This window comes from Rhipicephalus sanguineus, chromosome 5 (assembly GCF_013339695.2).
Source record: "Rhipicephalus sanguineus isolate Rsan-2018 chromosome 5, BIME_Rsan_1.4, whole genome shotgun sequence".
Taxonomy (NCBI): Eukaryota; Metazoa; Arthropoda; class Arachnida; order Ixodida; family Ixodidae; genus Rhipicephalus; species Rhipicephalus sanguineus.
The window spans coordinates 108795172-108866595 of record NC_051180.1 but is presented as its reverse complement, the minus strand read 5'-3'; the positions used below and the strand labels follow the sequence as shown (position 1 = coordinate 108866595).

Below are 71424 nucleotides of genomic sequence, written 5' to 3'. Positions count from 1 at the left end.
AGGGTGATATGGGATGGACAGGCTTTGAAGTGAGGGAAGCTCAGAGCAAAATGAGATTCGAAGAGAGGCTGAGGAAAATGAAGAACAGTAGATGGGCAGAGAAGGTTTTCAGGTATTTGTATAGAAAAAGCGTTGACACGCAGTGGAGAAAAAGAACTAGGAGGCTCACCAGTAAATATACGGCTAGCAGCGCGGGCGATATGGCAACAAGGAGCATTAAGCGGAAGGTCAGAGAGGCGGAGAGGACTTATTGGATGGCAACGATGGAAAAGAAGCCGGCTCTGAGTAACTACCGAAAGGGAAAAAACGAAATAAGGAGGGAAAGGTTTTATGATAATTCAAGGGGAAGCGCTTTACTGTTTGAAGCAAGGTCGGGCTGCCTTAGAACGCGTAGTTATAAAGCGAGATTCAGTAACGAAGAAGAACAATGTACATGCTGCGGGGGAACTAAGGAAACGATGGAACATGTACTGATTGAATGTGGCGATATTCACCCAGGTATACGTGTGGGCACGAGTCTACATGAAGCCTTGGGTTTTAGGGACAACAATGGAAAGCTGAACACGTCCGCGATAGAAATAAGTAAGAGACGGTTAGAGTATTGGTGGCAGAGAAGTAGAGATAAAGAACAAAAATAAATAATGGGGGGGAAAATAAGGTCATTCTGCCTTAAGAGGCAGAGAGATAGACCGTGAATTTGTATTTTTTTCGTATAGTAACATAGATTTAATCAATGTAGATAAGGTATTAGGCCAACATGAAACAAGGAAGCTTTTTTTTTTTTTTTTTCGAGCCTGGTGGCAGACATGTCACCGCCCCGTTATAAAGGGGACGCTCATAGCATCCATCCATCCATCCATCGTCATCACCATTTCTCGTCTCATTTCCTAGATGGAGTGATATTGTTCTAATGGCTGACAATGTGGGAGACCTGCAGCATCTCGTCTCACTATCGGCAAATCACCTGAGCAAACTCGGATTGCGCTTCAACGCCAAGAAATCAGCGGTGCTGGTGTTCGCAGGCACGGACACATCTGCGGTGGTGTCGCTGCCGGAGGGTGGGCAGATTCCGTGGAGAGATGAGTACAGGTACCTCGGTGTACAACTGAGCACATCGAGCCATGTCCTAGACATCCACGAGGAAAACATCCGTCAGACATCACGCAAAGCGACGAACGTGTTGCGCAAGCGAAGTCTCTGGGGCTGCAACCGCTTCCTGCTGGTCCGAGAAATGTGGAAGTGTGTGCACGTCCCATGCCTCTCGTTTGCCAATGCTGTGCTGACCTTCCAGTCAGGAACTAGACAGTGGCTGGAGCTACCTGGAGCGAGGGCAGCGAGAGGTTGGTCGACTGGCGTTGGGCTGCCACGGGCGAGTTGCCATAGAGGCCATTCAAGGAGACGTGGGGTGGTCGTCGTATGAGGCTAGAGAAGCCAGGAGCAAGATCGCCTACGAGGGCCGCCTGCGTCTCATGAACGACCGCAGGTGGGCACGGCGCTTGTTCCGCTACACACACTTGACCGGAACGAGGACTGAATGGGCTGCGCGGTTGCACACCCTCCGCCGAAAGTTCGGGTTCTTCCAACACCACCTAGACTATTGACAAGGCCCCTCCAGAGAGAGCGTGACGTCACGCTAGTTGCCCACCTGCACGCACCCCGTCCGTCGTCTCCACTCGTTCTCGTTATATCTGCTATGGGCACTTACTGAAAGCCGGTGTTTCTTTTTTTGTTCCTGCGCGGTCTGCATTTGTTTACGCTTGCCTTTACACCTTACAGGCATCGAACTGTAACAAGAATCAGACATGCATTTGTAGAAGTGGTTTTATTAGGACGAAAGGCTAAAACCGTCCTACCTCATTCCTTGTTCAAGGTTTTGATTTTTCTGTCAGCAGCATTTTTTTTGTGCGGTGCTTTGGATGGTGCAGTAATGCTTTCATTTGGGCCAGTTGGTGCAAATTTGTAACTTGATTCATGGCTGCGCTAAAAACACGGACAACAGAAGAGACGTACACAGGACGTCTCGCCCGTCCTGTGTACGTCTCTTTTGTTATCCGTGTTTTTAGCGCAGCCATGAATCAAGTTACAACTTTGGATGGTGTCGTTGTCTACAAAAGTTGTTCAAAGCGACATTTGTTGCAACACGCACTACAATCCGCACGATAGTCTCAGAGGTATGGCCATTTTCGCAAGTCTTTAGCTCAACATTTTCTAGCAGTGATGTGGAAATGGAGCTGACAATGCCTCGTTGGTTGTTCGACGCGAGGAACGCCTTTGCATTTTCTGCCTTGGTGAGCTTTTCGAAAACAAGCGTTGCCACCAGCATCATGTGCACAGTACATGGCTGCGGAAGCTTTAAGCTTCCTCTTGACAAGCTGCCATTCATTGTGTTAGCTTCCACATCTATGTTCCTGCTCTTCAGAACGAGTACGCCGCTGCAAAGCCCTTCCCGACGCTGCGTCGAAATGTGACAGCTTTCTGATGAAGTCAGCCTCGAGGAAGTGGAGTTCGCAGACCTGCGCCAAGCATAACACAGACTTAATTACTTTCTTACGAAACGGGCTAATGGGAACTTTGACACGACCCTGAGTATTTCTGCTCTATTTTACCGCACTGCCCTACCTGAAGCGCGACAAAACTACCATCACCGCACACGATACTCGCTCCGTTCAACAGTAACAGAGAAAGAACACCAGCAATGCGACAGAGCCGGTAAAAGAGCAAATTTCAGCAGTTTCTCACCTTGGAGTGTATGCTTGGTGTGAAATCCTTTCGCGGATTGGCTTTTATCCAAGACTTCTTCCGAGCTTCATCCTTGGGGAATGCGAAAACACGCACTTTCGGACCACTGTCATAATTGCCGCGGCATCCGGGAACACAACAACGTCCCATGTCGCACTGATCGAGGTGTAATCACATACTCACAAATGCAACACCAATAAAATAAGACACGTGGCAACAGACGAAGACTCAGAGCAGTGAGTTGCAGCACCAAGGCTAACGCAGTCTAACCAGCGAAGCAGGTAGCGAAGAAAGGCAAACCTGTCGTGGCTTGTCCGCCGTTCGGGGTAAAAAAGTGCGCGGGGTCACCAGCACCTACACCTGAGCGACGCGTCCTCGGCCACTGGACAGTAGGACAACTAGCGTGACGTATGCCGTCTGGAGAGAGGGGTATGAACAGGCCTTGTGAATAGTCTAGGTGGTGTTGGTTCTTCGCGAAGCCCGTGACGGCAACCAGGGAGTGCCAATGGGCTCGGGCCGTTCAAGAACAAGTACGGGAAGAAGAAAACGAAAAGTGGCGGAAGGCGATGTGTTCCAAGACAATATTGACGGAGTACCGCAAGCACAAAAGTGTTATAGAAAAGGAACGCATCTACGACACAAATGGGGGTAGCGGCCTTTTGTTTGAAGCGCGGGCTGGGGCACTGCAAACACTTGTGTACCGCCGTCGATTCGACGAAGCTACCGACGACACGAGGGCTTTATGCCGGGTGTGCGAGCAGGAAGAGGAAACCATCCCCCACCTTGTGCTACGCTGTACGTCTTTGTGCCCCCGCCAGCGAGAGGGCACTACTCTGCCCGAGGCACTGGGGTTTGCGCGCACGAGTGACATGGTTATGGCATAACACGGTGCTGCACGCAGGCGATGAAACGGCTGGTGCAGTGAACTATGCAGCAGTTCGCACCACCAAAGCAAGGCTGGTTGCGGTGGTGGCGAGCGACGCAGCGGCAGTGAATTAGCCGTACAGACTTATTTACGGTGCTGTGAGTGTGTGTGTGTGTGTTTGTGTGTGTGTGTTTTTTTTTCTTCGTTTTTTTTTCGCTGGCTAGGGCAAATTAATCTTGCCCGCCCGATACAAAGGGAATAGCCCCAAGTCATCATCGTCATCATCATCATCATGTGCAGAAAAGTAGAGATAAAGTACAAAAATAAATAATGGGGAAAAATAAGGTCATTCTGCCTTAAGAGGCAGAGAGATCGACCGTGAATTTATATTTTTTTGTATACAAGTACGGTTGCAAGGTGCCCACTACGCCATAAATCATCATAATTTAGCGAAGTATAGGGAAGTATCGAGCCTGGTGGCAGACATGTCACCGCCCCGTTATAAAGGGGACGCTCATAACATCCATCCATCCATGTGTGCAATATGACGCTTGTGTGAATCGACACTAGATGGAGCTGGAAGTGCCGCAGCATAATGGGGGGGGGGGGGGGGGGAATAAGGTCATTCTGCCTTAAGAGGCAGAGAGATAGACCGTGATTTTATAAATTTTTTTGGTATAATAAGATAGATTTAATCAATGTAGACAAGGTATTAGGCCAGCATGAAACAAGGAAGTTTTTCTTTTTTCTTCGAGCATGGTGGCAGACATGTCACCGCCCCGTTATAAAGGGGACGCTCATAGCATCCATCCATCCATCCTCTAGAGTTACTGTATATGCTACCTTTACTGTATGTGCTACCTTTAGGTAGCAGAGTTGCGCATAGGTCCGCCGTCTTGCCCGCCGCGGCATCCACGCTAAGCAGGAAAGCCACCTCTCTGGAATGTAGGAGCCGACGCGGCTGCTAATGTTGCTGCTGTCCTCTCGGCCCAGCGGCTCCGTGCACCTTCTCGTTCGTTCATAATGCGTCGCTGGCGCAATGACTTTCGATTCGAAGAAAAAAAAAGAATGGAAAGCGCGTAGAAACAATAATTTGAGATGGAACAGGTGGAGATGGAACAATATCGCAAGTAATATTTTTGTTTTAAATGGCAATTAGAAAAAGTGCGACGGTCACGATTCTGGAACAATTAAATTCAGTCTAATTATTCGGTTCACGTACTTTTTGATGCAACGCTTCAAAAGATTAAGTGAATAGCTCGAGAAAACAAGTGCTAAAATTATCACTGTGCTTTACAAATAGCGCAAGCTAACGAGAATTTCGCGTACGTCTAGGTAGATGTGGCATATAATAAACACTCGGTCATGCTTCAAACTTTTATGCCGCACAGTGCTCGGAATGAGTCGTGCTGTTGTGATAGACCTCTAAGGTTCATATTCACACACATCGCCTCCTTCACACAGTCACTTGCGCATATTTTTACCGCCTTATCCCACTCGATTTTTAGTCAACCTTTGACCAGTGAGAGAGAAGCGATATATATCCTGTTCGTTATCGCCGGCTTCTGACGTCTCATGCGCAGCAGCCACTTGAGACGGTGACGGACGACGGAGACAGACTTGCCACATGGAATCGAGAAGAAGGCCTTTCCGTGCTCTTGTCGGTTCGTGCAGTGGGGAGCGCAGCATCCTGTCATTGTCGCAACTTCGCAACACTGAGTCAGGGCGCTGCGCTGCGCAGACGTTCTCAAAAACGGACAGCAGAAGACACGACCACAACAACGACAAACAATCCGATCTTGCGCTTCGCCGGACGGCTTGATTTGGCTTGATACAGCGGTGGTGGCGCGGTGATCGCCAGCACCCGCACGGCCGTAAAGTTGGCTTTCCCTAAAACGGATGCTTTTTGCGCACGTGAGCGCGCTGGGCGAATGGTGGCGCGAGCGGCGAGTTCTATCAGAGGCGCAACTCTGCTACCTAAAGGTAGCATATACAGTAACTCTACGCTGCTCTGTATAATAACATAGATTTAATCAGTGTAGATAAGGTATTAAGCCAACTTGAAACAGGGAAGTTTTTGTTTTCTTTTTTTTTTTCTTCGAGCCTGGTGGCAGACAGTGAACTATGCAGCAGTTCGCACCACCAAAGCAAGGCTGGTGCGGTGGTGGCGAGCGACGCAGCGGCAGTGAATTAGACAGGCAATACTGCAGAGAAAAGAATCTGGAGATAGTGAAATGCATAAGCACCGATATTAAAGAATTTGGTCATGATGCCGAAATAATCCTTCTAGGGGACATGAACGCTCACATTCATGACCTTGACGGATATTCAGACACCAATGGCAAGTTATTGCTAGATCTCTGCGAGCAACGTAGTCTTGAGATAGTTAACGTGGGGCCTAAGTGTGAGGGGCAGATCACGTGGGAAGTCGGAAACCGGCAATCGAGCATTGATTATTGTCTCATGACAGAAGGAATATATGACAAACTTAGAGAGATGAGAATAGACGAGGAAGGCATTAACAGCTTGGGTAGTGATCATAAACGCATAATATTACAAATGGGATATAAAACTGAAAATAAGAACATAGAATCAAAGTTTGGCAGCTTGTATCTAAATGACAAACAAACAACAAATATAGCCGCAAGAGTCGAGGAAAAAGTAGACGAACTACCAGGCAAAGACTGGAAGTATAGTGAGCTGCTACATGTAATCACGAAAGAAATGGAAAAAGAGAAGAAAACTATTTGTTGGAAAGGAAAGAGAAAGCCAAAAAGTTGGTGGAACAAAGAAATCCGGGAGGCGATCGAGAAGCGACGTGAGGCATCACGGGAGCACAGAGAAGCAAAAAAGGAGAAGCGGCCACAGGACGAAGTCAACCAAATATGGGAAATATATTTAGAGCAACAATCCATTGTGCAGAAATTAGTCGAGGCAAAAATTAAAGGTGAAAGTGAACGCTGGATGACAGAGATTCGCGAAAAGAAGAAGGCCGCGCCTAGGATATTTTGGAGCCACCTAAAAGCGCTGGGTAGGAAGTCTGTCACAATGCAACAACATATGGTAGATGAAGGAGGAAATCAGTTGGAAGGGTATGAAGCGCTAGGTTACATCCGAAAGATAACAGCCGATTCGTTTAAAAAGGTCGCCCCGGGGATTCCCCCAGTGAGTAAAAGTACGCAAAGGAGTGCAACCGACGAAGATGTAGTACTAGAGAATTTCAATTGGAAGAAGGCCGAAGGAAAAATTCCTAAGCGCACTACTCCGGGCCTAGATGGGGTTCCCGTCAGCCTCATTAACGAACTCGGACATAAAACTAAAGAAGCACTGCTGAAAGCCGTAGAAAAGTGCTTACGGGAGAGGGAAATACCAGACAGTTGACGAAAAAGTAGAATGAACTTAATCTATAAAGGCAAGGGAGAAAAGGATAACATTCGCTCGTATAGACCGCTAACCATTACATCGGTGCTATACAGGTTGGCGATGCAGGCAGTAAAATTAAAAATAGAAGCGTGGGTAGAACAAAATGATATTTTGGGAGAACTTCAGAATGGATTTCGAATTGACAGGCGGTTAGACGATAATCTGTTTGTTCTTACCCAGTGTATAGAAATATCGAAAATAGAAAACAGGCCCTTATACGTAGCTTATCTAGATATTACCGGGGCGTATGACAATGTTAATCAGGAAATTTTGTGGGATATACTGAAAGAAGTGGGCATAGGTGGCGACTGTATACAGCTTTTGAGGGAAATATACCGAGAAAATACAGTTTGTATAGAATGGGAAGGGATAAGTAGCAAGGACAGCGTTGAAATTAGCAAGGGGCTGAGACAGGGATGTCCTTTGTCCCCGCTGTTATTCACGCTGTACATGGTGAGGATGGAAAAAGCGCTAGAAGGTAGCAACATTGGATTTAATTTGTCACACAAGCAGGTCGGCACGATGGTTGAGCAGAAGCTTCCAGGTCTATTTTGTGCTGATGATATTGTCTTATTTGCGGACAGTCAAGATGATATACAGCGACTGGCAGATATATGCGGAAGGGAATGTGAGGCTCTAGGACTAGGATTTAGTGCAACAAAATCTGGATTGATGGTATTCAATGATCACGAAGACCATGTGGTATTTATACAGGGCCAAAAATACCGAGGGTAAGCGAGTACAAGTACCTCGGAGTATGGGTAAATGAGGGGGATAGATATATGGAGGTACAAGAGAAAGCATCGGTAGCAAGGGGAAAGAGGAATGCTGCAATTATGAAGCACAAAGCTTTATGGGGATACAATAGGTACGAGGTGCTTCGGGGGCTGTGGAAGGGTGTGATGGTCCCGGGGCTTACATTTGGGAACTCAGTAGTGTGCATGAAGTCAGAGGTACAATCAGGAATGGATGTAAATCAAAGGACGGTGGGCCGCCTCGCGTTGGGCGCTCACGGGAAGACGACAAATGAGGCTGTAAAGGGTGATATGGGATGGACAGGCTTTGAAGTGAGGGAAGCTCAGAGCAAAATGAGATTCGAAGAGAGGCTGAGGAAAATGAAGAACAGTAGATGGGCAGAGAAGGTTTTCAGGTATTTGTATAGAAAAAGCGTTGACACGCAGTGGAGAAAAAGAACTAGGAGGCTCACCAGCAGTGGCGTAAATCCCGGGGGGGTCAGGGGGGTCCTGACCCCCCCTGTGTTTAGACTGGGGGGGACCCCCTATGCAATGGTCCCCCCCTGAGATTTTGCATTCGAACATCTTCCATCTTGACTAGCTTGAAGTTTATTTTCACACGTGCCATTCAAAATCGCCCCAGAGTTCCAGCTCTCAGATACAACGAAAGAAATAAGCACAATTCAACAACTTACGATAGTATTTTTACGACATCATCCCTGCGATGTTCAAAGTCTGCAACCACATCTATAGCACCAATCACGAAAGCCGCTGCCATGCAGCGGCCGTTTATCCACGTGGTGACGTATCATTGAGCCTTCTAACTCGCTGAGAGCAACGAGATTCGTGAAGACATTTCTTCAGCACCGAGTCTGGGGCGAGAGAAATTGAGTAAGAGATATTCGGCCTTTGCTTGCAAATATCGCCACAAATGAGTCATCTTTTCACACCCAACTGAAACTGCACGCATTTTTCAGTACCCCTATTCATTCAGTCGCCCCCATATGTATACTTCCGGAGCCCCTGGCTGCGCGCGCGTTTTTGACGAACTTCTTGGCCCGATCCACCCGATCGTTCAAACTACAGTGTTCTAGAAGTGTTCGCAGCGTCACCTTAGAGTCACTTAGAGTCAGAGGTAGCATATGCAGTAACCCTACGTCACCTGAAACTTTCCGGCGGGTTGCAGGGCGCGGCTAGCTCGCGTTGCTGTTTTGCGCGCAAGAAAAGTCTGAATTACGGTGCGCAACACACGAAACTTCCTTTTATGCAAATTTCTGTGAGTTGTGAAATAAAGTGCTGTCGTTGTGACCGATTTACAGAGGGTGGGCGATATTTTAATAGGCTATGATGAATATGAATGCTCCTGCGTGTGGGGCGTTCAAGTTTTTTTTTTTTTTTTGTACTGCTGGTCGATACGATTTTCAATGCCCTTTCGCCACTGTAGCGATCCTAGCGACTTCACTCCCGCCTTTCGAGCCCCACTATACCGGATATAAACAATGCCTCATTTTTTATTTATTTGCTTTCGCATGAGCTCGTCTCTGCGACTAACCTACTTAATGCTGTTTTTTTTTTTTTCGCGAATCAATAATCGGCGGAATCACTTGGCCTTGTATTAAATGTATCCGCACGGTAATCTTAAATTTTTTTATTTGCAGACATAGATCATACAAGGTTACCAAAATTGGTTGGACTCGTAGGCTATATATATTGGTACGTGCGGGTCCAATTAAAAAAAACAACAACCCATACATAGGTATTATGAGTACATAACAAGTAACATACATTACGTGCGTACATTTTTATTACACCGCAGAATTGCACCACGAAAATAACACTCGACAGCGTCACGTGCTGACAAACTAATTTTATTTACATGGAACCCTGCCTATGTATGCGCAAATGCTGGCCATATCACAATATGGATTAACAATGCATGCATGGTCACACGTGATAAAACAATAAACTGCCCATGACAACCGTCGATCTAACCGGAGCATCTCAAATGAGCGCAATCCCCGTGGGCCTCCCCCGCTACTTCAATCATCCCCCCTAAATCTCTTTTTTTTTTTGTACATCGATCTCTATCCAGCCCGTTTCATCTGGCAGTAGTTCTGTGCCTAGGACTTCGAGCGAAACAATCAGCCAGAATTCTTTATCATTTTTTAGAAGTACCCTGACCGCTTTACCAAAGCACAAGTAAGGTTTTGCTGTCACCGCCCTCGTATTTTCTTGCTTTTATTGTTATCGCACTTGACTTTGCGCGGTCACTCTTAGCTTCGTTGCGTCCAGCTGTTTTTTGTTGTCAAACGCTGCACCAGAAATTTCTCTGCACGTACGCTGCATGCTCTATGTGCACGACCGCCGGAGACTGTAAAAAGCGCCTCCCTCCAGTCCAGATGCAGCGGCGGGCCGTCTTTGAGACAGTTGCAGTGTACGGATAGACACAGATGCCGCTCGTTCAGAAAAACAAGCATATATAAGTGCAGCAAAGCTGCTCGCGTGGTGCCGACAAAGGTCCTTCAAGCGAATGAATGGCGGGAACATGCGCTGCAGGGCATGCACGAATGGAAACAGTAGCTTCTACTACTTGGGTAAGCTTTAAAAAAGAATAAAATGCTCAACCCCCTTCTCCCTTCGTTTTTTTTTTTTTGTGATCTCTTGTTGTGTCATTGTGGTGGCCCTCTCCCCGCCTCCAACCCCGCGTTTGTTGATACCCCCCCGGAATTACAGCGTAACCAGCGTAACCCCGACCAGGAGGATGCGCTTCACACCCCGCAAGAGAAGTTTTCAGGAGAAACTGGCGCCAAGACCCCTGGCGGGCGCCCAAGCAATCGACGCGGAGAGGGCCGTGGAGGCGCGGCGCAGACATACGGCAGTGAGCCCACTGCCCGATTCTAGTACACTGTAGTTCAAACGAAGACGCCTGTCCTCCGGTTTCACTTTGTGGCGGAAAAGCAGGGGGGCAAAACTTTCTTTAGTAGGTTGGACGACGACAGAGAATCAACACGTCCGCTTGGTTTGAACGCATCACGAAGACTGCTTTGTTTGTTCACTATTTACAGTGCTCTCGTAGAGAGGGAAAATGAAAAGGAAAATAGAAATACAGAAACACAAGCACAGTCAAAAGATTTGCTCTGCACCCCGCACGTGCAACAAACTTGAAGAACAGAGGGAGAAAACGCTTTCCCTGTGTTGGGTGACGCTCCCTGTGGCTTTCAGTGTTCTTACACGGGTGGCCAAGGCGCGTGGGTCGTAAAACGACGAATGTCAAGGACGTTCTCCGCTCTTCCCGTACTCATTGTCGCCTTCAACCTCCTTGGTTGCAACCCCGAAAATGCGTCCCCCGGGTTGCCCCTCTTCCTCCTTTTCGCCGCGGGGTTTTCCAATTAAAGCTGCTTCGAAGTGGGGGCTGCTTCCCAATATTCGACAAATACGACATCACTTGTCAGTCGTTCGGCAGTTTCAGCCTGCACGCGTCCACAGAAGTGCTGCCAGCACTGCAACCGGCCGCGCAACCTTCTTGGCGTAATGTGCTTGTGACTTTCAACTGGACTGGGAAGATGCCGCACAAGCGGCAGAGTTCGCTGAGCTCGTTCTTTCTGCCGAACTCCAAGCGACCTTCTTCGGAAGACAATGTCACCAAAAACACTGATGAGGTGAGCCTTTTATGTAATTGATCATTGATTATAATTTTGTTTTGTCGGGTACCCTTAGTGCAACATACAAGGATTTTTATTCTGATTAAAAAAGGGGGAAGTGACAGTTACTTGAATGCCGCCTTGAAAGCCCAAAATGGCTTGCAGTCATTAGACAGGAGGATAACTACCACGTTACGTTAAACAACTAACAGAAATATGCTAGATAACTTTTAAATCAATGGTTTCGTGAACTACGTTGCAACTAGCTTCAATGGAGCTATTATTAGGACTACCCTAATTCATACAATTCGCTAAAAAGCAAGGAATGTTTGGTGGTTTCATCCACCGGTTCCAGGATCACGCACCGAAGGAATTAATGCCATTTAGAAGAGCGGCGTCGGCCAACTCTTCATTACCTTAGAATTGCGAAGAAAAAAAGTATTAAAAAGCGCATACTTGAATCTCCCGTATATTAATGACACAAAACATCCCATGATGGCATGATGCCCTCTTCGTGTTTATTCGGACATCAAGCAGGAAGTGATGTAACACAGAGCGAACCGTCCAAAGGCGTCACCCCATGGCTCCTTCAATCAACCGCTCCCGCGGTGAGAAAGCAAGGAGAAGGCTTTATGTGTGTACCGGGCTCTAATTTTGTTATGCAAACATAAGCTGCGCAACGAGTTCTTGATATCTGTAAAAATATTTTGTGTATGCACCTGATGAAAGGGACATGAAAGTGACTTCGGTCACCTCTAACTTTCTTTGTCATATGCTCTTTCGGAGAGAACGAGGCGAGGGGGAATAGTGTGGGGTCGAGTGTGGAACACTCTTTTTCTGCCTTCTTGGCGTCACGTAGCACGTGATCTATATACGGGCAGGCAGCTGACCAATAATCCTAACACTCCTAAGTTTCCTGAAGTTTCAATCCACATATATACCCTATAAAGTGGACAGGGAGATTACCGCTGCCGTAGCGAAGTGGTAGAGCATCGGACGCGTTATTCGAAGGTCGCAGGTTCGGTCCCTGCCGGCGGCAAGTTATCTTTTCGTCCACTTTACTTTCTTCACATTTATATTCTAATTACTACAAATAACACCCCCTATACTTTCCTTGGCATTGCTGTGTGTTAGTTCTCATTAATACCAATGTTTCGCCATACTAGTGAAGATGTCGCGAGGTGCTGTCAACTCAGATGAGCATTCACGCTTGCTTCAAAATCAAATTAAGATAACTGAAAGCTAACGTCCGCCAGTTATAAACGGCCAGAAGTACCCTTGCACGCATACAGACAATCAAACAATACAAACACCTCGAGGTTTCAATTTTGGTGTCAGTGTTCCTTTAACGTTTGTTTCATATCCAATGTGTAGATTCATCGAATACTCATCGGCTGTTTGGAACTGTGTTGTAGAAACTAGTTCAGAACGTTGTATGACTCATTCGTCGCGCAGTGCAGATCGTCAAGAGCATTGCAATAACGCGATATATGAATATTTGTGTGTTTTCTTTTTGTTTTATTGTAAAGTTTTCATTTTTTGTGTAAAATAAAATGCACATTTCTAATAATCAAGATGGCTGCCATGCAAAGTCCGGGACCCCCCCTGTTGTTTTGATGGATTTACGCCACTGCTCACCAGTAAATATACGGCTAGCAGTGCGGGCGATATGGCAACAAGGAGCATTAAGCGGAAGGTCAGAGAGGCGGAGAGGACTTATTGGATGGCAGCAATGGAAAAGAAGCCGGCTCTGAGTAACTACCGAAAGGGAAAAAACGAAATAAGGAGGGAAAGGTTTTATGATAATTCAAGGGGAAGCGCTTTACTGTTTGAAGCAAGGTCGGGCTGCCTTAGAACGCGTAGTTATAAAGCGAGATTCAGTAACGAAGAAGAACAATGTACATGCTGCGGGGGAACTAAGGAAACGATGGAACATGTACTGATTGAATGTGGCGATATTCACCCAGGTATACTTGTGGGCACGAGTCTACAGGAAGCCTTGGGTTTTAGGGACAACAATGGAAAGCTGAACACGTCCGCGATAGAAATAAGTAAGAGACGGTTAGAGTATTGGTGGCAGAAGAGTAGAGATAAAGTACAAAAATAAATAATGGGGGAAAAAAAAATAAGGTCATTCTGCCTTAAGAGGCAGAGAGATAGACCGTGAATTTATAAATTTTTTTTGGTATAATAAGATAGATTTAATCAATGTAGACAAGGTATTAGGCCAGCATGAAACAAGGAAGTTTTTTCTTTTTTCTTCGAGCATGGTGGCAGACATGTCACCGCCCCGTTATAAAGGGGACGCTCATAGCATCCACCCACCCATCCATCCTCTCCGATTGGCTGCTGCGCGGGGATGCGCGGGGAGCGAGGGCAGCGAGGGTCTCTCTCATTCTCCTGGATCGTCGCCGTACGTGTCGGATGGTTGGCGGAGCATGGACGATGCGCAGCGGCGGGCGCTCGCTTGGTGGCAGCCAGGCGGATCCCGTGACGGTGCGCGCCAAGGACGCCGCTGCGAAACGGGCTCAACGATAAGCGAATCCCGAGACCATGATTGCTTCAGGAGCTTCGCCCAAGCTCTTCATCATTCACCCGTGGATATGCTGTAATTTTTTATCGCAACAAACGTTTTATAGTAATTAAACTTACTTAGTAAATTGTAAGTGAATATCCAGTTATACTGAAGTCATTCAGGTTCTGTTTATGCATAAATAAAATCAAATTTTATGCTAGAAATACAGTGCGATTTGGTTTTCGATTATAATCATTTCGAACAAAGAAAAAGCATACTTTTGGTTTGGCTCGCAGAAAGCGGCACGCCGAACATTGTAGTGCATTCAGTAAAGTGATCATTTGCAACAGTACAATGCAAAATGAAGTTAAATGAAGACACATTTATTATGTAGGGGGTTAAATTCACCTCAATGTATCTTGTTCTTTCTTAGGCCCTAGTAGACGCAACTAGCGAAAACAAGTTGTGTAGACAATTGTGTACAAAGTGCCTCAAAGGGTTAACTTGAAAGCACTGCTTGGGCTGCTACCTACACTTTGGGACAGCCAAAATTTTGTACAGTAACGCAGTTTTTAAAAAGGTACCTCGGAAATAAAAAAAAAATGCAGTCATGCTTTGTACAAATCTCGTCAATCTACACTACCAAATTCTGGTGCACTGTCATAACAGCTTGAATACTTCTTCAGCCATTAAAGCTATTAACTTTGAAAGGTAGTTTAGCAATTTACTGAGAATGAAGGCAATAGAATGCCAGTGACTGCGATAAAGAGATTGTAGTGCACATTCCAAGCGCAATAAACTCCACGTTCACCTGCACTTATTGTAATAATTATTATTGCTGGAGTTTCACATGACCAGAATATTATTACAAGGAATGCCGTATTGGGCGACTGCTGGTTAATTTCGACCATCTGTGGTTCTGTAACGTGCCTAAATCCTAACTATAAGCATACAGGTGTTCCTTGCCTTTTGCTCCCATTGAAATGCGGCGGCCGTGGCCGGGTAGATGCATTTCTGCCTCCGCACTAAACGTTCCTTGTCTTCAAGCCACCTTGTTTCAGGTTGTGCACACAACAAAAAAGAAGGGTCACAAATCTCGGTTTTATGGCATCTTTATTGACAGGGTAATAATGCAACAATGTGAATGACAAGAATGCGGTGGGAATGCATGGCTGCAAGAGGCTGTCCCAGATCCATGGTGTCAGCCTATTCTGTCTTGGCTCTCAAGGAGGACGATGCTGTTTCCCCTGACAACCTGCGAGATGGTACAACGCAAGCACTCGTCAGAATCAAAACCAAAATTCCGCACACGTGGAATACTTACCACCATGCCAATGTTGTGCTTCTCTCCTCCCTTCGTTTCCTCAACGGTCTCGTCCAGGACAAGGTTCATGAACGGGTCAAAACCTCGCAGGATCCCAGTGACAACACGACTTCCATTGAGCCTCACTACGGATGAGAAACAAGCAATCTACTGTGCACCAGCTCCAAAAAGAAAGAAGGCAAGTGAGCAAACATGTATATAATTCGTTTACCTCATTAAGGTACTACGTATGCTGACTCACAAATTTAGAATAGATAGAATTCATCAAGAATATACTGTGTGTTCTTGAAGATATCATAAGCAATGCAAGAACCGGTCTAAGACACAAGACACAGAAAACACGGTTACAGCGTTCAACGCTTGACCCCAGTCCTCTCCTATGCACGTCATGAATGTCTGGATCCAGAATTTACGTACATCATTTTTTATGTAGATACTTCTGGCTCTTTCACAGATATTTTTGCCTATATCTTGCACTACTGCCTAGTAAACTTTAGTTGGTAGTGAAAGCCTTAGTCATCTGTTCCCCCTATCTTAGTCTCGTTCTTCTTTAGTTTATCATACCACCATAAGGTCCAGCTAACAGCCATTCGGAAGGATCTCAGTTTAGCCAGAAAGAGAGGCTTCCACACCTAGTTGCAGGCTGCAATAGAAGTTTCTAAACCAGGACCAACATGGGATTCGTCATCGAAACCAGTGATAGGATCAGATTCAGCCTCCATATTTTTAGAAGCTGCTAATCTTCTTGAGTTCCTTGATGCTCTACCTTAGTATTGTTATGCTGAACATGGTTTGTTTATGTTTCTATAGTTCTGATCTCATGCTGGCATTTCTGCACTTCGCCTGTATTAAAATTCTGGTCACTGCTGTTGAAAATTCAGCCCACGAAAGTTCCACTGCTGCTGCTATCAAGAACATGCTGGCACAAAGTCATAAAGTTGACCTGTATATGTTGGCACACCAATTTTAGAATAATTTATCCTCTGACAAATACATGGGTATTAGTTAAAGATGTAGTTGTGATATCAGGAAAATTCCAAATCTCTCACTGTACAAAGGTTTGGAGATGCTTTTATACATTGGATTCTTTACCTGTGAGGTAGGCATTGCAAATACATGCATTATTCACTGTAAGGGCATGGATCGTGTATAAATCAAGTGTCTGCTTGTCCCTACAGATGGCTACTCAGCGAAGAAGTTTTTCTTGTTTGTGGCAATTGTCCCCATATTCTTCGGTAACTTAGGTTCAGTTCATCTATATTTACACGCAGCAGTAGCCAAGTGACTATTTACTCTTTATTAGTGAGAACTAACAGACAACTAACAGACAGATTTGGAGATGTCGTAGGTTCGGTCCCTGCGGGCGGCAAGTTATCTTTTCGTCCACTTTACTTTTTTCACATTTATATTCTAATTACTACAAATAACACCCCCTACACTTTCCTTGGCATTATTGTCTGTTAGTTCTCATTAATATTGTTCTAACAAAAGAAAAACAAGCCCTTAAAAGTCCCGTTCTTTCCTTTATTTACTCTTCGTGGGATACTGGGAGTAAAGTGCCAGCGGCTATACAATCTTCAAAGTTCAGTTCCGACTTTTTGTTCATAAGAACTGCCAAGTAGTGTAAGAACTCTAACGTGTTGTAAGACTGCAAGTTGGGCCACTTGGTTAGGATTCATCGTAAAGTACAAAACAGCATGAAAACAAACAAGCACGAAAGAAGCAATGCATTGTGTTTCTTCCTTTTGTTTGTGTTTGTGGAGTTTTATACCCTACAATGAACCTTTAACGCATTGTTGTACACAGTGTCACCAGATATTGTTACCAATGCTGACAATGCAAAAGCTCCTTGGTAATCCGGTATACCGTAAAGACAATACCTTATGCATATGGACAAGCTGAAGTGCACCAACATCTACGTATCTCTGCCACCTTGAAGGGAAAGCCACATTCCAATGGTGCCGAGATTCTATTTGAATGTTCGCAAATGCCACAAGGATTACAGAAAGCGGGTATTGAGGAGAATAAGAGCAACAATTAAGGGGGCGTTCACTGATCAATTGGCTTGCTGGGCAAAGGAGATTCGTACGTTACATAAGCACAGAAAGACAATGGCCCTAAATAAAAAGCAAAACATCTTTGCCGGATATCCAGCAGAATTACTTACATAACCCCTGGCAATTTACTGAACTGGAAAAAGTAGGCACATCTGTACTATGGGTGCCATTGTATCTTTGACTTGCAGATCTATTATCCTGTCTGTGGCTCCTGGTTAGCAAATTTCTCATACAAGCAAGATTTTTGATCGAGCTAGTTGGTGAAGATCCATTATAGCTTACAGCGCACTCTGAAACACGGACGAAAAGCAAAGTGTGTCGAAGGTAGAAGCTCCGTGTGTCTATTCTTCGTCCGTGTGTCAGAGTACACATACAAGAACGTTCGTTTCAATCGTCATGCATCATTACTTTTCTTTGGTCCTCGCGTCCACGGTATTCTAATGTACGCAGACAACTCCAAGCAGTGCAACTATCTTAAAACAAAAAATCACGGTAATCGAAAGAACGCAATGCATTTTGTTTCAGATTTGCACTCGGGTTCAATTAATCGACATTCACAAGCAGCAGTATCCAAGTGCCGGATTGCGAGGTAGCGTGTTCGAATCCCAAACGTGGCAGCCAGAATGCGAAGCTTGAGGACGTTGCTTTGGCAGAACGTAAGAACCCCAGACGGTACAATCAAGTTCAGAGCGGTTTCTAAACATTATTAACTGCCTAAAACTTTATTAAAATCTTGATGAGTTTTGTCTACACCGACCGGTGTGGCAAACCATTCGCAAGACAAACGCGCGCGGCCCGTGTAGTGACAGATCGCGCTTCAAGCGACGTGACGTTAAAGAAAACTTACGCGACAGCTTCTTGTCCATGTACCTGAAATGAAAGAGGAAGTCAGCATGAAAAGACAGAACAATTACAAGCATAAACTAGACAAGCTGTAAACAGCTTAGGTTTAATTAACAGTAGGCGCATATCACGGAACGCCGATCTGTTACCGGCGAACAATGAATGCACACGCATTAAGCAGGCCACGCAGTTTCAAACGACACATGTAACTTACTTCTTCAGCTCTGGAGGGTGTGCCTTGCTCATTTTGGTTTACTGTGTCGGGAATGACTACACGAAAGCTTTCGCAGCCGGCGATGGAATACAAGCACGCTAACTTTCCCAACAACGCAAAGCGAGCGCTTACCCACAGTGACAGGGTTGCCAGGTACTCGGAGAGCTACCCGCCAAATTTCCGTCCGTTAATAGCCCAAAAGTAGCCAAACGTAATTAATAAAAAATAGCCCAAAATAGCCAAAGAGAGCAAATATAGAAAAAAGGTTTCTATTTATTATAATTTATACACAGAGAGTTTATACATGTCTCCAATTGTGCTGCTGCTTGCAAGATCGCGTGTGTGGTGCAGGTAGTAGAAATAGAACGGAAATGTCACTTTATTTGCTAGAATTTCTGTTTTCTTGTTGCTCTTTATTAATTTGTTTTCTTTGAAGTGACGACACAATGTGAGGATTGTAGTCAAAGGAATGGAGAACCCCATGGAGGAGATGAATGTTTTTAGTAATTGCTCGTTTGGTATTTCATGGCCACTACGTTTTTTTATGTAGCGGCCGTGGTTTAAAGCAAATAACTAAAGCTAAATGATGCGGATCACATTCAGAGCATAAGTTGGAATCCATATCAAGCTAAGCTAAAGTAAAGCGGTAAATTATAACCTTTAAAATCAACGGTGATGCGTAAAATCTGGTGATAGTAGGTATAGCACAGAAAAACGTTACGAGGCTCCAAGTTACTTCGTGCGTGCTATCATGTACACTTTATATTTAAATCCACAAATTTATTCGCCATGAGAAGGAACAACTTAGCAGCATCGCGAAACCCGGCAAAGGAAGCTTCGCCATAAAAGGCAAGGAATAGATACTGACTACCGTAATTGTCTGGTGGAGGCTGCTGATACCTAAAGAATGCAAACACACAGGTAAAGGATAGTAGAAAGAGTGAAATAAAGATAACTGTGTACGTAAACACTTGATTCACAACGAACATGAGGCACAACGACCACTAAAGAGGAGAAAGGGCACTGGAAAACAAGCGTTTGAAGCGAAGGCAGGTAACAGCCCAAAAGTAGCCAAATAGCCAACGACAAAATATCCCGCCAAGTCCACAAAAATGTAGCCCAATTTGGCTATTTATAGCCCAACCTGGCAACCCTGCACAGTGACTAGCATAAGGGCAGATAAAGCCAATAAAGCTCCGGTGCCATTGTCCCGCTCCCGCTGTGGTTGGCCGTCGTGTCGTGCAGGGTGTTCACCGTTAGTCTTCAGTAATAATTATATTTATTTTTCCTCAGCTAGTTTCTTTTTAGTACGCATTATTTGCGTCTACATTTCTATCTATTAACATTTTACGCCTACGCCGTTTAAGTTCTACACGTGAGCTGTATTCAGCCAATCCGAATCCACATGCGCGGCTTTGTTTTGGTAGTTTTGGTTTGTTGATTTTACGGCGGCTGGTACGGACTGCAGCTCAATCGGTTTGCTTTTCCTGCGCTTGCGGACGATGTCTGGAACTGGCGACGTCCATCGTTAAGACTTCCTGAGCATATCGTTATCACGCGAAGCCGATGCGATGGCGATTCAAGAAATGACGACGGATGTTTGGTCGATCGTTGAGCGGTTCGTAATGTTTCACGAGGTACGTTTCGCATACTTATTGTCGATCCGTGTAGTTCTTACTCCGTAATAATTTAGAATGAAAATTTTTACAGGCCGGTGAATCCATAAATCAGGAGAAGGCTGATGCCGTCGCGAACTTGCTGCAGCGAAAGGAAGTAGCTTCCGTCTTGGCACCTTGGTTCTTGCACGAGTACGACAAGCAACTGCGACGGGACATCATCCCGAGGTTTTGGTCCAGTTTCAAGTCAGTGCCCAAGTCGAACCTGAAGGATACAAGGGTCAGTGTACGCTGGGCCCAACAGCGTAGCCAGAAATTTTTTTCGGGGAGGGTGGTTCAACCACCCTTTATGCATGTTCACGAGTGCGTTTGTATATGTGCGTGTACATTGCCACGCGCGCTTCTTTTTCTGTTTTTATGTAATCGGTCCGTTACACGCATAAGCACTACCTTGCGCGAACCGCGCCAGAGTGTCTGGGAACCTTCCAGATTATTTTAGAATCTTCTGATAAGCTTGAGCGCACAACGAGAACAGTGTAGTTTATTCTGGAACTGACGCGGCCACCAACGATGAGGCTGGAATGTTCGATGCCACATGTATAAATGCCGACGAGCCTTAGCGCAGATCAGATTACCGACGACAGTGCTTGCCGCTATCAGTGTACATGTACAGCGTGTATTGCTTGTACTTTAACAGTTCATTTCTCTGGGCACGAGTTCGCCCGAAAAAAAGAGTTTCGTCTTGGAACACACCGACTGCTGCCTTCAACGTCACGGCCACGTGACAATATGTACACATGCAAAATCGAAAAATCTCGGGTGGGGTGGGGATTGACACCTCTCCCACCCGTCCACGCCAGTGGCTGTGCATAGTATGCATCGATCAAGTTTCGCTGGCTTTGTGTTCTGACATGGATGCAACTGCTCGTTCTTTCAGGCCACTTTTAGAAGAGCGGTTACCGAATTGCACGCGACAATAGAAAAGTGCCTGTCAAGTGCCCAATTCATCGCCTCCACGCAAGTAAGGCAGGGCGGCGACGATGCAACAGAAGCCGTCACAGCTCCTCGATGCTCTATTTTAGACTCTGTGTACGATAGTCTGCAGGAAGCATTGCAGCTGTCTGTGCCACCAGAGTTCAACCAAGTCTTGTTGAAGTTTTACTCTGCTGCATTCCGGGCATTTCATCATGTTGCAGGTAACTTCTTCAGTGCTGTGCTTTGCTTCTATTTTTCCTTGGGCTTGGAAAACTGACTTTTATGGGCGGTGGCCGCTTTTTCACTGTAGGCGAAAATGCTTGAGGCCTGTGTACTTATATTTAGCTTCTTGTTGAAGAACCCCAAGTGGTTGAAATTTCCAGAGCCCTCCACTACGGCGTTCCCCACAATCATATCGAGGTTTTGGGACGTAATACCCCCAACCATAAATTGACGTTTATGGGCATGTAATTATGGTGTAGTTGCTTCAATAGGGTTTTAGTTCAACGAGTGATCCAAGTTCGCGAAATGCTTCATGCCACTAAAATATTGATGGTCTGGTATTGCATAGAGTGGCACATCACTGTATCTTGTTTAGTATGGTAGCTCGTTTTGTACAGGCTAATGATCAAAAGAACACAGTAAGCAACCTGTGCCTGCGGGAAGCGCTATTCCATGACGGCTTGCCATGCCTTTACTTTCATGAATGTTCTAAATGTTTTTGTCAAAATTGGCATATTGTGCACCTTCTCTGTACATTGCCTGCATGAAGCAGATAAGATTGTGGAGACCCTCAAGATTTTGAGGATGAATCAGGTAAACTTTCCGATTTTATCTTGGAGTTTTTTATTCAAAGTTGAGTATCGCAAGCTATTGAAGCATCAAATGCCTTGTTGCAAAAAGGCTTATGCAGTGGAGGCAGTTTTGTATGGTTGTGTTGCAGGAAAGCTGTGGTTGTTGACCAGGGGCAGCACTTTCTGAACACACTGTGCAGATCACTACCGATCAATGATATTAAATCATTCAACGAGACTGTCTCACTTATGGCAGCTCGGGTCAGTCCTCTTGATTTAAGCAAAACAGTTTATTATTTAGCCACTCTGACAGTGTTTTCATTCCATAGTACAATTAAAATAATGTTATCGGGTTATGCACCCGATAACTGTGAAGCCATTCTTTGTAATTTACATGCTCCTCAATTGATTGGATTTCGTGTTGTGAGTCAATACTCTAGCTACACTGTGTACAATAAACTGCAACAAGTGCGATGATTATAGAATGTTTATCGGCACTTACATTGTGATCTGAAAAACTGTCATTTTAAGGCGTTCGGGCATTGTTGTAAGTCGAGAAGTAACAATCACTCTTTACGAGCTGAGGTCGTCATGATCCCTCAGACAGATAAAACTGAAATTGGTCATTGCTGCCATGCTTTTTCAAGTAATAAAATATTTGAATGCCTCTTTTCCTCATAGGGGAAGATGATGGAAACGATCAATACGAATGCACCGGGTGTGAGCTTGACGCTGACAACTGTGAATGCTCGCTCCTTCTTGATGACTTCGAGAATATTAACAAGAAATTGTGAGTACATTCAGTAATTGCAGTCCCCTAAAACTTCACACTCCAGTGCTTAGCCTCGTGCTGTGCTGTTACGATAAGCTACCACCTGCACCTCTGTGTTTTTTGTTTGTAGGCACGATCTTCGCTTGCTAGATGCTGTCGTCCGAGATGCCGTTTCAACGGTTGCATACAAGTACATAGAAAAGCACATACAAAGCACCTGCAGGGGCAACTTTGAAAGCAGATTCTTGGATAATCTGGAGAAGGTAATGAAAGCATTCACAAACAGAGTGCATTTGCCCCTCTAATTGACATATGCAAGCACTTACCGTTGTGTGGCGACATTGCCTTCCAACTTCTACAGACAATTTCACGAGCCAAATGTGATTTCATGCTGATCAGTGTGTGCAGGATACAATAAACACAATAAAAAACAACACAATAAAAAAAATACATGACGGGTGCCATCTAAGACTTGAGCATTTATTACAAAGGCAGGGGATTCAAAACATACGTACATGGACACATACACATGAAACACATCTTCCACAGCTTTGTGCCATTTGCGTTCGGTCGGTTTTCAGCTGAGGCTGCGTTACTTTAGCAATTCTTCGCGAAGTGTCATGGCAACACTATTTAAGGAAATATGCTTGTTGCAATATACTATAGTGCATGTGCATGAACAAGATAACAAAGCAAGTAGGAAAAAAAAAAAGATTGCAATAGAGAGCAGGAAAATTCTGAGAACTCAACATTCACGAAATTGTTTGTTATCCAGAAAATACACTTTCTTCCTTTGCTGACAAGGATAATGGCCACCGCATCTTCACATTTCTCACTGTGATGTGCTTCCGCCAGTTTGCGGGTGCACGGAAGTTTTTTGCTCATTCACTTACCTGTAGTATCAGTGAAAATTCTGTGCTAGGTAATTTCCTTCTTGTGTGTCTCTGAGCTGAGGATTTTTTTTTTCTAGGGGTTGATTTATTTACACTTGCGATGTTACGTTCTCTCTGTTTAGTGGCTTACCACAACCGTGATGGAGTGGTTCCGATTGCTGTACAAATACGAAACTGGGCCCGAGACAGATGCAGCACTTAGGTCTCTAGAGGTACGCTCCTTTTTCTCACTCCTGCTTTGTCAAGCAACACATTTTGCTGCTGAGTCATGCAATATAACCTGTCCGTTTGTCTAGGACCACCTGCGGTATTTCTTGTACGACACCTATGTCATGGCCCGTGTGGACCAGCTCTTCAACATTATCATAGAGTTTCCCGAATCTCAAGCTGCCCTGGAAGACCTGAAGGATTGCCTTGAAAGGACAGACCTAAAGTCGAAAGTTATTCATTCTTTAAAGAGCTCCATGGAAAGGAGACTCTTGCATCCAGGTATGTCCTTGGATATTAGGAAACTCTTTCTGCTTTCAGTTTAACTGCTGTTAGTCCGGAAACAAGACATCTTATTTCTGTGCAAATTTTGCTGTGGCCTGCCACAAAGATATTAAAGCCTAGATCCTAGATTAGATGACAAGAACAAAATCACAGCCACCGGCCAGATTCGTGAAGTGAATCGAGCTTTTATGACTGATTTTTACACTCCTCCCAGCTCTTTTGTCCATCACCGCACTAGATAAGAAACGTTATTTGACGATTGAGGAAACAAGCACTCGCAACGCTCAACACAGCAGACGAAACAGCAGCGCTGACAACATGGCAGAAGCTGGCCAGTGATGTCACTGGCTCTCACAGTCACCTGATGGTATTTGTTAACGAGTAGGCCGATTACGTCACGGGACCACCAAATGCTCTTCGAAATCAAAACTGCCTCCGGCCGTAACATACGAGCATATAATTAAGCATGGATTTCCTAATGGATTTCCTTGTGGCTTCGTGCTACAAATGGGTGGTTGTCTATTTTCCCTTTCTTAGCCCTTCCGCCACCTTGCGGGAGTCCGCAGAAGTGATATTCAAATACATAGTAGTGTTGCACAATTTCAAATCCATGTGGCCACTGGCTGATGGTCTGTGATGTAGTTAACCTACTTGAGGCATGGCGTTCAGTTCAAAGAATGTCTTTGGTGTATCACATGTTCAGATTGGCAAATGCCTGTGAAACTTTTGTTGTTGTTTTTACTGACAGTGTTTCTACAACTTATCATAGCTATAGAGGAGCAATGTTATTGGTATACTGGCGGCACTCACTGTTATACAGTGGAAGATTGAAATAGATGTGTAACTAACAATTCTGGTGTGTTGGACTGGTGATGTTGGAGGGAAAATTACAGATACCACTTTCAAGAGCTGCCAAGCGTAAACTGATCTAATTTTATATTCACCTGCAGCTGTTACATGAACAATGAAGCAACCATCCACAAATGAACTTATGGTTATAGTATTTATTTTAAATATTGTGTTTGTCACTGATGTGTGCTAGGATTTTCAGGCAGGTGGAGTGCAAGAAAGGTGGACAGAGCTCAAAAATGAGTGTTTCACATTTCAGCGGACTTGGAAGAACATTTGTTCATTCAACACAAGTGAACTTAGAGATTAGAGTACTCATGAGCATCGTAGAGTAATCGTGGCCCTGCTCATGCTGGGCGTAGCAGCAGCAGTGCTTGCTTAGCTATACATGATCAAAATACTCAAAAATATACAACATTACCAAAACAGTGGTTAACCTGGCCACAAAACAGTTTTAAGTTTTTAAGTTGTACAGTTTTATACTATACAGTGACAGGTACTAGTATGAAGCACATGCCAATGTTGCATAGTTGCTGAAATTAAGTACAGGTAAATACAAAATAAATAAACAAATAAGGGCTTAAGAATGACTACAATATACATGAACTTATGTATATATACATACACATGCACATATAATTATGTATCCCTAGATATATATATATACACACATATGGGAAACTGCAGTTCACCTAATCGAGATCAAACTTGGAGAATGTCCTAAATTTTGAAAAAGGACTGAATTTTCAGTTTAAAGTTTCGAGAGTTGGTGCATGATCATTTCAGTCCAATTATTGCAGGATGCTCATTACATGACCTCATAATTTCGCAGCCTAGTGTTTGCATCCCATAATTTGTGTGCACTTCTTCAACAACTGTGTGTTTTGTGCAGGTCATGGTCATGGCCATGTGTTTTATGCAGGTCATTGCACTTTTAGTATGTGATCTTTTATACGGCATTTAGGCACAAAATTTTGATTTCATGTCTGCTGTAAAAATATTTAAAAATTGTGTAACATCTTGGATAAGTAGTATGCCATCACAACAACATACAAGATTAGTAGACACTATGCTGCCATCAACAGCATTGCACCACAATTTGTTCTCTCTAAAAGTGTAAACTACATTTCTTTTTATGCTGTTTATAGTACCTTCAGCCAAAGTTAATTTGCCTCTTGTTCTGAATATGCAAAAACATCTAATTTATTAGGCTCTGTACTTTTTGGGTATTTGAGCACAACTGCCTTGCTGCACTGGTGTGTGTGATTTGTTCTATAGTGATGCGCTGTAGAGTTGAATTATAAAACTGTTTATTAAAAGCTCTAACGCTACATGACTGGGCGACGCCCTATATGCGTCGTACTGCGATGCGAGTCGAGCGTCCAATGCCCCCGGGTAGATCACGCACCTCTCGGATACTTGAAGCCCGTGCCACCTGAGACCTGAGCCGCGTCGCTCTCTCCACATACCGTACCGTCCGGCGCATACCAACCGTAGGGCATCTTCGAGGCCGTTCGCTGTTTCGGTCGAGCGTCAGAGATGGCGCTTGATGACTCCCGACACTAAAGTCCCCGACACTACATCTCCCCCCTTCAGTTACGGAACCGTGCAGGAGGGCGCACAGTTCTCCCATGCGCGGTGACGTAGGGTGATGGCGCGGTCGGTGTTGACTGCGTCGTTCCCGGTTGCTTCATGCCTGGTGCCTGAGCAGACAGACGAGATGGCATGTCCAGTGATGCCGGATGATTGTCTAACGCCACACCTGCGCTGTTTTTGACGAGGTGTCTTCCGTTGCGGCGGACAGTGCCCGTTTCGCATTGGATCCAGTATGAGCATGGCGAGTCAGCCTGTCTCAGGACGGCACCTCTGCGTTTGAGGTCTTTTATCCACACTTGCTGCCCTGGATTCAGGACTGGTAAACGACGGACACCGCAGCGACGATTGTAGTTCCTTTCCTGGCGCTGTTTGATTCCTTGCTCGGTCTTTTGATGTCGTTGACTGTCTGCGAGCGTCGGCTTCAGCATGTGTGGAGAAATAGGAACTGTGGTGCGAACACGCCGGCCGAAAAGTAGCTCTGCTGTGCTATAGCCGTTCTCTAGAGGTGTTGCACGGTACGCCAGAAGAGCCTTGTAGGGGTCAGCTGCCTTGGCTATCTTCTGTTTTGCAATTTTCACGGCCGCCTCGGCGAATCCGTTGCTCTGTGGGTACGTCGGGCTTGATGTCACGTGTTTAAATTCCCACTCTCTCGCGAATTTCGAAAACTCGGATGTATTGCAGGGTTGAAACTGTGGCCCATTGTCAGTTACAACAGTATCTGGAATGCCGTGGCGCGCGAAGATTGATTTCATCTTCTGTATGCTTGTTGCAGGCCGCTCATCTTCGAGGAGCGCAATCTCGAAGCAGCGCGAGTAACAGTCAGCCACTAAGATATGTGGAACCTTTCGCGTAGAAGAGATCGACACCGAGCCGCTCCCAGGGTCGGTTTGGAAGTGCCGTCGGCATTAACGGTTTGCTCCTTTGTTGTCGATGCTCTATGCAGTTGGGACACTTTTCTATCAAGTCTTTGACGTCCCTTGTGATCCCAGGCCACCAGCACGTTTGTCGGGCAAGTCGCGAGCACTTGACTTCTCCCTCATACCCCTCGTGCAAGGCGTTCAGTGTTGCCTTCCGTAAACATTGAGGAATGATAAGCCGATTGCCCCTTAGTAGGACGCCGTCGTGTACTGTGAGTTCATGCTTGAATTGCCAGTACTCACGGCAGTCTTTCGGAGTTTTGCTCTTGTGCGCTGGCCACCCGTTTCTCGTGAAGGCTTCTATAGCTTTACATGTCGGATCACGCTTCTGTGCCATGGCAACTTTCTCTAGGCTTGCCACATCCGACGACAAAAGGCTCACTACGACACTTGCGTAGGTTGATACTTCGCCTGAGATGTTTCCGGAGTCCTGCGTTGCGAGTGGCTGACGAGAGAGAGCATCGGCTGTGATGAGCTGCTTGCCTGGTATAAACGTGGTCTCGTAGTCATACCGCATCATGCGTAGACGAAGACGCTGAAGTCTGGGTGTTAGGCTGTCGATGGGTTTAGTGGAAAGGATGGGCACCAAAGGCTTGTGATCAGTTTCTATCTTGAAATGAAGCCCGATGAGGTAGTCCCTGAATTTCTCACATGCCCACGTTATTCCAAGAGCTTCTTTCTCAATTTGAGAGTAGCCTGCTTCAGCTGAGGTCAACGTTTTTGAAGCGTATGCTACGGGCCGCCGATTGCCATGGGGTCTTCTTGGAACAGAACTGCTCCCAGACCGTAGCTTGAGGCGTCTGATGAGACGATGAGTCGTTGCCTCGGGTCATAGAGAGCTAGGACGGGTCGTGAAGTTAAGGCTTCTTTAATTTCTTGAAAAGCCTGCTGCTGTGCGGCGTCCCAGACAAAATGGTTGGACTTGCGCAAAAGCTCTGTCAGCGGATGCGCGATGTCACCGAAATTCGGAATGAACCAAGATATGAAGTTGGTCATCCCGAGGAAGCGCTTGATCTCTGTCACGTTGGTTGGCGGCTTCATTTTAACGATGGCTTCAATCATACCCTCATCTGGGCGCACGCCGTTTTGATCAATGATGTGACCCAGAAACATCACACTATTTTGGTAGAAGGAGCACTTCTGTTTGTTCAGCGACACACCTGCCTTGAGTAACCGCTCGAGGACCAGGGCAAGGCGCTCGTCGTGGGACTGTTTGGTCTCTCCTCACACTAGCACGTCGTCTATGTGGCACACGACTCCTTTCAAGCCCTTGAGTACGTGACTCATCATCCTTTGGTAATGCTCTGGAGCTGATGAGATTCCAAAGGGCATCCTGTTAATTAAACTTATATCTCCCTAAAGGAGTGATGAAGGTGGTTAGCTCAGATGACTTTGGATCCACCTTGATTTGGTAAAATCCGGAGTGCGTGTCTAGTTTCGAGAAATACTTCGCTCCTCCGAGAAGTCCTAACATGTGTTCTACGCTTGGAATGGGGTGATGCTCTCTGAGTACCCCTTTGTTGAGCATGGTGTAGTCCACGCAGAGCCTGACGCCACCATCCTTGGGTATGACGACTATTGGCGCGCACCAAGGAGACGTATCTTGGACGTTTGTTATCACTCCCCCTATTTTCCAGCTTCTTTAGCTCAGCCTCAACAGCGTCGTGCAGCGGGATGGGAATGTGCCTCGGAGAGGTTATGGCGAAAGGTACTGCGTTTGGCTTTAGTCTGATGGTGAAAGAATGCTCGATTTCACCGAGGCCAGAGAAGAGTTGGAAATATCTTTCAAGTAGAGCGTCGCAGTTGTGTTTAACTGATAGATCGCTCACCCGCCTTAATATGTCGAGCTTCTCTATGAGGCCTAAGCCCAGTAGTGGCTCGCCGAGGTTGTGTGCAACGTAGAATCTCTCCGAGGTGGTTGCTCCCTTATAAACCACAGTTGCTTCGATCATGCCCAGCACGTCTAACTGTTCGTTAGAGGGACCGATGAGGAATTTATCAGACTCGCGCAGTGGCGCTGATGAGCTGAGGTTGAGATATGTATCCTCCGGCAGGGCTGATACGTCCGCACCAGTGTCCAATTGAAACTGCACCTCCTGTCCATTGACGTACAACTGCGTTCTCCACGGGGTCGTTCCACCATTTCTGATTGCTCCCAGGAAGCTTGGACTTTCCGGAGACTTGCCTGATTGGAGATGAAGCACTCGCGATGAACAGCATACCGTGGCAAAATGTCCCTTTTTGCGGCACTTCTTACAGTACACTTTTGACGCGGGACATTCTTTTCTGGAGTGAGTTTCTTGTTTACCATACCAGTCGCACGAACGCCGAGTCTGGGATTGCTCAACTGGTTTGCGCTTGCTGTCGACGCATCGTGGTTGGCTAGCTGTATGTAGACGATCGATGGCAGCTGTTCCTTCTGGGGAGCCGGCCACATGAATATGCGGTTGCTGCTTGAGGATTTCTTCGAACTGCTTTGCGCAAAGTACTGCTTTCTCCAGTGTGAGGTCTTGTTCAAGCTGAAGTTTCGTCGACAGCTTCTGGTAATGCACGCCGACGACAATCCTGTCACGGATTAATTCGTCCTTTAAGTCGCCGTAGTTGCACCGCTCGGCTAAAGTGTGCAGAGCTGTGATGAAGTCTGTCATTGGTTCACCTTCGTCTTGTATGCGGCGATTGAAGAGCGTGCTCTCATAGATGATGTTTTTCTTGACGACGAAGTGACTGTCAAAGGCTTCGATGACTTTGGCATACTTCTTCGCGTTTGCGGCTGTCAGACAAAGTGCCGTGAGGACGTCTTCAGCTTTGTCACCCATGATGTAGATCAATGAGTTGATTTGATCAGTGTCTGGTTGGTGATGAAGACCACTGGCGGTTCGGAAACGCTCCCACCTTCGCTTCCAGGCACTCCATTGCTCGGCGATGAAGCTGAAGGCTTGAGGGGGTGGGAGTTGGATGCGCTGATCGCTTTGAGTTCCCGATTCAGTCATGGCTGGAGGTTTTGATGAGCACTCACTTGGCGACGTGAGGTATCATAGCTCAAACTTCTGACACCATGTTCTAAAGTGATGCGCTGTAGAGTTGAATTATAAAACTGTTTATTAAAAGCTCTAACGCTACATGACTGGGCGACGCCCTATATGCGTCGTACGGCGATGCGAGTCGAGCGTCCAATGCCCCCGGGTAGATCATGCGCCTCTTGGATACTTGAAGCCCGTGCCACCTGAGACCTGAGCCGCGTCGCTCTCTCCACATACCGTACCGTCCGGCGCATAGCAACCGTAGGGCATCTTCGAGGCCGTTCGCTGTTTCGGTCGAGCGTCAGAGATGGCGCTTGATGACTCCCGACACTACATGATTCATAGTGTTTAGCATCAAAAATTTTGACAACAGTATCGCCCTTTCCTGTTTTTCCAGGAGTGGAAACAACCCAGATATTGACTGCCTATATATCAGCCATCAAGGCACTGCGTGTTCTTGACCCGACGGGATACATTTTGCAGCTTGTCTGTGAGCCTGTGTGCAAGTATTTGAGGTGAGCTGTCTTCACCAGACTTGCTTTTCCACTTCCCTCTTGAACCCTTCCGCAACGAGAAAAGACTTTAATGGCCCAAATATATTTTATGAATAGGCTGAACTAATAAACTGTTAGTTTTTATACACCCTGCCCTACAAAAATAAATGTAATAAACTCGACTGTTTAAATTTATGAAAAGAAGCTTTTTCAATAGTACACATTCCCTCATTATGAGATCGAACTTCTCTCGCAGAAAGCGCACCTTTTGCTAAACACAAAACATAAATAGTGTGATATATTTCAGTCAAGGCACTTCTTTGGGGGCATTGTTGACACTGAAAAGCATGACTTCAACTTGAGGTGTGACTTTGTAGTTCAGAGATGAAAGGGATGTTAAGTATTGGCTGTGAGTAGGTGTTAATTCTTTTGCTACCTTATTTGTCCTGTGGATTGTCCCTAAACAATGTTCTGTATAACCCGCAATGCCCTTTTTTATTAATGACCCTTTTAATTTGAGCTATGGCAAGTTGTATTAAGCTAGAAGTGAAAACTATGCATGTTTCTAGGAGAGAAAGCCTCACGGGTGAAGAAAAATAATGTCCGGAAATCCGGTACATCAGTGCCACAAATTTTTTTCTGTGCAATGATGTGATGTTTATGTTGATAACGCCATGTTCACCCTTTTGAGAACTGTACTTTTGTGTCTATTTAAGATGTCTTACTGTTACTTCCCAACTATCATAGTTGCTAGGTGTGTCTCCTTTTAACCTGCGAGAAGTGTTGCGGTGCAGTCTACTGCTGCTTTGAAAATGTGCAGCTCTTTACTTTAGGTTGCGTGCTTTGTTTGGACGCCCTCTCATGATGGTCTTGTTTGCAAACCACTCTTTCCTTCTGGGCAGGACACGCGAAGACACGGTGAGGTCTATAGTCTCGAACTTGACAGATGACAGCTGTGCGGAGCTTGAAGCGGAGCTCGTCAAGTTCACACCGATTTCTGTTGAAGACAGCTGCATGAGTGATGACGACGACGAAGACTGGCAGAACTGGCGGCCAGCCCCACTTGGCAATGAACAGGGTATGGATCAGTTCAATGTGTTCGACTTCAAAAGAGCTTAGGTAGGAGATGCATATTTGGGCACATTTTAAAACGGAGTGGCTGGTCAATTTATGTGGAAAGCGTGCAACATATTTATGACCATAGAACAGTTACAGGATGAGAAAATTAAATGCAGGTTCAGTTTGCCTGGGTGGAATGGACATTGTCGAGTTCTAGCTTGCATGTGATTTCTACTTCAGCTTGTTGTGCAACAACCACCTACGTAACATTGGTGCATAGTGTAGGCTAACATTGTGTCTACACGTACAACTTCCTTGATTTTTTTGTGATATAGTGCGAGTGTTGACTGTATCGCATGTCGGCACCTGATAAAAGAGAGATAAGAAAAGATGCAAGTGGTGTTAGGTATGCTATTGACTTTAGGAGGACACACGTCCTGCCAGGATTATCAGTGTAGTTGGGCTTGTGAAAAGGAACAGCTTGATACAAAAAATATGCATGTCTAATACCCCGGTCACACTGGCAAATTTAGTGTCATTTTGAGCGAGTGCACTTACGCTCACAGAGTGTCACTCTGGCGGCAAGTTGCTACACGAGAAAGAGAAGTGTGCTTTGGAAATGATGGCAGTGGCAATTGGTGGTTTAGTAGCGCAACATATTTGTTATTTTTAGCAATGCTCGCTGTTTAATAGCATATTATAGGCATGAACATAATTTACAATAAACATTGCGTGCAAATGACATCATTGTCATCGCAAGCTGAGACAAGGCAGTGTCATATCAATCAGCAAAGACGAATCGAAAACAAAAATGGCAGACTCCAGTGCAGAAGGGACGCGTAGTGAGACGGGCATTTGGAGAGTGTTTTGCCAGTACTCATTTGCTCCTCCCAAAGGCATATGAGCACCCGCGTCTCTGCGTCGGACCACGTTGTCTTCGTGGAAGTGGCATACGTCATCACAGATTACTAAAGAATGACTGACTTACACATGTGCAAGGAAGTAAACAATGCGACGGACGCGGCTATTGCACGGCATGTGCTCCCGCATCCCCCTAGCGGACGTGACCGCAAACTGCCCGAGGGCGAGAGTAGCGAGGTTTTTTGTTATAGTATGATTTGTTTGAATACATGGCAGTATTCCTAAGAACGAGATCGATGGTATAAAAATACCATGATCGCTGCATTTTGCATTAGCGTATTTAATTGCAAGCCACTGCTACCGAGGCTAGACACTGCGTCACAGCGAAGTGAGTTTGGCGAACGCACTTGCCAGCAAGTGTACTTTGCAGTGAGTGTCACTAAGCGTTCCTGTGTGACAGCATGCAAATGACACTAGCGGCGAAGTGCACTCCCTCAAAGTGCCTTAAGTTGCCCTGTGTGACAGGGGTATAAGATGAAGGAAAGAAGTGTTAATTTTAAGGGCTAGTTTTTTCTTCGTTATACCCCTATTTATGAGCGCTAACAGACAATAATGCCAAGGAAAGTATAGGGGATGTTATTAGTAGTAAATGTAAGGTAAATGTGAAGAAAGAAAAGTGGACAAAAAGATAACTTGCCGCGGGCAGGGACCGAACCTGCGACCTTCGAATAACGCGTCCGATGCTCTACCAACTGAGCTATCGCGGCGGCCATCCCTCCGTCCACTTTATAGGGTATATATGTACATTTAAATGTGGGAGCATCAGTCAGCGCCGCCAGTAGCCATGGCGGCGAGTGTTGGACACTCTTTTTTTCTGCCTGTTGGCGTCACGTAGCACGTGAACGTATTTCGAGCTGGCAGCTGACCCATAATCCCTCGCATACTACCTGAAAGCATCAAGTCTGCCGGAACGAGACCCTCGCTATGATTGAAGGAAAGAAGTGTTAATTTTAAGGGCTCGTTCTTTCTTCGTTATACACAATATTTATGAGTGCTAACAGACAATAATGCCAAGGAAAGTATAGGGAATGTTATTAGTAGTAAATGTAAGGTAAATGTGAAGAAAGAAAAGTGGATGAAAAGATAACTTGCCGCAGGTTCGGTCCCTGCCCACGGCAAGTTATCTTTTCGTCCACTTTTGTTTCTTCACATTTACCTTACATTTACTACTAATAACATTTCCTATACTTTCCTTGGCATTATTGTCTGTTAGCGCTCATAAATAGGGGTATAAGATGCATCACCTGTAATATGCCTTTCATTTCTATCCCTGTGTGCATACTAAAAATATTGAAAAGTTGTTCTCGTGACCAGTTGCAGCGCCTGTATTGTTCAGGCATACATATTGCTCCTGGCTTGAACTTAGCAGAAAGTTTACAGCATGCATTACCTAGCACAACGACACTTCACACTATTGTGCAAAGGCCATGAAAATGTGTTTTAACCAACTTAACACACATGTAGCAAATTAGGTGGAAGTCAAACACTCCTTTTGGCTGTTTTCTCGGGCTGCGATTTCTCCCACTCACTATCAAACCTAGAAGCTTGATTATCCATCTTCTGCTCTCATTGCTACCCGTAAGACTCATAAGATGTGCCCTTTGTGTTCTTCTGCTGTTTTCACAGCAGTGCAGGTGTCGAAAGGTGCACGTACTTCCGATATAGTCAGTATGCTGGTGAACATCTACGGAAGCAAGAAGCTGTTTGCATCTGAATATCAGGTCAGTTTGCTGATTTTGTATACAAAGAAATTATGTACTAATGTGTAATCAGGTTAAACACGCTGTTAATTATCGAAACTTTTCATCTCCTCTATTTTTGTTTAATTTTAAATGTCACTTACATTGGCTAATTTCCTTCAGCTATAATTTTCGGTTATTAAAGTTTGTGATATTCTGTACCCATCCTTAATTGTTTCATGTGTTTTCTTTTTCCTATCTTTCTTTTTTTTTGTTATGGTTGATGTTGCTGTGATGTTCATTTCAGACGAAAAAGAAAATAGCGAATGGAAAATGAATTCGCACAGTGATTCTTACCTCGCCATATATGCCAGCGCTTGTGTTTGCGTCTTTTCTATATGTGCGTGATTGTGTCCTTTGTGCGCGGCTTCATCAAATGTCTTGCCACATGAAGCTACCATGTAACCAAGTTCACAGCACTGCAAATCAAAATTTTAACATTTGAGGTTTCGCTTACAGTTATTTTTCATTCTTGTTTTGTACCGCAGGTGCTGCTAGCCAACCGCCTGTTGTCAGGCACGTGCGCTGACACCGAGCGTGAGGTCCGTTACCTTGAGTGCCTCAAGCTGCGCTTTGGCGAGGCCCAGCTGCACGCCTGTGAAGTGATGCTGAGAGACTTGGCCGACTCTCGCCGTTTCAACGCCCACCTGGCATCCGGTGACATCCCGGGCTACACCGAAGGGGTGTGTTCCTCTGTTTGACGCATGGCTGCCGGTGGCCAAGTTTGGGCTAAGTGGCTCTAAACCGTTAGCATTGTGTTAGATGCAAAAGATGATTCGGGAGACGTAAGGGAAAGACTGGCAAAAACAACGGTTACTTTAACAGAACAACGTTTATTTAGATAAAGTAAACTGCTGGAGAGACAAGAATACGGCGTCTCTCCAGTTGCACAGCCGTCCCTCTTCTGGCTTCTCCCGGGGCCCGCGCACAGTCGCACACCTGCGCTCACCACAGGGGGTTCACTTCAGTGTCACATTACAGCTCCGGCCACCGGCCGGCTCGGCTCGCACAGTGGTCGTGGCCTGGCGCCATCTTTCGAGCCCCGTCTCGCACAACAAGAGTGCGCACACTCGGCCGTCCTGCAATTACCGACCGTCCCGGTCGGAATCACTGTCTGAAGTATCCGTGTCTATCTCGTCCTGGCCCCACAGCTTTAGCTTGTCCACTGGAGCGATGCTGCTGTATGCTCTCCTCCCGCGGCGTGCACTGAGCAGCATCCCGATGCAATATCGGTCGTTGGGCAGTTTTACCGTGATGATGTTCGGCCCTTTGTATTTCACCTTGATTTTCCTTGATTCAACACATGCTGTAGGCTCTCACTCGACCAAAACGACATCTCCCGGTTCGTAAGTTGGCGCTTCTGAACGTTTCTTGTTGTATCTTGCCTGCTGTTTCCGTTGGTCTTCGCGAATGCTCTCGGCCACAGATGTTCGCTTGGCCTCTACCTGACGGTCAAATTCCTCAGCAAGAGCATCATTCATACAGTCGGCGTTGATGTTTCGTGGCCTATAGTTGAACAGCAGCCCAAATGGAGTGGTCTTCGTAGCTTGGTGAAGCATGTTGTTGATTCCCCACTGCACCAGAGGTAAAGTCGTGTCCCAGTCTTTGCCGTCCGTGTTCTTCGTCAAGCTCGCGACAGCTGGGATAATCATGCGATTGTATCACTCGACTTGACCATTAGCTCGTGGCGTCGCAGTGACGTTTTTCACGTGCTTGATGCTGAAGGCGTCACACGTTGCCTTGAACTTGGCGCTCGTGAAGGCAGTTCCGCGATCAGTGAACACCTTCGCATGCTCTCTATCCACAAAGGAAAGCCGATATGGGTGATACCTTACAGGTTCTTCGGCTGTAATTTCGATCTTAATTTCCGCTGCATTGGTGCGGCCAATCTCTGCGACGCTGTCAGCAAAACAGTCGTGATACTCCTCAATGAGTCGATCGAGTTTCTCACGGTGCTCCGGTGTGATGCTTGGGCCCGTTTTGACGTTCGCGCTCGCCGTTGAACATGGTTGCGTGGCCCTACGGCTTGATTTCATGTCCTGCATCGGCTCTTTATCGAGGTAGTCCACCTCTACTCGCGCAGCCCGCTCGTTGGCTTCGATGTTGAGTTCCTGGTACGAGACGTTCATCACAGGAATGCACGCCTCGTTTGTCGCATCTACATTGACGACGCAACGCGGTTGTCGCATAAAAACAGTCGTTGTACGTCTTCGTTGAATGTAAACTGTCTTTAATATACACAGTAACAAAGGCAAAACGCACTCTAAAAACTGCTTCGCCGAGGAATACAAAAAGGCTGGGCACCGTTAAAGTGAAAAACCCAGCCTGTCGGTTTGGTCCTCTCTTTGCAACTGGTTCGTACATCCCCACTCTCACGAGTCGCGCCCCAAAAGGGGAGCCCCCTCTCCCTCTCCTCTCCCGCGAGTCGCCGCCCCTCAGTGTCATCAATCTGCCAATGCCACTTTCGTTATCTACGGCACGGCTTTGGTGTTGCGACCACCCGGAGCGAGGAAGAAGAGGGAGAGCGGGAAAAGGCAAAGTTACAACACTGCCCCGCCGAATGGGCTTGCTCATTCTACAGTTCCGACATTTCCAGCGGGTACAGTCGCTGTACGGGGCGCCTTACATGCTTGCCCTGCGGCGTCATGACTTCACAAGATCGTATTGCCCCGTCTCGGCCGGGAAACAGCGAAACAATGACACCGGCTCTCCACAGTAAGCGCGGGAGATTCTCTTGTACGAGCACCACGTCTCCGACCCTCGGCTCCTTCCCCTTTGCCTGCTTCGTTGCATACGCCGAGCGCAGCTGTTTCAGATATTCGCTGTGCCAGACCTGCCAGAATGCGTTGAGCATCCGCTTTCTGTTTTCCCACAGCGCTCGCAAAGAATTGGCGTCTGGTTCGAGCGCTCGGTCACCAGTCGCTGGCAAAGCAGTTAGACGCTTCCCGGTCAGGAAGCTGGCCGGTGTAAGGGGGGCCCGTCGTTGGGGTCGTCGTGCACGTGGGTGAGGGGCCTAGAATTTATGACCGCTTCCAGTTCTGTTAGGATGGTCGACAGCTCAATGAAGCCGAGACATCGGCGTCCAATTACTTTCTTGAGCGCCGTTTTTACACTGCGAACCAGTCTCTCGTAGAAGCCTCCCCACAATGGGCGAAATAAGCCAATGTGTCAGGGTGCCGCAGGGTCTTCCAAAGAACAGCGAGTTCTTTCGACGCGCGTTTGAAAGCTAGGGCGTTATCGGAGTAAACTATTTTGCACAGCCCTCTACGCGCCACAAATCGACGGAAAGCACTCAAGAAACTCTCAGTTGTCATGTCCAACACGAGTTCAAGATGAACAGGTCTAGTCACCGCGCACGTGAAAAGTACAATGTACGCTTTCACTTGCACCGCCCTCTCCTTGACATAGAGGGGGCCGGCAAAGTCAACACCGATCACTTCGAAGGGCTCTGCCTTAGTTGTTCGGTCAGGTGGAAGAAGTCCTGTCACCGCATCCATGCTCGTCGCACTGAAACGTTTGCACACAACACATGACCGCACAACACTTCTCACTGACTGGCGTCCGTGCACAATCCAGTACTTTTCGCGCAGTTGCACGAGAGTGTCTCTGGCGCCTGAGTGAAGCAGCTGTCGGTGGGCCCGTTGCACTATCAGTTGCGTGTAGTGATGTCGTTTTGGGAGCAGGACTGGGTGTCTTTCGTCTTCTGTCATGTTCGACGAACAGAGCCGCCCGCGTATCCTCAAAAGACCTCTGTCGTCGGTCCAGAGTTTGAAGTCCTTCAAAGGGGAGTTTCGAGGTAATGTTCGTCCACTTGCGCAGCAATCAAGTTCAGAAGAAAATGCCGAGCTTTGCGCCCTCTTTAACCAGTAGACGTGGGCACGACCAATCTCTGCTGCTGTCAGTGGCCCCGAGGTCCTTTCCTTCGTTTTAATGTTCCTTATGAATCGGAAAATCCAGCTCGTCACTCGCTCCACCTTTGCAGCAGAACTAAATCTTGTAAGATCTAGCAAATCGTCATTGTTGATGCTCGTAGCAAGCACTTAAACCTGTTTTCGTTGTTCAGATTCTTCCGGAGTGAAGTGAGTAGCTTGCGGTTCAATCGGCCACGTTTCTGCTGCCTGTGGCAGCCACGACGGTCCATTCCACCACAGTGTGCTGGACGTCAAACTTTGGCCTGAAAGTCCCCTAGTCAAGAGATCTGCTGGGTTCTCCTTTCCGGGGCAATGTCGCCAGGCGGAAACCTCAGTGTTTTGTTGAATTTCCAAAACCCGATTTCGGACAAATTCTTTCCACCGTGACGCTTCACCCCGGATCCAGTTTAGAGCGATCGTGGAATTTGTCCACAGGTAGAAATCGTCAACTGGGAAGTCGAGATTCGTTCTCACAAACTGGTAGAGTCGTGATGCAACCAATGATGCCATGAGCTCCAGTCTTGCCAGGGTTATCTGTTTGAGCGGAGCGACTCGACATTTCGCTAATACAAGTGTACAGCTGCGTGCTCCTGTGTCATCCTCGGTGCAGAGATAGACGGCAGCGCCATAGGCCTTTGGGCTAGCGTCTGCAAAAATATGCAGAGTACGACGCACCGGCTTCCCATCGATGTTAGCGTCATATGTTCGAGGTATCTTGATCTGACGGACACACATGAGCTCTTCGCACCAGTTCGTCCAGTCGTTGAGGAGGTGTTCTGGCAGTGGTTGATCCCATGACAAGTTTTCTTTCCAGATTTTTTGAAAGAGAGCCTTTGCTCTCACCGTATATGGAGAAAGAAATCCCAGAGGGTCATAAAGGCGTGCCGTAGTTTGCAGTACAACGCGTTTCGTGTTTGCTTGCACCTTCGAGAATTCGATCACAGAGTCTGGGAGAAGACTTAAATAATCTCCAATCGGCTCCCACGCGAGACCAAGCACCTTCAGTGGGTTTGTCGTTTGCCCCAACGGTCGTTCGGCGGTGGGGTCCTCATAAGCGAATATTGTCCTCAGCTGGTCGCTATTGGACGCCCACTTGTGGAGGCGCATGGACGCCTTTTCAAAGATGAAATTAGCCTCTTCGTAGATCTTCGTGGCTTCCTCTTCGTTTTCTGCTCCACACAGCAGGTCGTCCACGTAAATAGACTGCTGCAGAATGGCCACTGTTTCGGGAAGATCATGTTTTATCGTTGGGAAATGATGTTGAAGCGTTGCGGCTAAAAGAAAAGGGCTCGATGTTGTCCCGAATGGGACTCTTGCCATCCTAAAAACTTCTACTGCGGGAAGTGGCCTGCTAATGTCAGGTTTTTCGCTGAACCACAGAAACCTTAATGCATCTCGGTCACTGGAATTGACTGCAATTTGCAGAAATGCCTTTTGCACGTCACTAACGAGAGCAACCCTGTGGCATCGAAAGTCCAGCAGCACTCGTAGGAGGTCAGGATTTAGGTTAGGCCCGCTTTCCAAATTTTCGTTGAGAGATTTCGCTCCCACGCTGTGCGAAGACGCGTCAAAAACGATCCGCAGCTTCGTAGTCGTACTGCTTTCGCGGAGTACTGGCTGATGTGGCATGTAATAAATGCGCTGGCCGTCGTTATGGGTTTCGTCGCGTACACTTTCGGCTACGCCTTCAGCCAGTAACCGTCTCACTTCATTGTCGTATTCTTGCAGTAAGCTAGGTGCCTTTACCAGCCGTTTTGTTAACTGACGGAAGCGTCTCTCTGCTACAGCGCGGTTGTCTGCAAGTTCAACCTCGTTTTTCCATGGTAGTCGGATTTCGTAGCGTCCGTTCATTTCTTTTATATTGCCCGAAAATTCCTTCATCAGGCGCTCATCCGCTGCTGTTTCTGGAAGGTCGGACACTCCAATACTCTCTAGCTCCCAAAATGCCTTCAAGATCGGCGCTGTTTCCTGATCTGTAACAGTCGTCCTCAATACGATCGCCTGAGAGCAGTTGGTTCCGTTGCAGGCAGTCGATATTTTCCCTTGTACTGCCCATCCGAAGACTGTCTCGAACGCTGTCAAAGCGCTGGTGAGCCTTTTCACCTTCCCAGTGAGGAAGTCCCAGAAATGGTCGGAGCCAATCAACACATCGATGGTAGGACTTACACTCTGTTGGGAAAGGTCACCCACTGGCAACGAGAGCTCGAGCAGAATTGTCTTCACTTCGTCGGTGGGGCAAGGAATTAACTGCTGGCATATTGAAGGCGTTTCGAGTGCTTCGATCTTGAGCACTCTACCGTCATCAGCACTGACCAGGCACACTTCAACTCTGCGGAAAGTGCGTTGGCTGTGGGTTCCGCCTAGAACGCCGACAGAGAGTATTTCGGTACCCAGCAGTTTGCATCCGAGTGTTTTGGAGCATGCTTCGGTAATAAATGTCCGCTGGCTACCGCTGTCAAATAGTACCCTCGAGCCGCGTTTCGTCCTCGTTCCCTTGATCACGGCCGTTACGGTGGGCATCAAGACGGTTCGGTTTGATAGAACCCCTTCAGCGTCCGAGGCATGCAATGTGATGTTCCCTGCGCTCGTTTGTTCCGAATGCCTTGTCTGCGCGACATTGTCAAATGCAGGGTCACACATGGTTGTTGCATGCCTTCGTTGGCAGTTCTTACATCTTACTTTTACTTTGCACTTCTTTGAAAGATGTCCATGCTTCGTGCAACGAAAACATCTGCCCTTCGCCGTGAGGATAGCCTTCTTCTCCTTCAAATCTAAAGTGGCGTTACACTCTTGGCTATCGTGCGTTCGTGAATTGCACAGCTTACATTCCATGCTCGATGTCAGACCATGCAATGCGGCCGCCGACGAAGTGCGGGCGTCATCCCGTTGCCGGGTCTTCGTGTGTGATTTTAGAGGTGGCTTACCGCTTGCTTCGTCCGGCCGGTCCTCCTGGGTGCGTTCTCGGCTCTGTAGCTCCAGCTCGAAGAAACGGAGCAGATGATGGAGCGTCGGTTGATGCGATGATCCCGAAGGCGACGACGTAGCTGAGGCAGCGCCATCGTCAGGTGTCGCAGCTCCATCTTTCTCTCCCTCCTCCGTCCTTGCTCGATGGTAGTTGAGCACCAACTCCCTTGGCAGTGCTCGCAGGAGCACCGGGTACAGCATGGCCTCGTACGACTCCTCTCCAACACCCAAGGCCTTTAAACCACGAATGTGCACTTGGATGGAATCAAGCATACGCCGCAAATCGCGCACATTTCTTGCGGAATTCACCGGACATATGTCGATCAGGCCTTGCATGTGATCTTGCACTAAGGCGGAGGAGTCCCCGAAGCGCTTCTGAAGGATGTCGATGGCATCTGCGTAGCACTGCGAAGTTGCCTGAAGACCGGCAATCGCTGCGGCAGCTTCCCCAGTGAGCAGCGATTTCAAGTAATTGAATCTGTCGGTGTTGCTCAGTTCGGGGTTCTTGTTAATGGCAATATCATATTGCTCCCAAAAGGGTTGCCAGTTCCTCCTCCTGCCGTCGAACTTCAATAATTCCAACTTGGGAAGCTTCGTTCTTTGATTTCGAACGGCTGAGGTCTCCTGAGTCGTCGGTTCCTTTTGGGCACATTTCCGTCGATATTCAAGTCGCCCGACGTACGCCGCTACCTTATCACTGTATTCGAGAACAGTCTCGAATTCGGCTTCTGCGTCTTCCTCTCTGAGGTGAGGCTCTATGGCATTGTCTGCGTCCTTGAGTTGCCGCTCGGCTAACCGCAGACGTTCTATGAGAACACTCACCTCTTCGAGGTCGATGGCAGAAGTGCTGCTCAGGATCTTGTCTGCGTCGTTGGTGAAGCGCGTCACTTGCGACCTGATCACTTTCCTCTTTTTCTTTAGGATCTCCATAGTCCGAGGAATCGTTGTCTGAAGAATCGTTGCCAGGAACAGTCGATGCTGGTCGATAGATGTTTAGTCCATTCCCGGGTTTCGGCACCAACACTTATGTCGCATAAAAACAGTCGTTGTACGTCTTCGTTGAATGTAAACTGTCTTTAATATACACAGTAACAAAGGCAAAACGCACTCTAAAAACTGCTTCGCCGAGGAATACAAAAAGGCTGGGCACCGTTAAAGTGAAAAACCCAGCCTGTCGGTTTGGTCCTCTCTTTGCAACTGGTTCGTACATCCCCACTCTCACGAGTCGCGCCCCAAAAGGGGAGCCCCCTCTCCCTCTCCTCTCCCGCGAGTCGCCGCCCCTCAGTGTCATCAATCTGCCAATGCCACTTTCGTTATCTACGGCACGGCTTTGGTGTTGCGACCACTCGGAGCGAGGAAGAAGAGGGAGAGCGGAAAAAGGCAAAGTTACAACAGCGGTATGCAATGTTCGCGCCCCTCTTGGCACCTGAGTTGGGCATCCACAAAGATATCCGCGTTGGGTTCGCTGCCTGTAACATAGAGCTTGACAAATCCAACGTAGTTCGGCAGAACCACCGTCGACTCTTTGGCCCAAAGGCACACTGGACACCTCAGAAGATCCGGAATTTTGATAGACTGTAGCGTGTCGTCACCTTCGTCCATTTTTCTCCTCCTCAAAGATCCGCACGGTGTTCCGTCGCCTCACAATCGTAACCTGAGGTTGCTCGGTGAAGGGCTGTCCCACGATGACAGGAATCACCTGTGACTCGTTCGGCACGATCAGTATGGGGACGTTGGCTGTTGCTTGGTCGACTGTGAGGTTAATGTTCGCCTCACCACACGGCGTCACACATCGTAAACCGTAGCCCCCGATGGTCAGCGGCTTCCCTATCAATGAGTATTTGATCCCAATACGATCTGCATCCTCGTGCCGAATAGTGGCACACTGACTGCCGAGGTCAACGTACGCCCTCAGTTCACTCCCGTTAACTTTAGCCAGCATGAAGCACTTTTCATTGGCCGCGTCCGCTGCACAGCTGTTAAGATCCACCACACTTTGAAAGAGGCGCGGCCGCTTTCCCTTTCCATGCAGTTTTGGGCTTCGTGTCCATTTCGGTGACAAATGTTGCACTTTGCCCTCCGCTGCGGACTGGGGCAGTTGAGAGGGAGATGACCGTACTTGTTACAGTTAAAACAGCGCAGCCCTCCTTTTTTGGAAGGGGGGGTTTTCCTCCTCGGTCCGGACGGTTCGGTCTCCCTCCTCGGTTCAGAGTTTTGTTGGTTTTGTTGACTCTCGTTCAAGGCCATTTCCGCGGCTCGGTTTTCCTTGTTGCCGTGGCCCGCAAGATTCTGAAGTTCACTCGCCTTCGAATGTTTTATGTCGCGGGAGCCGACGGCTCCGACGCACTCTTCGAGACGCTTGAGGCAGCACAGAAGCTCCTCCGGAGAGTCGTACGTGCGGGTGCTGATGGCTTGGATGGTGTCCTGATTGTTTAGGCCGGTGATCAAATATTCGATACAAGCCTCATTGCTCAGGTTGCAGCGACGTGCTTTTGCCAATTTGTCATAATAGTAGCACTTGATGGGCTCACGTCGCTTGTAGATTCGGTCCTCCATTTCCCGGTGAAGCCTTTGCATTCCTGCTGTCGTGGGGAAGGCACGTTTGAGCTCCACCTTCCACGCGGGCCAAGTTTTGTTAACAGACAGGAGGGAGTCGTACCACATCTTCGCCAGTCCATGCAACTTTTCGAGCGCATGGCAAGATGTTACTCTGTCGGTCCAACGGTAGACTTCCGCTAGGTCGTCCACACGTCGAATCCATGCGTTGACGGTTGGCGAGTCCGACGAAGTTGGGTTGGACAAAGGGACCAGGTGCGATATCTCTCCCGCACCGATTACAGGCATGGCTGCTGTCTGTTGCGACTGGAGCTGCATGATCCTGTTGATGGCTTCCCTCACTGGTGCTTGTACGGTGGCTTGAAGGACTACCGCCGTGTTGAACACTGGTGCAAGTGTCGTAGTGGTGCCACTGGTCGATGCGCTGTCGGGCACGCCTTGGCTTGCGCTGGCTTCCCCGTCGTCGGTGCTCCGCCATTCGCCATCTTCTCTGCTTGTCGGAGTCGTTGAAGATGTTCCGTTGCGTTGCGAGTGAAAGCCATGGTTGGGCTCGATGGTTGACTTCCGGGCGTACACTATCCCACTTCTGAATTGTTAGATGCAAAAGATGATTCGGGAGACCTGAGGGAAAGACTGGCAAAAACAATGGTTACTTTAACAGAACAACGTTTATTTAGATAAAGTAAAGAAAACTGCTGGAGAGACAAGAATATGGCATCTCTCCAGTTGCACAGCTGTCCCTCTTCTGGCTTTTCCCGGGGCCCATGCTCACCACAGGGGGTTCACTTCGGTGTCGCATTACAGCTCCAGCCACCGGCCGGCTCGGCTCGCACAGTGGTCGTGGCCTGGCGCCATCTTTCGAGCCCCGTCTCGCACAACAAGAGCGCGCACAATTGTTTCATCTGGACTGCCTGGTTGTTGATAAGCTTGGCTACAGAGATGACCTTATCATCAGATGACCAGAGTTTCCACTCGGTCTTGTTTCTACAACGTACTAGTACTGTTGAACCCCTTCATAAGAGATGTGCACTGGGGAGCAATTCTTGTCATATGAGGTGGCTGTTATAAGCTGAGTACCACATTTGCATTTTCTTATCAACTTCTATTTCAATGTAGGCACACTGATGTCTCTTATACCCAATTGTTTGTTACATTAGTGTCTTATAAAAGGGTTAAACTGTATTGAGAACAGCGCAGATACCGAAGAGGATGAAGAAAGGCACACATTTATACTGAACACTCGACAAAGAATACAGGAACCTTTGTTTTCTTTGTCAGGTGTTCAGAACATATAAATAGCTCTGCACACGCAGAATAAACATTTTGTTGAAAGTCAGTGCTGCGTTTATCTACTGTGTGCCTTTCTTCATCGTCAGTACCTGCACAGTTCCCTTCAACATGTTATCACACGACGTTTGACCATTTAAGGACAAACATAGTTGGTAGAAACGGGGAGAGAGAAGTCGGTGTTTTGCGATCGACCTGTACTGCAGTTCGTGCCATTGCTACAGCACATTTCCTTATTTATCACACCGTATCACGTGAACCACGCTGTTGTAACACGTCTTCCATGTCTCCTCGTACAGGAGGTGGATGTGTCAGCAATTGTGGTGTCAGCTCAATTCTGGCCAACTTTCAAGGACGAGAAGCTGGTGCTGCCAGCACCTGTGCAGGCGTCACTCGACCGCTACACGCGTGCCTTCGAGACCATCAAGGGCAACCGCACCTTGCAGTGGCGCCCAAATCTGGGTCAAGTGGTCCTCGAAATCGACACTGGCACCCGCACCCTGCAGCTCACCGTGTCACCCATGCATGCCACGCTCATCTACCACTTCCAGGAGAAGCGTGAGAATCACTCTGAGATATTCGCCCTCTCAAAGCGCCTTTGCATTGTGCCAAAATTCTACAGTTATGAGAAACAGTCTCCGCGATGTCTAGGGAGTGCTGCCGGGACTGAAATCTTGAGTCGTCTCATTCGTAGTTGAAAATCGTAAAGATGTGATGCATGCGCTTAAAGGGGCCCTGCAACACCTTTCTGAGTTATATTGGAATAGTCTCATTATTGACGTATGACTCTTCACGAGTCATATGCCGCAAAAATTTTTCAAATCCGTCAAGTCTAAGTGGTGTTACCAAATTAGAGAAATCACGTTCCGCAGCTTTCGCCCTCCACTCTACGCCGCGAGCGCGCGGAAAGCTAGGCAGCGAGTCGAGGGAGGGAGCGCAGAGGAGCGAGGCTCCGCCCAAGAGCGCCGGCGGAATTTTTTTCTTCATTTTTTTCTCTCTGACGTCTGGGCGCAACCACGTGGTCTGTGCCGCCACTTCCGGTCGGCTTGCGTCGTTCTCGTCGAGCGGAGCCGATCGCACTGTGTATCGCGCGTGCTTGAAAACTGCGCGTCGGTTTGGTAATGTTGGGTGTGCACCTCGAACGCCGTAGTGTTTTCATCGCTCTGCCAACCATGAAAGCAAACCTGCGCGCTCGTTTGGAACTAATGACAGCTGAGATCGGTTTCGGCCCATACTCCGATACACCGCCTCGTAAGATGGCACTGGCAGACGACTCCGAAGCGCCGCCATTACCGGACGCCAGCATTGTTATCGGAGACATGCTGCGCCCCTGCCTTGGTCGGTCGTGAGAATGTGCCGACGATGCAGTTCCCAGCTGACGAGGCAACACTCGAACGGCTGCCACTCTCAACGGCAACCGGCGATGGTCAAAAGCACAGAAATATTCACGTTTTCGGCACTGCGCATGGCGAAGAAAACGGAACCACGCAACTACGAGCAGACGAGCTGTCGGTGAGACCGGAAGTGCTAATATTAATGTTTGTTCGGTGTTTTTAACGTGATAACAGAATATAAACATACATATTATCTACTTATTGAACTCAAAATTAACAACGAAGGTAATAATGAGGGTGTTATCGTGATTATAACATCAGCCAACAGTGGAACTGCCGACAATCGCGTCATATTTTGCGGACTAATACATCATTTGTCGAGAGAAGAGGGAGCGATTTTCAGCTGACTTTGAGAATTTATTGTAAATTCCAGGCCGTGCGCATCGCTATAATATTTGGCTCGCGTGTTCTCGGGAGCCTCGACTACCGATCGGCAGCGCTTTTTGAGCATGCTCGAAAAGTGTTGCAGGGCCCCTTTAAGTGATTCTGCTTCCGCAGAACTATTCTGCAATATGCTGTGTCCATGTGCTTCGAGTTGTTGACTAATTCACATTTGCGCTGCCAATTGCTAGCATACTGGTTAGCTCACTTGGTAGAGCGACCGCCCCGGAAAGGCATTGGTCAGGGTTAGGTCCCCAGACCTGGATGAACTTTTCTTCAGCTAGAAGCTGTCCTTTGTGAGAAATATGGATTTCCTTGTGGCTCCGTGCTACGAATGGATGGTTGTCAGTTATCCCTTTCATGATTCTGCTATGTACATCAATCTGCAGCGTGGTACGATCGGTCAGGGACATTTTAGACTGCTAATTCAGACCTTTATGTGTTACAATTTTGGGGGAGTCTTTCAAGTGAGATGTCGTAGGAAACAGCGTGAGAGCAGCTGAAGGCTCTTCATGGCAGCAAAGCAGTTAGCACATAAGAAAAGAAACAGGGCATCAAGAACACCTGCAACAATGTTTGCATACCTTTTCTTTGCATTTGAAGTACCACAAAGAGAGCATCGTGTGTGGCAAAGGTGTCTTGAATATGTAGTGCAGTTTGTAAAAAAATGTGATCCTCGCTGACATTGAATATGCAGATCCACTGTCCATGTTGAATCCTCTGGCAGGAAGTGCTTCCAAAGACCTTTGGACTTACAGTGTCACTATTGCAGTAATTCTCCTTTTGTCGCTGTTTTGGGTTCTGGCTAGCTGTAGCATTAAAGGGGCCCTGCAACACTTTTCGAGCATGCTCAAAAAGCGCTGCCGATCGGTAGTCGAGGCTCCCGAGAACACGCGAGCCAAATATTATAGCGATGCGCACGGCCTGGAATTTATAATAAATTCTCAAAGTCAGCTGAAAATCGCTCCCTCTTCTCTCGACAAATGATGTATTAGTCCGCAAAATATGACGCGATTGTCGGCAGTTCCACCATTGGCTGATGTTATAATCACGATAACACCCTCATTATTACTTTCGTTGTTAATTTTGAGTTCAATAAGTAGATAATATGTATGTTTATATTATGTTATCGCGTTAAAAACACCGAACAAACATTAATATTAGCACTTCCGGTCTCACCGACAGCTCGTCTGCTCGTAGTTGCGTGGTTCCGTTTTCTTCGCCATGCGCAGTGCCGAAAACGTGAATATTTCTGTGCTTTTGACCATCGCCGGTTGCTGTTGAGAGTGGCAGCCGTTCGAGTGTTGCCTCGTCAGCTGAGAACTGCATCGTCGGCACGTTCTCACGACCGACCGAGGCACGGGCGCAGCATGTCTCCGATAACAACGCTGGCGTCCGGTAATGGCGGCGCTTCGGGGTCGTCTGCCAGTGCCGTCTTACGAGGCGGTGTATCGGAGTATGGGCCGAAACCAATCTCAGCTGTCATTCGTTCCAAACGAGCGCGCACGTTTGCTTCCATGGTTGGCAGAGCAATGAAAACACTACGGCGTTCGAGGTGCACACCCAACATTACCAAACCGACGCGCAGTTTTCAAGCACGCGCGATACACAGCGCGATCGACTCCGCTCGACGAGAACGACGCAAGCCGACCGGAAGTGGCGGCACAGACCACGTGGTTGCGCCGAGACGCCAGAGAGAAAAAAATGAAAAAAATGCCGCCGGCGCTGACGTCGCCTCCTCGCACCTCCGCCCTCCTTCCCTCCCCTCACGCCGCGCGCAGCTTTCCGCGCGCTCGCTGCGTTGAGTTGAGAGAGAAAGCTGCAGAATGTGATCTCTATAATTTGGTAACACCACTTAGACTTGACGGATTCGAAAAATTTTTGCGGCATATGGCTCGTGAAGAGTCATACGTCAATAATGGGACTATTCCAATATAACAAAGAAAGGTGTTGCAGGGCCCCTTTAAGAACTGGTGTGCTACAGGTTTTGCACCTGACCATAGGTTTTCTCTACCGCAAGTATACCTTTGTACAGTTGTTTCTTACCTTTTAAAGGGGTACTGACAAAAATTTTGGCCTCGCATTTTTTTGCTGCAATGTGTTGCTGGGGGCCTGTTAGTCATAACACAGCACATCGTTTGCTGCAGCGCGCGACAGATAATTAATTACAGGCTCCTCATTGACGATCAGTGTAAGTTTCGGTTTCAAAAACGACAAGCCTCCGGGTGCGACTATCACCACCTAGCGGGTGCAGCGCTCAACACGTCAACACACGGAACTGTGACGCACTTCCGCACAGTTTGCGAGCAGCGCCGAGAAGTAGGCTGCTGGAGCAAACGCGGCAAAAAAACATGGCGGCTATGACGTCATCATAACTTGTTGCAGCGTGGTCACGTGAGGAAAGTAGGGGGTCCCCAAGGGTCCCCTTTGAGAGTGTCAGTAGCAGGAGGATGTCGATAGCTCACGCGAACTTCAAAATTCATTTAAAATAACTTCCAAGCTATATTCGCTGTTGGTATTTTGCAGATGATATACGCATGTTCACCGGAATCAATCCCACAGGCTATCTCAGCCGCAAAATATTGTGTCAGTGCCCCTTTAAAGACGATAGTCTTTCTTGGGATACTTCAACGCAGAAATTTTGGTCTGTCTGTCTGTCTGTCTGTCTGTCTGTCTGTCTGTCTGTCTGTCTGTCTGTCTGTCTGTCTGTCTGTCTGTCTGTCTGTCTGTCTGTCTGTCTGTCTGTCTGTCTGTCTGTCTGTCTGTCTGTCTGTCCTGTCTGTCCTGTCTGTCTGTCTGTCTGTCTGTCTGTCTGTCTGTCTGTCTGTCTGTCTGTCTGTCTGTCTGTCTGTCTGTCTGTCTGTCTGTCTGTCTGTCTGTCTGTCTGTCTGTCTGTCTGTCTGTCTGTCTGTCTGTCTGTCTGTCTGTCTGTCTGTCCTGTCTGTCTGTCTGTCTGTCTGTCTGTCTGTCTGTCTGTCTGTCTGTCTGTCTGTCTGTCTGTCTGTCTGTCTGTCTGTCTGTCTGTCTGTCTGTCTGTCTGTCTGTCCTGTCTGTCTGTCTGTCTGTCTGTCTGTCTGTCTGTCTGTTCTGTCTGTCCTGTCTGTCTGTCTGTCTGTCTGTCTGTCTGTCTGTCTGTCTGTCTGTCTGTCTGTCTGTCTGTCTGTCTGTCTGTCTGTCTGTCTGTCTGTCTGTCTGTCTGTCTGTCTGTCTGTCTGTCTGTCTGTCTGTCTGTCTGTCTGTCTGTCTGTCTGTCTGTCTGTCTGTCTGTCTGTCTGTCTGTCTGTCTGTCTGTCTGTCTGTCTGTCTGTCTGTCTGTCTGTCTGTCTGTCTGTCTGTCTGTCTGTCTGTCTGTCTGTCTGTCTGTCTGTCTGTCTGTCTGTCTGTCTGTCTGTCTGTCTGTCTGTCTGTCTGTCTGTCTGTCTGTCTGTCTGTCTGTCTGTCTGTCTGTCTGTCTGTCTGTCTGTCTGTCTGTCTGTCTGTCTGTCTGTCTGTCTGTCTGTCTGTCTGTCTGTCTGTCTGTCTGTCTGTCTGTCTGTCTGTCTGTCTGTCTGTCTGTCTGTCTGTCTGTCTGTCTGTCTGTCTGTCTGTCTGTCTGTCTGTCTGTCTGTCTGTCTGTCTGTCTGTCTGTCTGTCTGTCTGTCTGTCTGTCTGTCTGTCTGTCTGTCTGTCCTGTCTGTCTGTCTGTCTGTCTGTCTGTCTGTCTGTCTGTCTGTCTGTCTGTCTGTCTGTCTGTCTGTCTGTCTGTCTGTCTGTCTGTCTGTCTGTCTGTCTGTCTGTCTGTCTGTCTGTCTGTCTGTCTGTCTGTCTGTCTGTCTGTCTGTCTGTCTGTCTGTCTGTCTGTCTGTCTGTCTGTCTGTCTGTCTGTCTGTCTGTCTGTCTGTCTGTCTGTCTGTCTGTCTGTCTGTCTGTCTGTCTGTCTGTCTGTCTGTCTGTCTGTCTGTCTGTCTGTCTGTCTGTCTGTCTGTCTGTCTGTCTGTCTGTCTGTCTGTCTGTCTGTCTGTCTGTCTGTCTGTCTGTCTGTCTGTCTGTCTGTCTGTCTGTCTGTCTGTCTGTCTGTCTGTCTGTCTGTCTGTCTGTCTGTCTGTCTGTCTGTCTGTCTGTCTGTCTGTCTGTCTGTCTGTCTGTCTGTCTGTCTGTCTGTCTGTCTGTCTGTCTGTCTGTCTGTCTGTCTGTCTGTCTGTCTGTCTGTCTGTCTGTCTGTCTGTCTGTCTGTCTGTCTGTGTCTGTCTGTCTGTCGTCTGTCTGTCTGTCTGTCTGTCTGTCTGTCTGTCTGTCTGTCTGTCTGTCTGTCTGTCTGTCTGTCTGTCTGTCTGTCGTCTGTCTGTCTGTCTGTCTGTCTGTCCTGTCTGTTCTGTCTGTCGTCTGTCTGTCTGTCTGTCTGTCGTCTGTCTGTCTGTCTGTCTGTCTGTCTGTCGTGTCTGTCTTCTGTCTGCTGTCTGTCTGTCTGTCTGTTCTGTCTGTCTGTCTGTCTGTCTGTCTGTCTGTCTGTCTGTCTGTCTGTCTGTCTGTCTGTCTGTCTGTCTGTCTGTCACACGATTCAGCCATCCGGCCAAAGTTTAAGCACTTGCTGAGCGCCCAGCCGTCTTGAACTGTAGCAACGTTCGTACTTTGGAACATTGTGGATCAAAAAGCAAATATTACGCATATCTGAGGCGCAACATCAATACGTAAGTATTATATGGTGTGTTCCTTTACTAGAAAGTACATAGATACATAATTTTAAAGACCCTAGTGTTTCTTAGGCTGCGCTGGAAATGCGACGCTATGAGCCAGATGCGGTGATTCAACTTAGAGGAGGAGAACTCGTAGTACGGCCAGCCGGCAGAAGACTATTGTCTTTCGACGACATTTGCAGCGAAGCACGCAGATACACGGCCAAATTTTTTTGCTTTTGTACTTTCTAATAACGAAAGTACTATGAACATTGCAGGGGTTGATTGTAACAATGATTGTACTGATGCATCATTTAGTATTCTGTGAATTCCATAATGTTTTCACTCCCACTCACTGCAAAAAGTCTGCTGACTTCTCTATGCCCTTCCAACATCAAGCAGCTGTAGGGATTGCTGTCTTACAGTATTTAGTATACGTACTGTATTATAGGCAGAGAGTTTTCATTTTCCCGGAGAAGGGCGGGGGCCCGCCTTGCTCTTTCACATTTTTCTCTCACCACCACCACACACACACACACACACACACACACACACACACACACACACACACACACACACACACACACACACACACACACACACACACACACACACACACACACACACACACACACACACACACACACACACACACACACACACACACATATAAAGAGAGTCTGACTTCCACATTACAGAACTTAATATAACTTTAGTCTCTCGGGTGCCAACACCGCGATATCATTATGAAGATCTGTAGTGGGAGACTCCAGATTTATTTTTCAATTTACACAAAGACATCTATCCACCTCGTAACGCTTGGCTCAAAGTGAAAAAGGCCGCATAGGCTGCTACTCGTTGACTGCATCACATAAATATATTCCCACAATTCGTAGGATCTGTCGAAATTTTTATTGACATGACTTACTTTGTTAAAATATGCACCAGACAGGAGAGACCAGACTAATGCTGGCACAGGAAGCTTTAATTATGCCAATGAATTCAATTTAAGATGGCCAAAAATAATTCTCAGGAGGTGCCAAATACCATTTTCTACCACTACACCTTGTGCGAAGCTGGCGTTAGAATTTTTCTGCCAAGGGTTGTTTTCTGGACGAGTACTTGAGTTGCCTTCGGTCACTGAACTGGTAGTAAAATCCTTTGCTGATAAATCAAAAATGCACACCATCTTTTCTCGGCACTTTTATAGGCAGGCATGTGGAAGGGTACCCATTTGTAGACAACCAAGAAATTACCCTCTTTTAAATGGCAAGCAAGTATGTGCAAAAGGATTCACTGACTGACTGCATGTGTCAGGATTGCTTTAGATTCTCAGTAGCATTTTTGTGTTCTCAAAACCAGTCACTGCACGGTTAAAGACTTTTTAACTTGTCATAGCTTAATGGTTGCTTCACATGTTCATCAACACAACATACTCTGCGCATTTCAATTTGTTTGAGGGGCATTTTCCACTGAATGTCTGACTTGTCAACGGCCCATGATCCCAATTTTAAAAGCCTGAAATAAAAAAGAAGCAGGCATAAACAGCCCCCTAAATTGCTGTTAGACAGGACGGCCAACAGTCCGTTGTCAATGGACGAGGATCCAAGCCAAGCTCTTAAAAAATATCCCGCCAAGGGGGCTCTGCCCCCCATGAAGCAGTCCGGAGGGGGCCCGAGCCCCCCAGCCCCCCCGTACTCTCCGCCTATGTACTGTACCTTCAGACTAAGCACACAATGTGCTCCAATGACAAACACTGGTTATCGTCTATGAACAAATGTCATGTATGGCATGTTTATTCGAAGCAAATGTACCATCACTTATAACCTTTCTAGCACCCTCTTACATGTTCGGCTGGGCGCCTTTAGCTGTTATAGAGGGACCTCAAGGTAAGCTTCGCACTATTCAAGTGGTCAAAAATTAAGAGCTCAGAATATGTTTTCTTGGTTTATTTGGAGTGCTATGGTTTAGCTCTGTATTGCTTTGTCTTTTAGAAACACTTTATAGCTCTATCGACAAAGTGTACTGCTTGGCAGCTGCAGGTACCCTGCTTACATGAGTTTCTAAAGCTATGTTTTGCACCTTTGCTTGGGGTCAGATTACTGGAAATGGTCACTTCAGACTCGGTAGCTAGGGTTGCTGGTGCATTTGCAGTAAATGGAGAAAGCAGTTGAAGAGGCTGCAGCCACAAATAGCATGCTCCCATCATGTCTTTTATCCTGGTTTTGTGACCAACATCAGCCAGAGTCTTCATCAGAGTGTCTGCCGCATGCCATGGCCGCCAGCACAGTAAAGCCATACATGCACACTGGTGCGTACCGTACACTGCGTTTGTTTACAACAAAAGGAGCACTGATGTGTTTTGAACTTTTTGCCACCTCTTGACAGCTTAACATTTAACTTGGGCACTCTTTCTGTCACTGTGATCTTGCATGGGCTCTGCATTGCTTACATCAGGATTGCGCTGAGACAGGCACCGGCCAAACGTACTGTTGTGCTGTCAAGACAGAAGTCGTAATACACAGGTCGAGAGAACAGCGGCCAGTCCTACCGCACGCCAGAGACCTTTGTCCATTGTACCATTTGTATAGAGCACATGTGTATTTGCGTTGTCGTCTTTCTCGCAGCATGTTTTTCTCTGTTGTGACAGCGCCATGATTGTGCCTTGTGTTGCTTGCCTTGCAGCACGGTGGACATTGGATGAGCTGAGTGCGGTGACCCAGGCATCGTCAACACTCGTGCGTCGCAAACTGGCCCTGTGGCAGGGTCAGGGAATCCTGTGGGAAGAGTCACCTGGCGTGTTCGCTCTGGGAAGCCACGGAGGCTCGACGGGGGGCGGCAACATCCCACCTCAGCCCTTGGAGTTGGACGAGGATGAAGAGGAGACTCCTTCGGCCATGGCGTCCACCCAAGACCAGAAGGAGAGCGACCTTCAGGTATGGTCACACCATCACTGTGTAAAAATGTAAGTGGAACAGAAATGGCAATAGATGCCCCTCCTACTCCCCTCCCTTGAAAAAGAAAACAAAAAGCTAAACACACTTCCATTTCTGCAGGGAAAAACCAGAGTTTATGCCATCAAAACTTACCTTTCATAAGCCCAACCCACAATTTACAGTCTCCCCAGTGATCATCGTCTTATCATGCCAGTCATTTTCATGAGTGGCCAGCATCCAGATGTGGGCCTATAAAAAATGTTGTTTTGGATAAAACGTTCTGTGAATAAATATTCCTGGGAAGTTAGGACTTTGGGCAAAAAGGTATGGCTAAAGTCTGCCACTGTACTATTCAGTAAAAACAAGAATTGAGGAAACCAAAATGCACCGATTTCTAAGCACTGCCACAATGTGCTTACGTTCACTTATTTCAGTCATATTGGCATCATTCGCGCGTGTTTCAGCGAGGTAACAAAGAAACTCTGCTATAGACGTCAACCATAGATTCATTTGGGCAGCTCTTCCAGTAAGAGATGGTCCGTACAATATGCTGATGCTTATATTATTCGTAACAACGTTACTGCATGCTCTGAAGAATTATTTGTGTTTTGGATTACTGCAGAAATTTTGTTTTATTCTAAGGTAGGTATTCTAAAGTCATGTCTTCTCATGTTACTTCTTTTTTTTTTCCGATGAAGTAACTTATTGCATAATTTTTCTAAAATACTTCCTACCGATATTCACTCATGGCTCGTTTTGTGAAATATGAAAACCAATCCGATCCTAACTGTTTAGAACCTATTTGGTGGCTGATTAGCCCCAAGATTTCTATAAATTTCTGTTTGTATTCATGCGGCCCAATTAAAAAATGCTTGCTTGTGGCTGATGCTGCTGCTTCATTCTCAAGCTGCCAAAAAGGTTGCTTCAATCCTTAAGGAAGTTTTAATATTCAAATGTAAAAAGAGTTTAAACAACACCGTATTTTTCCCACGGAAACATTTGGAAATACAGCTTATTGTGCTCTATAGATTGAGAGTTTGACATAATACTATCCGGTTAGGTGAAATCCTTAATATGGGAATAAAGCAGCTTGGTCACTGACAGGGGTGCAACAGCCGAAATAGGATTTGGAGCAATTTTTGGAGCAGCGAAATGTTGCTTTTGGAGCACAAAAATCCAAATTTGGAGCAGGTTACGAAAAAAAAAGCCTGAATTTTTTAGCATGAAATCCCAAATTGGGGCAGTGTAACAAAGAAGGCTTACTTTTAGAAAAGAAAAGAAAAATACGTACAAACCATTCAACATCAGCTAACTCGTGTACAGTGCGTGTGAACAGTGCTATTTCAATAAAAGCAGTGTGTTGAGCCACCCCACAGTACGAACAATGACTAAGTCCATATTAGCATTTGCAGGGCCTGTCAAATATTTCGACAGGCACTGCAAATGCTAATGTGGACCTGCGAACCTGGCAACCTCGAAATTCGGGAGTTTCGTAAAGCAGGAGCAAGTGGGGGTGGCGAAAAAATAAAACTGGCGTACGTTTTCTGTCTATTTGTTTCTCAAGGGCGCAGAAACGTCATACACAGCAGCTCCAGATGATTGCCAATAATTTTTTAGATGTCGGCGATCATACTAGGACTCGTAATTACACGTCGCGTGCACGAATTAGCAATTAAGGAACAAAATGTGCTGTGTCCCTGACAGCTAGTACCTAATAGCCCCTTCTAAATCTCAATACGCTTTTCCGCAGGACACCAGTGTACTGCGGCAAACGTGGCTTAAAAAGCGTTCTGCAAGCAATAAAACAAGCATCGGGAAATTTGAGAACCACTGTCCTTTTTAATTGCGATAGCAATTATATGGACACTCTCGACGGGTTTTTGCCGTCATGTCCCATATAAAATCCAAATTGATAACATCCCCCCGCGCATAGTATGTTCTACCACAGGGAAAAGCGCGTGAGTGCCCAGTGGCGAACGCAGCTGAAGCAGAGATCAAACGAGCCTGCCCATCTCCCTCGCTCTGAAGGCGCATGCGATAACACTACTCCACTCGGGAGGCCTGCCATCAAAGCAGAGAGGAAATGCCCCGCCCGTCTTGAACGAGCATAACACGCAAGGGGGGGGGGGGCTGTCGCTCGAGCAGCAACTTTGAACTTTGATTTTAAGGGCGCGGTCGCTGGCGCGCGCGCTATCTCGGCAGCCATCAGCGGGCGGCTGGTATATCCTTCTACGTGCTGCGCTCTCAATGCGAAGACACTGTGCACAAAGAGCATCTTTCCTTGGAGCGGCCGTATTCTCTTACACGAACGTTTTGTAGAGTTACACGAGATCGAATACAAAAGTTTACTGCCAGCCTCACTTCATATAACATTACAATTTGTTGGTATCGCATATATTACTTCGTCCTTGTGGTGAAACTGACTTTTTTCTTTTCTTTTGCTGGGGGGTTAGGGCTAGGGTCTGCGCATCTGTATTCAGGGTTGCCAATGGTGGCTACTTTTCGCCAAATTGGCGAATTTGAGAGGCCCATGGCGACCTAAAACTATGAATGGCGACATGGCGAATTTTTGGCGATTTTCGGCTTAGGTCTCCACTGAGTTATGCATCCTGAGCCCAGTGTCTTCCCAACGAATGAGCGGCAACATTCTCTGTATTTTTCTTGGTTTTAGACCCCTGAGTAGAATGTGCGCATTAAGCGTCATTCGGTATGTCCGTCCCGTAACTCGTGTGTATCTCCTCAATTCATCTAGATGCAGGAGGTACTGGAACGTCCCCAAGCGACATTCCAGCAAAATTTAGGTTAGCGGACTGCCTTGCAAACCACGAGGGGGCAGTGTATGACTATAAGTTTATGGCTATAGGTGCCTTAAGCTTCTCTAAAGTGCCGCTTCTGAAGGAGCTAGACGACGGGTTCGCCGCGTGTTCCAACCATTTGTTCCGCCAAAGCTCCAACTGTTCTGAATAGCTTGGCGACTTATTCACTGTTGCAGTACCCCCAACTCGGCTCGTAAAGACAGCTTTGGAATAGCGGAGAGGCGGATACGCGGCTATTTGTGCAATAAACAAATATTTATTGAGGCATTTTCCACTGCTCTCGGTGAGCGTGTGCAATGAAAACAATTGGTATGTAACATTTTACATGGTTTATCTGTTCATTAATAACGCATTGGATTGACACGTGTAGATATTATAAGTGACTTTATGAAAAGGTCGGTGGCGTCCGGTATCATGTTAGTTCACACTGAAAAGGTGTAAGACTCACTAATGATCGGTTCCTGTAAGAATTCTCTCGAGTTACGTTCAATAAACCTTTTAATCATTTTAATTCACATGAGGGTACGTAAAACTGTCTACAAACAACGCTTTCACGGTTTTCGCTTAAGGTTTAGCACACTTTTACCCTTGAAACGAGCGGACAGGGATGGGATATCATGAGCGTTTCATTCATTCACCCTTGCGCCACCACGCACATCTTGCGGCTAGTCGGGGAAGCAGCACCATGAACTGCCATGGTGAAGCGGGCGATACGAGTGGCATTGAGAAACGTCAATATAATTTAAGGGTCTTGGATGGTACTGTATTCTACGGTGCTATACGTGAGTGGAAACTTTTATTACTAGTTATGCCGCATATATCTAGAATGGCGACTTTTGGCGACTTTTTGCTCGTCGTTTGGCGACATTTACTCTAAAGTCAGTGGCAACCCTGTCTGTATTGGATGATGATGATGCCCACACTGCAGATGACCAACGCGGCCTCCATTTCTCGCTAAAATTTGTGCAACTGAGAAAATTTTGAAGCTGGTCGGGCATTTTGGTGCAGCGTGGCGCAATTTCAACAAATTTCACGGTTTTGCCTCAGCTTGGCGCAAAAATAAGGAATTATATCAAATTGGTGCAATTGGCGCAGCTGTCGCATCACTGCACTGACCATATTCACTAATTCTTCATTGTGAAGGATAAAACAGCGCTACAAAAGGACGAGGACTAAGGAAGAAAACACGACACAGGCGCTGAACTCGCAACTGAACTTTATTGGAAAACACACGCACACATATATACAGCAGCTGACTCGGTCACATGACCCTCCATATCGTCTGCGCAGCAGAGCAAACCAGATCTACACAACTAACAACTCATGACGAATATATACATTTGTAAGAACATCCAATAAAAAGAACAACCCATCTATATAAAAACCTGCATAGCATTCCACAAAAATAAACGATACTAATGCGGCAGCATTGAATCCAGGTATCTAACTTGTTTCTCACCAAGGGCAACTGACGGTTTGCTCACGCACCCTTCCCCTTCCCTTTCAATGTAAAATGCTTCCATCACCTCCTTACTGCACTTGTCCCGATGGCCAAACAAACACGTGGTTTCCTGCGCCATGGGCTGGCAGCCACACTCTCTGCAGTGAGCCGGCAAATGTAAACCTCCGGAAGCCGTTAACGATTATAGGTGTTCCTTTAGTCTAACATCGACGCACCGCCTGGATTGTCCTATATACACCCTCCCGCATGATAATGTCAACATATAAACAACACAAGATTTACAATGAACATATCTATTCTTCTTCCTGTCCGGACAGAAAGTACATGTTTTGCGCACCCCCGAAGTTCTTGCATGCAAGCGGGGACAAATCGAGGATATCTTCTTGGGAGCAGACATTACAACACACACCATATTCACTAAGAAATGGCGTTTTGCTATCTGTATGGACCTGTTGCAAGGGGCACGGGTGCAGCTGAAGAAGACAGACAGAAGCGATCTGTGCGTTCCGAGGAACAACTAACAGCCGACTTTATTTCCATCTTCATCAAGGTTGAGCAGCTTTGTAAGTACACGTTCACACCCAGGCTCGTAGCCAGGGTAGCCGAAATTTTGGTGAAGTATGTGTTTTTACCAAAAATAAATAATAAAAATAGGTGTTTTTCTCACAAAGTCAAGGTTTTCAGCAAGTGCCCCCCCCCCCACCGAAAAAAATTCCTGGCTACGGGCCTGTTCACACCATTTGCCTTTCTCACACACTACGCAATAGCACTTCAACAATACTGACTCTGCTGCACTTGTAAACAGCAGTATAGCCACAGACCCTTTTTTCACAATTTGCATTCTTGTGCTGTGCATTTATTTATTTATTTATTTATTTATTTAGAGGCCTCGTAAGAGGCATAGGGTAAGGGGGTCATCACAATAATAAATGATCATGCATAATGAATACGTAATATCATGCAGGATGAAATGGCTGAATGCATACACACAACTTCATGAACTCATTAGAATATTACCTAACAAAAATTGTAGAGGCAACATTATTACTAGAGTAAGAACAAAGGAAGTAGTTCAATGTACTATTATAGGCACCGGGCGGCCGTCGTAAGGCGCCAGCTGCGCCTCTCTCGAAAAGCGCCCCAAGCGGCGGCAGGGACAGCACTGGCATGTGAAGCAGATGACGCGGAGCAGGCTCTGGTACTTTCGGCGCGTGTTTGAAGAGAAGCGCAGCGTTTCTTTTTGAGCAATTCGAAGCTGTATGCTGTTGCGTTTGTCACCCAGAGGCAAAAGGAAGTGGCAGCAACAATGTTCTTTTGAACAATGCACGAAGCGTTCGACTATCGGACATGTGTTGAGTCAGCAGGACCCGTCATCGGTCTTCAGGGAGACTGCCGCACAGTCGTTTGCGGTCGTGGACGCGTTTAATAGCCGCCAAGTCATCTAGAAAGAATGACACGGGTCCCTTTCATGGCCACACCGATGAGCGCCGTCGGAACATCAATCAAGTCAGCTGCTTTGCGTGGGGCTGTCCTTGTAGGAGTTTTTTTTTTTTTTTCGGAGGCGGACCAGAGGGAGCACGATGCCTCTTCCCTTTCGGGACTGCAAATGAGACAGGCCCGATTGGCGACACAATGTAAAAAAAGCATCTTTGCATTTTAAGTGCCGAATTCTCGCTGTTCCTCACTGTTGTCTGGGGGCTTTTGGCGGGAGGGCGAGTCCTGACAGCGCAAGTGCACCCATGGCTCTGCCAGTTATTTTGCGCTGCAGTTTCAAAGGCTTGACCAGCGCGAGTACGCGTTTTCGTGCGTCTGTTCTGGAGAAGGGTCACCGCTTGCACGAAGCAGGTCACGTGCCCGACATCATGGAATATAAATACGACAACGAGCGCAAATAGCGTTGTAAGTGCACCCCGCAGACGAAGCTCAACGCGATAAGCTACGATGCGGAGCTAGATGTAAGTAGCACCATTTCTATTTTTTTTTTAATGCGAAGCATTTCTTAGCTAACCCTGGGCACTTTCAGCGTTTCTATCTACGTATCTGTCTATCTAGCCGCCTACGTCTGGGTGCTCTCGTGATCGCCTCCTTAACTTGGTGTAGACCAAAATTGGCATGGCCTACACCAGGGTAAGATGATTTGACGAATATGAGTGTCGGGTAATGACATGAATAACGTACGTCGTCAAACCCTTTCCTCCAGACACGTGTGGCACATACCGGTTTACCATGGGCCGCGGTGTACGTGTATGCGCCACAGGTGATTGACACTTTATGTCTACCCAGGAACGGCGAGAACAGACATTGGTAATTTAAATGCGAGAGCATCAAGAAAAACCGACACCACAGTGCTGACCCGACGAATGCAGAAAATAAGCATTACTATCCCAGCAGGAATCGAACCCTATGGTTCTGCGTGGCAGTCAGGTATTCTACCACGGAGCCACACCAGGTCTAGAACCTGCTTTACAAAACACCCTATGCAGCCGTAATGTACGGTGCAACGTCAGTTGTGGTTGTGGTGCTGGCTATCTCATTCATATAACAAAGCAATAAACCTACATATGTACTCCTATGATACAGGCTTCATGTCAGGTTAACGTCTGTGGTTCCAGTGTTTGCTCTGATTTTATAGTAGTGTAATAAACGTTAAATTTCTATTCCTATATGATTGAGCAAGCTATATTGAAGTGTTTCTCGACCCCTAGGAATACGCTAACTAAAGTTACGTATGATGTTCACATCATCACACCGTAAAGTGCACTTCACTGCGATAATACTGACGTATTTGCTCTAACGTGAGTGCTGACGTTACGTCAGACCATATGTTACCCTTTGAACGCCAGTGTAGTCGACGTGCCTGGTAGGACCGTGATGTGTACACAACTACCGCACTAACAAAAACACGTCGATCCACCTTGTAACGCTTGGCTCAAAAAAAAAAAAACGCATAGAACTACTCGCTGACTGCTTCGCATGAAATCGATTCTCACAAGGCATGGGATCTGCCGAAAGTTATTACTTTCTTTTCTTTCTGTCTACTTATTACTTTCTGTCCCATTCTGTGTATTATTACTTTCTGCCTACATGATAACATTGTCTCCCAACATTTGAAAAGGATACCCTATGTCTCCTATTCGATTTTCGGCTTTCTTTACTCGATGCTTGGCCGATTGCACATGTTGTTCCTCCGTTGTACACCTTGCACACTCCTGTTCCCGTTTTGCTTTCCTTTTCTTTTAGATGCTTGACCGATCCTAATAATTAAACATAATTAAACTGCTATCTTCAGTCTGTGTGTTTCATGTAGCTTGACGCAACGAGGGCCGTCATTGGCGGCCGGTGCGCGAACAAGGCCGTCGGTGACGGCGATTGCAGACGGGAACCGATGGAACTGGATCTACTCCCCAGCTTTATCCATGTTTGCATAGCTGTTTGTGCAGTCTAAAACGCAGCCTGTCTGCTCGGGCTTGGTTCCCGGGGCCTTTCGGCAGCGCAGGACACAAGCGACGAGAGCACAATGAAGCGCAGCCAACATCCAGCACCGCGTCCCCGCAGCAAGCGCCTGCTCCTTTCCGGCACCCACATGCCATTAGTTCCGAGCTTCCACCGAAAGAGGCGCCACCAGTCCAAACTCGCCCCGCGCCCGGTGCCTATACAAAAAAATACAGTTAGAGAAAAAAAAACCAAAAGATGCATTTTGTACACATGTAGGCAGTGCAAAGTAAAATACATAAGAATACAAGAATCTGTTAAAATAAATGACGAACTCGTAAACAAGAGAGCTAACAAGACACACGTAACGAAAAAAAAAAAGGCGATACACATTTTGCCGAAGTTATGCAGTGGAATGGGAAATGATGTGCTGATGAAATCTATCAGGATTTTTTTCCTGACCGTTCATCGAGTGCTTATTTTTGTTTCTGCAGATCTACTGGTCCTACATAGTGGGCATGCTGACAAACCTGGAATCGCTGAAGCTGGATCGCATTCACACAATGCTCAAGATGTTTGCCATGCAGACCCCTTCGACAGCAGAGCTGACTGAGCAGGAACTGCGGCATTTTCTTGATGGCCAAGTCTCCAAACAAAAGCTGCTGTATTCCGGCGGACACTATAGGCTGCCAAAATCAGATAGCCAGTAAAACAAAACAAAAATGAAATGTCTTGTTCTCCGTCGTTATTCATTATGTAATTATGGCGTAATGTTGTGTTCCATTATTATCGTTTGGAAATACTGATTGTCAGATGTGCAACACCAATTCATGTCAAGGATGCCTGCATTGAACATTTTGGTTGTGGTGCAAAAAGCATATGGTGTACAATATCACCACAGGTGGGACTTTAGTCCATGTCACGAGAACCAGGTTGAACTCCAAAAATGAGATGCGGTTTGTGCGGTTGTGTTTGAAACATCTGCACTTCCTAAGTTATTGACTTTAGAACTTTGAATCTGCTAATTGCATACATATAAAACCAGTGTTGGCTAAAAATACATTGAGACATTATCCATGAAAATCCTTGGAAAACTCGTAATGCAGGAGCATGAAGTATACAAAATTTACATACATATCTCGGAACAGTAGCACCTCTACCAGCATTTCTGGCGACGCTAACATGATACTGTCTTGTTGCTTTCAGAAGCTCTTATAGGTTTCTTACTGTTTTGATCATGTTGTGATTATTTTGTGGCAATTTTATATTTTTTGCCAGAACGTTTTGGCAAACAATATTTAGAGCTGTATATTGTGATGGTTATATGCATTACATTGCTCTTCACAGTTGCACCCAAGTGGCCAAATGATGGCACAGCCTAGAGCACTGCACGGGCTCGGGCCTACCCGAAAACCCGAGCCCGGCCCGGCCCGTGGGCCGGGCCGGGCCGGGTAAAGTAGTTCTCACGGCGGGCCCGGGCCGGGCTCGGGCCTGAAGCTCCGGGCTTAGGGCCGGGCCCGGGTTTGAGGTGGCGGGCTCGGGTCGGGCCGGGCTTGGACTTTCCTGGGTTCATAAATGGACGCTATAGTGAAGTACTGAATCGGTTTAGACTGATAAAGTGAACTCTAAGAACTCGAATGTCATTCATTTCACCATCATAAGTTTATTATCAGACGAGAAAATCAAGGTCAAAATTCCATTTTTTAAATTTCGCGTCGAAATCTCCGAGCCTGACGTCACGGATTTCAAACTGTATTTGTCGTATTTGGGGACATTGGCTCAATAAAATTTCCTTAAACTTGGTATGTTACGTCTATAGCCCCCTCAAAGGTCAGTGTACTTCATTTCTGTGATTAGGAACTACGTAGGCCCCATTAGACGCCGTCAGAATCTAAGGTGTCACGGTGTCTGCTGCGCGAATTTAAAGGGACCGTCGCCACCCGCATTTACCTTTTTGCACGTTTTCTCACTTACCAAGAGTCTTGTCCTGGCGAGCGTGGTGTTTTAGGAATCGCAAAAGAGTAATTTACTGATAACAGGGAAATTGTTTTTCTTTCTAGTGTCTCGTCAAGTTTGTTCCACATACGTTGCGCATACATACAGGCGTTTCACATTTTGTCCCGAAAAAAACGCTTTTTTATGTGGGGCAAGCTTTATGGAGAAATTTTATTAGAGTCAGGGGCGTAGCCAGAAATTTTTTTCGGGGGGGGGGGTGGTCCGACCGTACTTTATGTACGTTCGTGTGTGCGTTTGTATGTGTGCGTGTATTATACACATGCAAAATTGAAAAAATCTCGGGGGGCGTTTGAACCCCCCCATCCTCCCCCCACCTTCTGGCTACGCCCCTGTTTAGAGACAAGTACTGAACTTCTTTCGCTCCTTGCATATGGGGCTACTTCATTGATCTGAAATGGCCGAACTAAAGGTAGATATACCAGACGCCTATATAGTTAACATGTCGTTATTCAGTGCTTTATTTATATTCATTACCATCTTAAATCCCAAATGTTATCCTGTAATGGCAGTAATAAATGTATTATAAAAATATATACCTGTAACTTATCGCAAGAGCGATCACAGAGCTCCAAAGTGGGGAAGCGTTTTTTGAAATTTCCAGGCTTCCACTAAAACGAAAGGAGTGCACGGAGTCTCGTTACATAAAATTCCTATACAGACACATTCTTTTTCCGTGGCTTCGTAACGGCCCCCAGTGGTCATGTGGCGCGAGATGGACGCGCGCAGCCAGCTTGGTGTGCCCAATTTTTTAACATTTTAACTTTCGCCTTTTTTCCGTTATATCAGGGGTCGAAACCCACCTCCACTAGCAGGCCGCATTCAGAAAAATTTACTCCCGCAAGAGCCAGCACAGTAACGCAGCTAAAAGCGCGCGTGGAGGGAGGGGGGGGGGGGGGGGGGGGGGGGGATAGGTCATACCAAATGTCAGCTAACGTTGCCATTTAAAAGAACAGCTTTCCCATATATCACATGTGTGTTGTTTCTGAAGGGTATTTCACGGCAGGATTCCAACAACATATCGATACCTATCTTCAACATGACTGATATCTGGACGCCGATTTTGAAATATAGAGTTTTGTTTCACGGTTAGGTATCAACACATGGTGGCCGCAGGGGATGCCTCACGACAAAAAAGCTTTAGACCCTTCATGCCTGTGTAGCATAAGAACATAGTTATAAAGAAAATGAAAATGAAAAAAATGGGACGAAGACAGCCCTGTGCGGCCCGCGGGCCTTTAGGGAGAGGCGTACAGGCCGCGCGTTTGGGTCCCCTGCGCTATACAGGTATAGTGTGAGAGCTACATGACACTGCCGCAACACCGTTGGAATGTGCAGGAATAGCATAGGTTCAAACAGCATAAGGCGTCAGGCAAAATATATTCACTTGACGAAATAATAGGCTTGAAAAAAGGCAATTACGAATTCCGTGCCGGGTGATGTCCCTTTACCTCGAACCATAGGCATCCAATGAGTAAGCGCCGGGAAGCTTATTCGCGCCTTTATTACCAAACTGTAACGAACACCAAAAGCAGATCGAAATCGCTTCGTCCACCTCCTGCCAGTCCTACCGCGTAGTGCAGTGGTCACCTTCTACCAGTACAACATCGTTAGGAAGGCACAGATCATTATAATACGAAAAAAAGAGCGTGGTGCAAGCCGTGCATAACATACACTGCTCAAACCTGCAAGCAGAAGCCCTCAAAGAGGAGTTTTATAGGTGATACTGAATAGTGCCACGACGTTCGGGAACAATAGAAATGAAGGGATAAGCTGCACAGCTACGTTCATTCTGTAGAGGTCCACAAAGACATCCTAAATTTGCTCCAGTGGTGGATGTTAAGAACGACTGCCGACACCTTCACAATTCGTAAGGCAGATGTGCACCCCTGCGGCTAGCGTATGCAGTGCGAGAAACTTTAGCGCGGCAGGATATGTGATGCAACGGTGGATGGCGTGCTTAAAGCCGGAATCTCTAGATACTTGAAAAGAATGCTACAACAAATACTTTTTTCGTCCTTTCGGCTGCCTATACGTACTTATAAAAGTACACGTGGTGCGCACGTTTCGTTATAATTTTTATCTAGGTTAGTGTATTTACAAGGTAATAAACTTGGCTTTCTTCCTCTATCTTGCTGCGGCAAGGTGTTAAAATGTTGAAGACACGTGTTACATATCCAGAAGCCGGGTGCACGATTGCCTTTGTCGTTAGAGCATGTTTTAAGTTTCAGTAAAGAGCGCAATAAAAACAAATTGAAGAGAACGTTTTGTTCTCTGTCTCCTCTGTTTTTATTGTCTCCTCTGTCTCCTCTGTTTTTAATCACTTTCCTTGCTGCAATATATGCTACAAAACGCTCTTGATGATCCCCATTGCATTAGCAAAAAAAAAAAAAAAAAGTTATGGTATACCATAACTATAGTACTAGACCAGTGAAAGTAGACCAAACGTTCATTGCAACCAGTATGTCCACTCAACTGTTTCCACCGTGAATCCCTTTTTACACGAAATTACCGTTGGTTAAAGTAGAATTGTTAGCGAAATATTCGCCAACAAAACGTAGATATTTTCTACTTAAAACAGTTTGCTGTAGATTCTGTGTTCTGGACCTATATTATTGGCTCGGGCCTCTGTCGGGCCTGATATGCCGTCGGGCCGGGCCGGGCCGGGTAGGCGAAACTTTTTGTCGGGTTCGGGCCGGGCCCGGGTCGCGTATTGAATCACCGGGCCGGGCTCGGGCGGGTAAACTCGAACGAGTTCCGGGCCCGGGCCGGGCCCGGGCCGAAAATCACGGCCCGTGCAGTGCTCTAGCACAGCCTAGTTCAACCAAGTCAATTGCAAACAGCAAGAACACCAAGTCTAGTCACCCGTTGAAAGAGTTACTGAAGCACATCATGGAATACACGGGCACCTGTGCAAATGGGATGCGAAGGTATCCTTTATATAATACTATAATACTGCCTGGCACTGCTTTCACGATCAACTACTCATGGGTGCTGTGAACATGGACACCAAATGGTGTTGCATAATTGTTTCTTCTTGGCAAATGTACATTGTTACAATATGTAGGGTCTCATGAGCTCTTGTGATGAAGGGCACAGCACCATAGTGCAAATACAAAAAAGGCATTTTTTCCTTTTGTATACAAAAGTGCCAACTAGCCAATGTATGTACTACAATAGTTCTTTGATGAAACCCAATGGAGTCAGGGAAACTTAACACACCATGCCAGGATACCAAGCGAATCTTGGTTCCTGGCTGGTGCTGATCTCCAGTGTCGAAAGGAAAGCCTTCCCTGGCACAGTCATCCTGCAAAGAACATCCACGTCCGACAGTCCAAGGCTGGACAGACAATAACACGACCAGCCAACGAAAACGGTAAGACATACACAGACCATACAGTCTTACAATGACTCCAATTTGCAAGAAACTGATTTTTCAATGTCGAGATGCCAGCTAAGAAATGTCCCTAAAGGGGCCCTGCAACACTTTTTGAGCATGGTCAGAAAACGCTGCCGATCGGTAGTCGAGGCTCCTGAGAACACGCGAGCCGAACATTATAGCACAGCACGCGGTCTGGAATTTACAATTAATTCTCAAAGTTAGCTAGAAATTGTTTCCTGTCGACAAATGATGCCATAAACCCAATTAAGTCCACGGCCATTGGCTGATTTGAGCATTGTGAGCGCCATAGCTACTGTGGCCGCCGCGGGATGCCGCCACGCGCCCGCGCTCGTGATCTCCCTCCCTGCGTAGCTTTCAGCGCGCTTGCTGGTACGAAAGGAGAGAGAAAGCGCTTGAAGCTTGCGGCAAATATCTCTCAACTCCACTCGTACTTGACGCATTCTAAAAATTTTTGCGGCAGTCGATTCGTAAGGCAATATAAGTTCCTCTAGCGGAGTCATTAGACGATTACTTGAAAAAGTGTTGCAGGGAATTTTTTAGTTGTACTTGTGTGTAGCATGGTGTACACGACATTAACGTGTGATTTAGGGAAGATGAGCGTAATTCAAGCATCGCAACAATAGAGCGATGTATAAGTACATTTTAAGTAAAGCTATCTGACCAGATGAAAACATTTAGACTGTTTTTGCATCTAACGTACTCAATTCCTAAGCTTCCGAGCAAATACCAACAAAAATCGGGGGACGATTAAGCTTCGCCTTTAAGAGTTGAACGCGATAGCGATATTCTGTTCCTAGTGCGCAGTTAGAACACTACGAGTGTTTAACAGAATGCGCGCACTAAGGTGTGCGCCTTATGTAATGGGTAGCATGCTTTAAACCAGGAGCAATTATGCGCGAGAAACTTTTTCGAAGTTGCGATGCACCCACTACGTGGTCTTAAGGGAATACGCGCAGTAATGTGTGTGCCTTTTGTAATGGGTGGCTCTCTTTAAACCACGAAGTCATTATGATATTGGCGTGGTGTGACGCCCGATGGCAATGTACGCTTGTACCACGCAATATTACTGCGATATTACATCTCGTACTGTGACATTGTACACAGGACGCGTATTTTTGGGAAGCGTGAAAGTTACTTTCAGTGCAGCACCGAGCTGAGGCGTGGCTGTGTGGTAGAACACCTGCTTGCCACGCAGACGGCCTGGGTTCAATTCTCGCTCGGACCCAAAATTTTTATTATTTATTTTATTTGCAGCTTTTTCGGTCACGGACAAGATGATGATTTTTCGCTCACAACCAACGGTGCCGACGCCGACGGCGGAATTTCTGCGATACGAGCTCTTTAACGCTATCGCGTTAATACATAACAACTAATGGCCTTGCACCATTATAGTTTCGGTTTTGCTGCGCGTCTTGTATAATGAGCTGATTGGGTTGTTTTTTTAGTTGAATTAGTCTAATTTTTTGGCTAACTTGAAGTGACTTCAGTTTCATCTTGGGCAGCTAGCGTACCCTTGATTTTACTGGTGACACTTTTAGCCTAAAGTAAAGATTGGGTGTTGCTCTATGGTTGACATAGCCTTATTTCCAGCCAGGAACTAGTGCAAAATAATGAATTTAATGCGTTTCTCGCAAACTGCCGCGCCTTCGGCAGCGCCGTGTACTACAGAACTGCGCTGTCTTCGCCGAAAACAGGCGTGCCATTCGTGCTCCCGGCTCTCGCACAGTCGTATAACCACAGCCAACGGCAGCACGGAAGACCAGTGACGTCGCGCTGTTGCTGCTGCTGCCATGACGTCACGATGCAGCCTTCTTTACAAACATATGTGAGAGAAAGACTATCGGAACTGTCGCGTCTCTACGAGTAGAATTCTGATGCTTTCCTCATATATATATATATATATATATATATATATATATATATATATATATATATATATATATATATATATATATATATATATATATATATATAAGTGTAGATATGGTTCAATGGGCCAGTTCTTCTTGGGTAATAGGTATAATACAACGGAGGCGTTGTCAACAGTGATATAAATATTTAATTCCCAACAGTTTCGAGAGGGGTCCTCCCTTCTTCGGGGGATGAGTTAAAACTGATGTCGAAGTTCGGTCTTGCTTCTTGCCGCGTCGCTCTCTCGCCTTCAAGGACATTTGAGAGAGTGGGGGAGATAGATTACGAGAAAAAGAAAAGGGAAAAAGAGAAACGAAAAAAAAAAGAAAGGGGAGAGAAGAACACCGACGAAGTCAGAAAACGAGGCGAGGAAAAAAAAAAACGCTAACTGTGTATGGCATGAAGTCGTGGAAAGTGTTTCTCGGTTCGCGTCGGGCGCAGGGCCACCCAAAATTGTTGTCGCGGAGGGCAGAATGAGGCACCTGAGGGAAGCGTCCCCTTAATGGGTCGGCATACCGCCTTTCATCTTCGCCCGCTCCCTGTGAATAGGCTCCAAGTGGTGGAGGAGCGTAAGCACTTTACATTGTACAAGTAGTGAAAAAACATGAGCAAAAAATAAAAAAAAGAAGGGGAGAAAAGAAAAGCAAGAAAGTAAACGACACTGCACTCGTACGAGCCAGTCAAGAAACAGGCATGGTCCCAATTATGATTCCGTGTTGCCAAATTCATTTTGGCTTATCTCTCGGAGGCAGGAGAGTCTTCCAGGGTCCTCATTGATGCCGGCTGCTAATGTTCTAAATTTAAAGATAAAATATGCCTCACGTTGTTCGCGCGCGCGCGTGTTTTGGAAGCCGGACTGTAAAAGAGTTACGCTGATATTCTCAAAGCTGTGGTTTGGTAAGCGCAGATGTCTGGATAAGGGTAGCTTCGGCAGTGATGTGGCGTGGTACCGGTGATTATTAAACCGCAGCCGAAATGGCGTGTCCGTTTGGCCGATGTATTCTTGCCCGCAGACGTTACAATGTAACATGTATATCCCATTGCTGGAGTCACAATTTAGGTTTTGGGTGATGTTGAATTTGAAATCTGAGAAGCTTGCCTTTGATTCACGCGTTGTGACCATGTGTGGGCATACCTTGCAACGAGCTTTTCCGCAGGGGCGGCACCCTGGCTCAATTTTGGCGGGGTTTGTTTTTGCTCTGACAAGAATGTCCTTCAGGTTTTTATCCCTGCGGTACACCACGCGAGGTGGCTCCGCGAAGATGGAAGTCAGTCGTTTGCTTTGCCTAATTATGTTGAAGTGGCGGGAAAGTATGTTGTTAACTCGTGGCACCGATGAGGAGTAAGTTAGTACAAGATTTGTTTGGGAAGTTGTTTTGGATACTGTTTTTGGCTCCTTAATTATGTCATTCCGGTTCACGTTGCGAGCACGTAGTATGGCATCGTCAATAATGTCTTCGGGATAATTTTGTTGTGATAGGGAATTCTTTAGGCGTTCTGCGTGTTTGTCAAATTCCTGTATATCGGTGCATATTCTTCGATACCGGTAGGCCTGACAATATGGAATACCCGTCTTGCAATGTCTTGCATGGCTACTGTTGAAATGTAGGTACATTTGCTGGTCTGTAGGCTTTCTGTAAAGGTTTGTTGAAAGGCGTTCATTTTTGACAGAAACAGTCACGTCCAAGAAGTTAATGCTAGTTTTAGAAATGCTATGCGTGAATTTAATTGATGGGTGGAGCTCGTTGAAATCCCATATGTTGAAGGCTCCCCTCATCGTGGTTCCATATAATGAATATGTCGTCCAAGAATCT

At 46.7% G+C, this 71424-nt stretch overlaps 2 protein-coding genes across 3 annotated transcripts; one reads left to right on the top strand and one right to left on the bottom strand.

Annotated features, from left to right (window-relative positions):
• Positions 1-15042: 15042 nt before the first annotated feature.
• LOC119394112 (probable small nuclear ribonucleoprotein G) lies at positions 15043-18497 on the bottom strand. The gene is made up of 4 exons (XM_037661359.2): positions 18356-18497; positions 18146-18168; positions 15242-15366; positions 15043-15172 (listed from the first exon to the last, which is right to left on the bottom strand). Exons 1-4 carry the CDS (start codon positions 18385-18387, stop codon positions 15119-15121), a joined length of 234 nt encoding a protein of 77 aa, XP_037517287.1. The 5' UTR covers positions 18388-18497; the 3' UTR covers positions 15043-15118.
• A 1284-nt stretch (positions 18498-19781) lies between these two features.
• LOC119394111 (anaphase-promoting complex subunit 2) lies at positions 19782-63005 on the top strand. Of its 2 annotated transcripts, none has more exons than XM_037661358.2 (14): positions 19782-19992; positions 20066-20251; positions 20909-21167; positions 22422-22530; positions 22643-22775; positions 23528-23617; positions 23702-23894; positions 30677-30794; positions 31676-31851; positions 34383-34474; positions 34981-35175; positions 45510-45768; positions 54323-54573; positions 62778-63005. In XM_037661358.2, exons 1-14 carry the CDS (start codon positions 19927-19929, stop codon positions 62991-62993), a joined length of 2343 nt encoding a protein of 780 aa, XP_037517286.1. In that variant the 5' UTR covers positions 19782-19926; the 3' UTR covers positions 62994-63005. The 2 variants fall into 2 exon arrangements, with proteins under 2 accessions (XP_037517286.1, XP_037517285.1); XM_037661357.2 differs by having other exon boundaries at positions 34380-34474.
• The last annotated feature ends 8419 nt before the right edge of the window (positions 63006-71424 follow it).

What these genes read in the sequence shown, in the direction of transcription:
- LOC119394111 (XM_037661357.2), top strand. Translation starts at nt 19,927, where the DNA reads ATGGCGATTCAAGAAATGACGACGGATGTTTGGTCGATCGTTGAGCGG. An exon ending in GGCATTTCATCATGTTGCAG is followed by an intron (nt 21,168 to 22,421) that starts GTAACTTCTTCA and finishes TTTTCCTCATAG; the next exon opens with GGGAAGATGATGGAAACGAT. An exon ending in TGTTTGCATCTGAATATCAG is followed by an intron (nt 34,475 to 34,980) that starts GTCAGTTTGCTG and finishes TTTGTACCGCAG; the next exon opens with GTGCTGCTAGCCAACCGCCT.
- LOC119394112 (XM_037661359.2), bottom strand. Translation starts at nt 18,387, where the DNA reads ATGAGCAAGGCACACCCTCCAGAGCTGAAGAA. An exon ending in CACCCTCCAGAGCTGAAGAA is followed by an intron (nt 18,169 to 18,355) that starts GTAAGTTACATG and finishes CTTTCATTTCAG; the next exon opens with GTACATGGACAAGAAGCTGT. An exon ending in AGCACAACATTGGCATGGTG is followed by an intron (nt 15,173 to 15,241) that starts GTAAGTATTCCA and finishes ACCATCTCGCAG; the next exon opens with GTTGTCAGGGGAAACAGCAT.